Source organism: Patiria miniata, unplaced genomic scaffold (genome assembly GCF_015706575.1).
Source record: "Patiria miniata isolate m_02_andy unplaced genomic scaffold, ASM1570657v1 HiC_scaffold_22, whole genome shotgun sequence".
Taxonomy (NCBI): Eukaryota; Metazoa; Echinodermata; class Asteroidea; order Valvatida; family Asterinidae; genus Patiria; species Patiria miniata.
In genome coordinates, this window is record NW_024037061.1 from 2,038,038 (window position 1) to 2,096,637 (window position 58,600).

Consider the following 58,600-nt stretch of genomic DNA (forward strand, 5'->3'; position numbering starts at 1 on the left):
CTGAGACGATTCACAGTGAAATATTCTCATCTAAAATTAGAACGATTTTCATTCCAAATCTTTTGATCCTTTAAAAAAAATTCCCATAAGGAAATTAGAGAGTACATGTAAAATACAAAACTGTACCAGAACTTTAAGGCCCGTGCAAAGAAATGTGTGTTCAATGCAATCCTGGAAAATACACCTTTCTGTCCCATTTAACCTCATTTAAAATTTTTGTTTTAATACATTTGGTAATTTGATGCCTTTTGGGTTTTTACACTCATACGAATTTCCACATTCATGAGCAAAACTGTGGTGTCATTCCGGGCAGAAACCTCAATGTTGCAGCTATTTCAGTACAAAAAAATGCTGGAATTGTGATATTTTGCTGGCGTAATTTTTGTTTTCCTTGACAATTCGTGAAGTACATGGCAGCAAGCCAATGAACCCTTTCTCACAAATATTTTTCAATGAGCTAATTTGGGGCTCACAATTTGAACAGAAAACCCCTAAGCTCAAGTGTCTTCCTGGCGTGGCATCAGAGCAACAACGCCCTCAGTTGTCCGGAATTGGAAAGGCATGAACATTTTAAGAAATGTTTAAAAAAGTGCAGTTTTCAATAAACTTTAACAAAAAAAGTGATGTCAAGTAGTTTTCACACATTCTAAGAGGAGCAGAAAGTTGCACGAAATGGGTTCCTAAGAAAAAATGCATTGCTTGGACCACTTAAGAGTATAATGTACCTTGAAAAGCTTGTTAATTGTCAGAATTTATACAAAAATATCCATATTGTGGAATTTTCTAACAGGTATGAGTCAAGATGAGCATTTCTATTTTTCGAATGAAAAATTTACATCCTGTAAAAAATGGGGTCAACCGGAAACATTCAAGCCGCCTTTTTGGCGGTGCGTTCATTAGATAACTGTCTCCTGGTTCCGCTGCGTGTTGTACAGGTCTGGCCTTGAATACTAAAAACCACCAGCACCAACGTCACGGGCACAGAAACGATACTATACATTGAACAATGCTGCGACTACCACCATTGTTGCGTTTTCGTTCGGTTACGCATGATCTTCACTAATTCTGTATCGCCCCAGGGCAATTACTCTGCGTGCGAGGCGGAAAGGTCCACGGTCTTTTCATGTTGCTACGTCGATCATAGGGTTGAAAACCATGTTGGGGAAAATTTTTAGAATGGTAGTTCCCTGAAATTCGGGGGTGATGAATGCATGTGCATGTGTTTGGTGCATGACTTGGGAGAAGTAGAAGTGTCGACTTGGTTTTGGAATACATGTACACATGTATATACACGTGTATACACTGTATACATTACACGTGTTGTGCTGTAGGTCTATGTGGCTGAGACTGGATTTTTTTCAAAGACCCTCTCGAGTGATATAACTGGCTGTGCTTTGGGAACAGTTAACTATTGAGTGGCTGGGAAGGTTCTGAAGCTCGATCGGTTCCTGTTACTGCGAAAATACATTGTTATTTATACAGTGTGTATAGAACTCCATGAAACGCTTTGGTAAGTTTTGGTTCCTTGTCATTTTCTTTTTGCTGGACCCAGGTGAAGCTGAAAAGGCTTGCCGACTTTCCATGACTGACTGAGTCATTGACCGACAGACTGACTCAGTGAGTTACTGAGTATAAATGGAAGTTCTAAACTGAGTCTTTTGTCTTGCTGGCTGACTCACAGACTGACAGACTGACTGACTAACAGATGGCTAACTGTCGAGTCATCGACCGTAAATGTTCTAAACTGAGCCATCTAATATTAATTATTGACCACAATGTTGAATTTCTGGGCTATGTATCCCATCTCTTAAAGCTTTTAATACTCGATAATATGTTACTAGTTTACTGCCGTCTATCCCAGTTTCATGAAATTTAATGTAAAATGTGTATATGGCATTACGGGGGCAAAGTCTAAAGCTACTTGCGACCTAAAGCCTACTTTAATCTTTAAAGAGTTTGCATTCTTAGGGGAAGAGTGCAGCTGCAAAGTACTCATCATTATGTACACAAATTGTTTACGCTCCTTATTTATCAATATAAATGCTTTAATCCATCCTGAAATGAGTTCCAATAATGTGTACATATCGGCCCACACACCACCACAAATAAAATCAACCGAATGGCGTTTAATGGCGTTTCATGATTTTTTTTGCAATACTAAAAGGACATTAAAATATAACTTCCTGTAGGCCTGCGGTTGTTCAGTCTGGTGTCGATAATGTATATTCTGAGACGCCCGCTCTAGCGTTGCCTTGTACTGTGGGAACCAGACGCAGGCACGGGTCAAAGGTCATATCCCCTTGAAAACAGCGACGCTGATTGGAGGAAGATGACACTGAAGTCGAGAGATAGAATACGGCCGGTCTGGTTACAGTTTTTCCTAAAAACAGTTTCCCAGTCACGTAGTACGATTCTGTCAAATACATCGTGCACTAATGACCCTGTCACCAAGCTTTTTTTCATCTGCTGAAAAATTATTTTCGCGAAGAAATCAGATTATTGTTCTTTGCAAGGTAACTGCACTATATTCTTCTACTCTCCATCCACTGTAAGATCTCTGTTTTGTGTAGACAAAGGCTTCCACAGGAACGACATAATATTTGTTAGGTTATAAACCATATAAATCTCATACAAACAAACGAAAGCGACAGTCGTATTCAATAGTGTGATTCTAATAATGCGTGTCGTTTCCCCACAGTACATGTATGTTGCAAACCGAGTAAGTGGACACACATGATTAGGTTCACTGTGAAGGTTCTTTTTCCCTGCATTATATTACCAGGACAGTTAAACAGTACCATAAGCACATGGATAGGCTACATGTGATGTGCGGGGTTTAAATACAGTCGGCATATTAAGTTCATATCATATCACTTCCGTTTTCAGAAGTATGAAAAAGGACTTGTTGGGCTTGCAAATGCCCCCCCCCCCCCCCACACACACACACCCATACTTGTTTCACATGACTAGTGTGGACTTTCCATTGCTTTCGTGTAGTTAAGAAAAACCAGTGAAAAAACTCATTTTTCTCAAACTGTGAAAACTCTTTCAACCCAATTTTTTTTCTATGATTCCCTTTAGTGTTTCTCTTCATTCTGCTACAGATAAACCTAACCCAAAAATGCCTCTAAACCTGTTTTCCAGAAATGGGGAAACACTGTGTGGACGTGGGGCAAGTCCACACAACGTCGGTGCTACCTACATTATGTGGACGTCTTTTGTTCGGAAGTCCACACTGCGTATGTAAGACAAACTCACCCATACACACACCCAAGTGTGTATGAACCTGCAATCCCAGAACCCCTATTGTCCCTCTTTTTGTTTGTGCTCTAATAATTTTTTTTCCTGATAGGAAGACCTCTCATTTGTTTTGTACACGATCTTCAATTGTGGACCTTCGGGAATTGGGGACCCTATTGTCCTCTATTGTTCAACGTCCCCTATTGAATGCCAAAACGAGCTCAGGTTTGTTTATGGTGTAAATCGAGGATTTTCTATTGCTCCTCATCATCGATCTTTAGTTTATTTTTATTTTTTTGCAACAGCTCTCGTTGGTTTTGTACACGTTTTCGAATCAAGGTCGTCCTCGAGTTGGTTCCTGTCCTCAATTACTCAATGATGCTTCACTTAATCAGTGTCCTCGATTTGCACCATAAACACAGCCGACACACAGCTCGGAAAATGTTGCAAAACTATGTGAGTCAAAATGAGAGTGACCGAGTAATAAAAATAAATATAATAAAACTAATATGTGGGTCGCTCTATTTTCGCTTCATTAAATAAAAATGATATAGGAATAGCGTACATGTTATTGACTAGTAACTGTGAAAATTTCACGTATTTTTGGCATACTCCAATAACAAGTTATTCATATTTTTATAGAAACACAATTAACTTCAGCTGTCCACCACTGACCTAAATACCGATACACATCGATGAATACCTTTTATAAATACAATGAAACATGGAGATTTTCCTACCTCCATGAGTTAACGAAAATTTGCAAAGAAAAACCGACAAATAATACCATCATTTCAAAAAAAAACTTGATTGGTTCCTCGTACACAAAACACAACATCTTACATTAAACAAAGATGTTTCAGTCTTGACTCGAATTATTAAAATCTTATTTGTTTTGAATGCTTGTGCGTAATCTCTAGTTCTCACTCATCTGAGCAGCTTCAAAGCATTTGTCATTCCATGGACAGCTTTAAAAATGGGTTCTTTCAGTAAATCATGCATAACTTCTGATAGCATGGATCAATTTCATGAATTTGTTTGTTCACATCAGTGACAGAACATGCTCGTTAAGTACGTATTTCTTTGGTCTAACAAATGTAACTGCTTTTTATAAGGGGGGGGGGAATAACCCGGGTCACATTCTGTTTGACTCACCCTGTACAAAAAATAAAGTCCAGAAATTGCAAATACTTCTATAGGGGAACACTGACGATATGGTAAAAGTGGCACTGGAGGACTGGGAAATCCATTATCTGTAGGGAGAAAACCTTATCTTCTTGACCTGCCGGTCCCTTATGAAACTGAGATTCCGTACGCGTGCCAAGGTCAGGATTTGCCGCGAGTTCGACCCACAAAAAATCCGACTACAGCGAGTTCAATGTTTGAGCGAGAACTTTAGTTAACCATAGTTCGACCATCTTCGATCGAACCCACGCTACTAGTCTACTATATGACGCACGGAGCCCACAGCGTGCTGCGTTTAATTGCTGGTCTGAATGCTGGTTCAAATCCTGGAGGGAATTTTACATTTTTTCCCTAAAGGTGAATTTTCTTCCCTAAATTCTGTTTAATCAAGTTCTGATGATCGATATAATGAAATTCAGCCTTTTCTTCTCATTTATGACTCTGGAGGGTTTTGATTAGGGAAATTGAGTCCGAGAACCATTCCGTTTATACCAACTGACGTTTATACCAAGAACCATTCCGTTTATACCAACTGACGCATGCGCATTATTGATTGCAGAAAAAGTAATTGCAGCCAGGATCACGGGAAGCCCCGTGATGACGTGATGACCGCATTTTGTTATTAAAGGAGACGTTCGCACGTTGCTCCTAGTGCGCAGGCGTAAGGTACGTCACGAGTCAACCACATTTGTCGAACATAAAAAACATTGTCCTTGATTTAACCTGCTCTAAGGTTATGAGATCGGAAGATTATCATTTTGACCAACAAAGTGATCCTTTTGTCGATAGGTTCTATTGACCTCAGGCGTCGGGCCGCGTGCACACTGTGCGGTTAACAATGTCAAGGTTAAAGTTGCTAAAAAGCACTCGGATACGGAGGCCGATGCAAGGACCGCAATCGGGGGGACAACAAGTGTTCCCTAATTGTGTACACATCAATTGAATGCTGTCTGTGATGAAAAAAATACTGTTACCCTTTTACTTCAAAATCGTGAAATACCACTTTTCTTTCTCAAACAAAGACTGTTTTGATGATGGACCAAAGCGCGTATAGATAATACACACTGGCGCCAACACTTGGCGTGCACATTTATCCATCCTGTTCGTTTCAAGGGATATACACCAGGGATTCAACATTATAATTAATTAACGAGGGCTCTTGATGATAACTTTCAAGTCACGGTCGTAAACAAATAGGGAGCGTTTTTTTAAATGTATCAATAACTTCAAGTGAGTCAGTCACCATGACTAGGTTTTTATTTGTTAGTACACAGCTTCACATCAGTACACGATTTCAATAAATTTGTTGAAGAATGGAACCGTGGTCAGTAGCGTGTGTTTCTTTGTTAGCGTTTTTCTTCAAAATGGTAATATGGATATACATGAAACTGTAACTAAATATGTCCAAAATACCAGCATATAACATATTTCATTTGCACTTGTTTTTTATAATTGCTACATATTTTTAATATTTTCTTTAATTCTGACTCACCCTGTATATATATATTACATGCATGATTAAAGGGGCCCATACAATCCTTGAAAATGCAGTCAATTGTGTCCAACTTAACCTTATGTTCGATTTACGTTCTGCTATTTTCAAGGTCATTTTGGTGATTTTGGTTTTTTTTATATTATTGTGAATTTCCATATTCATGAGCAAAAGTGGGATGCCATTTCATGCAGATACCTCCATGCATGTTAAAGCTATTTCAGCACCAATACTTGCCAGAATTTTTAATATTTTGATGTCGTGAATTTTGTTTTCTTTGGTGATTCGATATGTTGCGTCGGTGCATGGTCGTAAGCGAATGAGCAACCTTTTCTCTCAACTGTTTCTGGTGGGTAAATTTTTGGTTTTGCAAACAGAAAACCCCTCAACTGAACAGTGTCTTCCTGAAATAACATCACAGCAACAGCGCCCTCAGTTTGTCCGAAAAAGCATGGGAATTTTTTTTAATATTTAAAGAAGTGCAGTTTGCAATAAAATTGATCAAAAAGGGATGTAAAATAGTTTTCATACATCTAAGAGGAGCAAAAGTTGCACAAAGTGTGTTTCTAAGAAATATTAATATCATGGACGCTTTTAAACAGCGCCCCCTTTAGTCAGATTTGGTCCAGCAAATTTCCGAAGCTGATGGTTCCCGCCCCCTCCCCACGTTAACATCAAATCCATGAGCAGCGTGATACCCATAGCTATTCTTAACCCTACATTCGGTTTATTGTGTTTTCGTTGCGACCAGACGAGAATAAATATTCCGAACAATAAAAATGCATTTCCCCAAAGTTTAATATATGACCCAGTCCACATCATTCGGGTAAACGATATGCATTCATGAGTATCACGACAGTCCAATTTGTAGACCAAACAATGCACCAGATATATCATTGAAAGAAAATTGAGTGGAAAAATTGTTCATCATTTTTTTAGCGTCGTGCCCGTAAATTGCGCAATGTGTTTTCACATAATTACATTGTTGGACGCAATGGACCGTACACAGCCATAACAGTGCCCAGCTTTCCATTAGGCGATTAACTTGAGTTTGAGTATGTAAACACCGCCAATCTTGGACCTACAATCCTGGCCAAATCTCGCTGGGCCCCCAACCCCCTGTCCCCGCTCAATGTTGTCTCTCATTGCGCGGTGTGTGCTCCATCAGCTGGAGAGAACAACATTGACCGGGGAGCGGGGGAGTGGTGGCCGTGGGAGGATAAGGTTATTTCCAAGTGTCCCAACCATTTTGGCCTGGATTGTCTGGTTGCAGGGAACAGTCTACGTGCCATTTGGTTCACTGACTTTCCCTTCTTCAACTTAAGAGGCACAGTATTTGTCTTGTATGCGAAAAAAGGCCCACGCTTTTATTTGTGCAGCTAAGGCAAAAAGGGCAAATCGTAAATGAACTTGAAATGGACATTCAACTATTGTTTTCAAATTGAATTCAGCTTGCGTGGAACTTAATGACATCAAGTCAAACGCAGACACGCAGCTGCTTAATGCGCCGCGTCCTCTCGGGTTGGAATTTAATTCGTTCCGCTAATAGCGTCAACGCAATTCGCTTCGTAAAACCACCAAAAGCCGACACGATTATCAGATCCAATTATACTCCGTTTTGTAATCGCACGCGAGAGAAATTCCCCGGAGACCAAGCTGGGAGGAGACGTTCTCCAATTCCGTTTTCATCGAGATCAATAATTGATGGGAATAACCACTCGGCTGGGCGTGTTTCCAATGTAACGCAGTGTTTTGTGTTGAAGATTAGTGGCGGATACTGTGCTTAATATATCTTTCCACCATACCGTTAATTTTTTTTTTTAGAGCGAACACCGGTGATGGAGAGGCGGTTGACCGCCGGTGAATTTACCCGGACGGAGCACGTGCAAACGCGGCCAAGCACCGGTTGAACTTTCAATTAGCGTTTAAAACTGTTTGTACAGTACATAAAGGTTATTTGATCTCTGTTGGCATAGGGCGTTGTTTTCTTTAAAAATGTGCAGAACAAAAAGTGAATACGATGCAGAAACTGACACAAGTAGGGCTTACATGTACATTATTGTATTACTTTATTTTCATACTTAGTTTTGCACTTCACGGATAGGACTTCACGAAACTAACTAGTCAACACTCCACTTTTTGGAGAGACACGCCCTATTGGCGACGGTGTTTTATTTCACTTTTGTTCTTCTCCTTGGCAGCCCTGCACTGTCCACGTTCTGTCTTTCGTGTGTAGTGTTTAATTGGTTTCTTATTGTTTGTATTCTTTTGTTTTAATATCCAATTTTATGTATTTATTGTGATTTTAGGTATATAACCGAATAAATTATTATTATTATTAACAGAATATCTTTATTCTTCAAGATAACGAAACTAAAGCGCACGTCACAATGGTCCAAAATAAAGTGTTTCACGTTAGAATTACTCCGGTCATCAGACCATGAGTTATAATGGTTTTATTTCTGGTAATAAAACCAAGGATTCCTCAAAAGTGCTCTAGCCGCTGCAGCTCGCAAGCCTGAAGAAACCTAGAGAGGAGACAATGCGAGTTTTAGAGGAGGGAAGGAAAACCCCAGAATATTTGTGGGGAAACCCACGGAATCAGGCAGGGACTGAATAAACCCATTCCACATGTTGGCCCAGGCGGGATTCGAACCTGGCATGTTGTGCGTTGATTGTACACTGCAGCAGCTCGCAATCTTCGCAAAAATCTAGTCTCGACCCCACAGGTATATATTATACTCTTTGGTAAATAAAAGCGATTGTAGTAAAGTGCCTTGCCTAAGAAAACAAGCACCATGTTTCCCGTCATGCTTCAAACCCACATACCATGTGGATAGAAAATGACATAAAATTGAAATCCTCCAGACAATTTCACCGAATCGGTCGGGAACCGAAAAATCAATGCACCACATGCCGGTGCGGCCCCGGGCGAGAATCGAGCCTGCGTCACAGAAGCTTAGGTGAAGCCGGCGCGAATCCAGGTGGGGTATTGAACCCCCCCCCCCCCCCCCCTGCTATGGCACTCCAAAGAAATAACAATCACTGCTCAGATAAAAAAAAAAAATTACAACATAGAAACTCTGACGGGCCTGACACCCCCTCCCCCTGCAAAAAAAATCCTGGATCCGCCCATGGAGGGGTAACTCCATCCACTGCACCCGGGCTGCATTGGCTGCCGATTAAATGCGTTCAGATGAAAATATTATTTTCCGACAAAATCGGGGGCAGGATCTGGATCTGGCGGGAGTTCTTCGAGCGAATATCGAGTGATTTCCCTGGGGTTCGAAGTAGCACGCGAGTGCAACCGGCGAACCTCGCGTATAATTATCGACGGTGCGTGTCGAGCGCAGGTTTGCGTGGGTTGTTTACGGACAACCCTCATCCAGTTTGGACCGAACCGGGAGATAACATTCTCTTAAAGCTGTAAACTCATTAGGTGAGGCATTGTTTGGTATCCCTGGGGAGAAAAGGGGAACAGTCATTGGATGTTTTGTTGATTTTCTCCGTGCGTAGCAGTCTAATAGTAATGGCGAAATCAATCAATTTTGCTGGAATATTTTTTGCATTTGTGACAACTGCCTTTATTTTTTTTTCTCTGGACTTAATAACTTGTGAAATGGAGCAGAACTCGCTAATGCTGATTAGTTGTATTTGTCAAAAGCGAGAAGCACAACGGGTATATCTACAGGGCTTGATATATGACAGCATTCGTTTCAATAATTGGTAAAATTAATTTGGGAGGTTTCCAATCAATTTGCGAAAGCACCTGTCCATATACTGTTAGTGTATTGTTATTTTGTACAGGTTGAGTCAAAAAAAAGCGGAACCCAAACCCAAAGAAATGTATTTCATATTCAATAAAATAGGTAGCACCGAAAATAATTGTGACTGGTACGCCAATTTAATAAAACTACTTTCAGATGAAAAAACAATTACTTCAATTGCTCAATCCGTAATTCAAATTATATCACCATTTAAACGAAATGACCCTTCAATCAGTTTGATCCAAAAAAAAAAGCAATTTATTGTGTGTCCTCACTGTTTGGAACAACAAAGAATATGACACAGAATATTTGCTTGAACAACTGTAGTAGGCTACACAGTATCTTTATTAACAACCCTGCTTTGGCTATATAACAATATGATTTATAAAATCCACTGCTTTTTTTAAGGATTTTGTTAAATATTTTCAAATTTTAAACTGAGGTTTTGTCGCTGGTGATGTTTAAAGACAATTGTAACGACAATTCTTGATATCGCATTTTTGGATAGAGTTTAGGGTCATTTCGTTTAAATGGTGATAAAATGTAAAGGGATTTAGCAATTGAAGTATTTTTTTTTCATCTAATAGTAGTTTTTTGATTGGCTTTACCAGTCATAATTTTTGGTGCTAAATTTTTTTAATATGAAATGGATTTCTTTGGGTCTGGGTTCCGCTTTTTGTTTTTTTACTCTCCCTGTATGGTGAAAATTGCCTTCTGGTCTTTATGGCTCATTTCTGTAGGTAGGTTCTAGATTAACGGGAAGAGCTATAAAAGCTCACATGCATTAGATATTAATAGCCTGTTCCCTATACGTAGCAACACCATTCCCCTATGATTGGAAAGAAAAACCCAGTTGCTATTTTTAATCAACGGGAGATCAAAACATTCTTTCTGGGGAAAAAAACCCGCCAAAAAATGTCCGGGTAGTTGATAACAGCATTTTTGGAAGCACTTAACGGACAAAGCTATTTGCACTCCACCGTGCAAATAGCCAGTAAATTACCCATGTCGGCAGTACGATTGGAAATTATTATTAAAATAAGCGTCGCGCCGCAGATTCGTATACTAAAGACTTTTGTTTCATGATATGAGCTGACATGATATTCGGGTCAAAATCCTCTTCAGTGAAAAGTGAAAGCGAGTCAGCGATCGCACTAATTCATTAACTAGTTAATCATTTAACAAAATTGTTACAGCTGGGCATCTTTTTCTTCTTCAATTATCTACAAATTTACCATAGGTCATCCTAATGGTGTTATTATTATTACTTTTTTTTACGCTCAGTTTTCATAGACTCTTCAATCGGACTATGATTGATTAATTTTTAATTCGGCACAAACCTTATACCTCGAGCGAAAACGTTCTTCCCTCGTTAAAGGCAACTGTTCAATGGGTAGATTGGTTTAAATTAGGGTTTAACAAAAGCAAAAACATTTGAATTTTGCTGGGTTGTGCGTTTTGATGATGTGTAACTGCACGCTGGTGTCCTATTTAAAATGAACCTGCGTGATTTTCTATCTCTTTACCTTTGTATGGATTGACGCATGTCTATTCTTTGGGTTCTTCGTTCTGAGACATGCGCAGTGTGGACACGAAGTCCATTTTCACATGAGGTCTAAATGCCATGATGTATGTGATATGCACCAATTTCTCAGTTGTAATTAAAAGGAAACAATCAACGTTTCCTGTATTTTACGAACACTGTGAACAACAGTTGGATAAAACACTATTTTAAGCAATTGTTTTACCCAACGTCGATGTGAAGTTATACTTCATTTTTATTATATATTTTTTTCGGGAAATGAAACCAAAGATTCCTTAAGAGTGTTCTGGGCACTGTATAGCTCGAAAGCCTGAAGAAACTTAAGGAGGAGACAATGAGAAGAAATAACAGTTTTAGAGGTGGGAGGAAAAAACCCAGAAGAACATTCTGGGGGAAAACCCACGGAATCAGGTAGGGACTGAAAACCCAGGTCACAGCGGTGGAAGGCGAGGAAAGTACCGCTACGCCAACCTGACTCCCGGACCTTAATGTTTCAGTTTTAGTTGAAAGAAAAACAGGGAACATTTCCTATATTTCACGAACACTGCGAAAGAAAGGTTGGGTAAAACACTGTTGGGCAAAGTTATCACACCATTGGTATGAAGTTACCTCATTGTTGGTTAATCCGGAATAAATATTGGCCGACTGTTGGGAAATGCCCAAGATTGTACGCAGTTGGTATATGTTGATTAACCTTGGGCAAAATACCAACCCATTTCCCTGACATTTGTACGTTGAAGTGTTTGCGTCTGGCCCGCGTTTATCTCCAATGACAATCCATTATGAAAAGATCCTACGCTGTTTGTCGGTCTGATGTCTGTCTGTCTGTCTGTCTGTCTGTCTGTCAGATGGCTGTGTGCCGTTTTTATTGTAAAATGCCTATATAAGGAGTGTGTCGAAGCACAACATATAAGGTTGAATGGAGAGACTTGGTGCTTAAATGGTATAAATATGCCCCGATTTCACTGTCCACTGAAGTCATGGTTGGCACGTGAAAATGATTTATTTGTTTTGTTTTGTTTTGTTTTGTTTTGTTTTGTTTGTTTGTTTTGGAAAATTTGTTTCTTTCCGACTGTAAATTGTTAAGTATTACAAATTATCTCTATGAAAACACTCCAAAACGTATCGATATAGCGCAAAACATAAAGTTGATGGCGAAAAATGTGACAAAATTGTCTAACCAAATATTTCCACGCCCAACTTGGGGTCAACATGCAAATTGAGGTCACTGTACACCCATCGGGTGCCGCGCGTGACAAAGATGTTTTTGCCTTTTATTTGCAGATTGATAATGTTTTCTTGGTGCTCTTTAAAAAAAAGTGCATTTCACCTCTGCTTAGGTAAAGTTCAATATCTAATCACTCTGTAATTAGTAATATAATCTCCCTTATGGCGGGACAGACGTATCCCCATGCGGGTTGGGCACTGGCGCGGTGACATGACTTTACATTAGTCCTTATATGTAATGTCTTTTATTTGTTATTTTTACTTTAAGCGTAGTCATTTTAACGTAGACACTCTAATGCGCTTTTGAGCATTAGTGTGCAAAAGGCGCATTATAATGTTTTTTTAATTATTATTATTATGATTTGTTCTTCTAAGCGCTGGCATTAGCTGGGGAGAAATCTGTGATGGACTAGCATCCCGTCCAGGAGGAATAAAAATAATCTCTGTCGTTTCATGCCACTGAAACCGGATACAAACGCCGGCCTGATGGGCCACACTGACTCATGACAGACTTTACTTTTTTACGAGCAAGCGCTAACAATCGTGCATTTATGTTTTTTTAACCACACAGACGGATCGATCGTGGATAAAAGGCCAGCTAGTCAGCCCTGACAATCAATATGCATTATTACCTAGCGTGTGACCTTTATTGATCACCACACACGATGGAGTGGCAACCGTGACACTGGTACTCGGCGAAGGGATTAAAAGCATCGATCATGACCGAGGGGCAAGAGTGGTAACCACTGCATCTATACAGCTGTATACCCGTCGGACGTCATGTGCTGTCATCAGAACTCGCTCAAAACGGACCTGGCATTTATACTTGTACCTGCGCGTGAGCTAATTCGATCATCGCTCCTCTTCTAGTGATGGGTCAGTTTTACGGACGCGCAGTGCGAGCACTTCGTGTGACACGAGTTGAACATCAGCCGCGGAGGGAAATTGATCTGTTTTGACGGGATTGAGGTGCATGTGACCCCGTTAACTTGTTGAGTTATTCGAGCGGCAGTATCTCAAACTAAAGGACAATAAAAAGGTTCATCTTCTGACTTTATTACAAGGTTAACGCGGACTTGTATTTGTGTGGTGAGGAAGTGTTAGACTTTCTGCGTGTGGCTTAAGTCTGTTTTAGAAAAAAGAACTTGGTTTTCAAGGGGAAACCGCCAATGCACCGAAGATGAATGCGGATTGTCTGTTTGACGAGTGGAAGTACCTCAGACTAAGCAGTGGATACTGAGAGACCATCTTCAGACTTGTAGTAAGGTTAACTTTTATTGGTGCTCTGTGGAGGTGCGGCACTTTACTGCGTCTGGGTTTGGAAAGAGAAATCGTCAAAATGCTCCAAAATGAATCTGAATTGTCCCACAAGATTCCCACATCCTCCACGGTTCATAACCTCGGTGATTTTTACGTACTTCCTTCTGATTACCGAGAATCTCCTTTTTGTTCACGGAGCGAGCGGAGACCTACCGATCTCAACGCCGGGGGACCCGGCGTGGCAGGACCCGGAGCTCGCTGGGCTCTGGCTCGGTAGCGACGCCGCTCCGTACGACCCCGCCCGGGCGAGCTTCAACAGAAAAGGGGACTTCTACCTCGGAGGTTTGTTCGACATGCACTCGGAGCGGTACGGGGAGTGCCAGAAGATCAACCCTAGGGGTGTGCAATGGATGTACGCCATGGTGTACGCTATCGAGCGTATCAACGCCAGACAGGACCTGCTGCCCAACATCACGTTAGGTAAGTGTTACACGAACGAATCCTTTCTGAAATATTGCTAAAGTTAGGGAGCCTGGGGGACACGCCCCCCAGCTTGAGGTCATTGAACCCCCACCGAATCCTTTCTGAAATATTGCTAAAGTTAGGGCGCATGGGGGACACGCCCCCTACCCCAGCTTGAGGTCATTGAACCCCCACCGCTTTTGCCCCCGCTGTAAAGAATTTGAACTCTTTATCGTAAAAAAAAAAAATTGAGTGCGTTCACCAGAACCCGAAGCCCCTTATACATGCAAATTGGACCACATTTTCGCCTCTGTCTATGAAGACGAACAGATTCCATTGCTCAAAACGTAGAATTTAGTGGATCAATGATCAGAAGCGTAAATCCCGGGGATGAGGATATCCCCCCCCCCCCATTTTTGTCCAGGGAGTGGGGAATTTGATCAAACCCCTCCCCCCCCCCCACACACACACACACACTTTTTAGTGTTATAAAGTAAAAGAAAATGTTGATTTTGAGGTATTTTTCCAACTCCCCAACAACCAAAATGTATTCAATAGCATTGAAAACGGAGAAAAAAAGATGTTTTAAAGTTGAAGGCTTATAAGCGCGCAAATATGCATGACTTGTACATCTGTATCGTGAACAGCGCCCCAAGTGTAGTGTGGTGTCCAGCCCCCCCCCCCCTTTCGAATTTCCGCGACCGGGCAATTTTTAGATTTAATCTTGGTCTTCCATCCCCCCTCGCCTGCACAGATTTACGCCACTTCTGCATGCCCCATGTGACAGCTCCCATGACTTGATGATTCCAATTTCCATCTCAAATTTCAATCATTGAACGCACTGTTTTTCTAAGCATGCAAAAAGCCACGTTTAGACCATTATCATGTTGCGGCCATTGTGATTTTTTCCCCATTCAAATCAACTTAACCAAAGCGAGGCTGGAAGGAAAATAGTCTGGTTCCTTTTTGCACAAAAAAATATCATTCAGTGCTGTTATTGGGTACAGGGAACATGACTGCAATGGTGGCAGCATGATAAAGGTCTATACAAGTTACAACTGCAGCAGTAGACCTAACAGTATTTGTATTCGTTTTGCTTTTTTAAATAATGTTTGAGTAATTAATCTTTATGTGTTCTTAATTATAACTTCTTAATTTTTAGGGACATACATTGTATGTTTGTTTTTATACTTTTCTAATTATTTTCAACATTTCTTTCGTACTGAAGTGTCTGTGTTTGTTTATACATGTACCTGAACCTTTCATTTCGGTGTTGTTTTCCTTTTAGCGCACTTTTTTTTTTTAGTGTAACCGTTATTTTACCGAGAGACTTGATTTGTTTTTGTTGCCGGCTTAATTTTATCTTTTCTTAGAGTTTGCTTTTGTGTTAAGTGCATATCATTTCATTGATTTTTTTCCCTTCTTTTTCTTTATTAAGCCTTCGATTTTGTAAAATTTATATTAGTTTATTTTAATGTAGGGCCCGAATGAAAACCACCTTTTTGATGTTTGGGTTTACCCTTGATAAATAAAGGTATAAATTTAAAAAAACCAGTAAATATAACTGGCAACCATAAGCAGTTACGAGTAGTTTATTATTGCAACAATAATCAATGAAATAAGAGATACGTAATTTTAATGCTTATTTTGCTGAAGAGTTAAATCATTCTATTGATTAGCTTCTTTGCTTTGCAATTCCATAATTGTGATGCATCCACCGCCGACTAGGGTAACCAACTAACCATTAACCGAGTGCCTGTCATTAAACGAACGGTTTCCTGCGCTTGATGCATCGCCATGCATCGCTGCTTCATTACTAACGAAACACAAGGGCACGGTTTTATTGAAATCCGAGGGGAAACTGATCCTCCTGGCTCGGCCGGTTCAAAATTGAAACAGTAAGAACAATAAATTCTGCAAATAAAAGCCATTTCAAAATCTTATCAAAATCCCTGACTTTGCGTAGGCCCCCTACAACCTAAATAATAGGAAATGTCAATAGGTAGTGACAGTTCTTAAAATTTCAATACAGTTTTTATGTGAAGGCTTGCTTTAAAAATATCTATACAGGCTTATTTTTCGAGGACGTTTTTAAATCAAGTTCTAAATTAATCTGTAGCGCGCATTCAAACTGTAAAGGTTTAGTCAAAAGAAAGCGACCTGGATTAATGCTTTTTGTTCTTAAAAAGCAATCCAATGTTATACACGAATGAAGAATATTTTAAAAGAGCATTTTCTACCAATCATCTGAAAAAAAAGAATAACTGAAATGTATACATGCCATCAGAAATTATGCATGTGTATATTAAGAACTAATTTTGTATAGATGTCCTTGGAATACCATTGGATGCTATTGAATAACAGATTACACACCCGCATTAAAATACAAATGGATTTCAATCATTTGAGTCAAGACTGAAACATCATTTTTACTGTCAGATTTTGTGTTTTGAAAATGAGGAACAAGTCCACTCCTTTTTCTTAAATATCGGTGGCGATTTTTTTGTGTGTTTTCCTTTGCAAGTTTTCGTTCACTTAAGGACGTGGGAGCACGTCCATGTTTCATTGTATTTAATGAATATTCATCAGTTCGTAGAACGGTAAATGATCAGTGGTGGACAGCTGAATTTGGTAATTTTTGTAATGAAAAAAAGTCATAACTTGGGAATAGAGTATGTAAATTGAGAGAAATTTGCGAATTTACTAGTCAATAACATGTACTTTATGGCTATGTTTTTTACGAAATAGGGCGAGCCACTTTTTTTTAATTTTGACTCACTATGTACTGTGCAAATCGTCTAAAAGAAATTTCCCTAAATTATTAAATCGGTAAAATAAAAATACACTTTGTTCTTTGAAAAGTGGAACCAATTTCTTTCTTGACATGGCCTGTTATTAAAAACCACTGTTTGTTAGTGTCAGTTTATTTTAATAAAGTGTATAGCCGATTTGAAAAACCGTGCACTTAATTAATCAAGTACACCAATGATGATCAAATCAGACAGAGGTTGATGTCAAAGAAGGAGCTATCGAACCGCGGCCACTCGTACATAGTTCCCTAGGGGCAGGGTCACAATCAACGTGAATAACAAATCTCGTTTATAAAGGAACCAGTCTAAATGTGACATCCGTCTTGTGCCGAGTTGAGAGGATTTTGTGTATTATGATAAGGATGGGCGCAGTTCGTGTCTCTTTTTAGTAATTGATAAATGCCTTTGATGTACTTTTCTAGACTTAATATCTGGCGTTCGACGAATTTCAAGGACAATTCGAAGGATGTGAAAGAGGTTTATTCATTTATTCCGTTTCGCAGCCTTTTTGCCTTAAGTGTTCATCACTATATTTTTTCATTTTCACTACGTCGCTATACTTCATCACATTCAACGAACATTTTAGTCGTCCTTGGTCAATTTAGTAGCAGCACTTTCTACTGAGAGCACGTTGCATCCTGACGCCACTTTTTTTTATCATACATTATCTCAAGAAGGTCAGTCATTGCAAAAATGTTGAAAAGACATGAATCAGGTGACTGAGAAACACTTCTAATTTTGTTAGAAAACGCAACCGACTCCCCGTAGACTTTGTACACAACCACAGAAGTGGCACCAGGACACAACATTCTTTCCCGTTCCATGACCAGCTTTATAGGCCTGCCTTGACCCGTGTTTCGTTCGCCAAGGATCAGTGAGTTTTACAGCACCTGATGCTCATAATAAATTCTGTTTATTATCTTTTACGGGGAAAAAATTGTTTCCGGTTTTACCAAGCAGCACTTAGGGTTATAAAGTATGTCTCGTCTTCCTCTTGAGACCACTACAGTCTCATCCCTCATCGCCTTCTAATGAACAAATCTTGTCGCCCTTGTCTCAACTTAATGATTAATGTTCCGTTAAGCATGTGGCGTCGCTTTCTGACTCGCCATGGCGCGTTTTGGCCACTAGCCGTGCCTAATGGGCTACGACGGCAAAAGCGCGTGACTTTTTTGAGTGCCCGTCCGCGCGGTATTCGAAGCTTCAAAAACGGTCCAAATTCCAATTCCTTTTCCCCTCCTACGTACTTCGGATGATTTCAGAAATCTCCTCTTACGGGTAATAAGGGAATGAATGTGTGCTTAGCCGGTTTTAAACACTATGTTTAAGAACGGTTTGGAGTCTGGATGCTGATAATGACCCGAGCCGAGGGCGAGGGTCATTATCAGCATTCAGACTCCAAACCGGTCTTAGACATAAGGTTGATTACCGGCCAACCAAAGATTTATTCCAATTTATAAATACTCAGTCAAAAAAACCAAAACGTTCGGTCCAAAAATTAAAACAAGTCGAAAAATGATATATTTCCAACGATTTTGTTCAATAATTTTACATCGTTTTTCGAAACACCGCCATGTAATTTGGTGTCCCTCTCGCGAGTAGTCGTAAACAACCCCTTATGGAGATTGGCGCGCGCGTCCAGCGTCGCGCGTATTGCGCGTATTGCGCGATGTGGCGCAGAACGCAGCTGTGCCGGTAGAGTGTGAATTTAGGACTATGCAATACTGCCTTACTTGTAGTTTTGCGCATGCTTAGGTGAGGACTGTGAACGTTCAACCAAAAAAACGGTAAAAGGCACAGAATTTCATAGAGTCCAAATTCCATGTGACACCGATAAAGTGTTTACGACCAGCCAGCCGCTGTTTTGTTAACAGTATAAGGCCGGCCACGTGACGGGCTCTCAACCTATAGGAAAGAGTAGACTGTCTTAGGTATTTATGAATTGGATTTAAAAGACGTAAGTATTTAAGTCGAGTTTGGTTGTCTGCCAGCTGTAATGGCTTGAAATTATTTACAACATTAGTAAAGAAATAATATGGGAAACAAATGGACGTGTTAAAAAAACTATGCAATAAAACTCACCGAATCCCATTGCAATATTGTCGTTGTGCTTGTGGATTTATCGTAATTTATTTGGGTTCCTCTTATTCTGTATTGGGGTTCAGTTGTCATCTTAGTTATATCGGTAGTGTTGGTGTAGAGTCCATCACAATAAATTGGAAAAAATAACCATAGACACCCACAGCCAAATTGCATGGGTTTCTTGACGGAATCATATTGACCTTTTTGAAAAATTCATGACTTCCATTCTTTTTTACCGTGTTCCGTCTTGCCCTTGTTACTACTTCCTAAGTGCATAATGACCAGTCAACCATTTAATCTCCCGCACTTTAAACCAATGCCACATCATAAGCCGGTATAAATATTTAATCCCATATTAATTTCTAAATTTATCGGTGTTTACTCTACGGTCTCATCTGTGTTGATATGACCGCCACGCGGCACGTGTCACTAGGAGAAAAATTAACCACCATCACATCTAAATGATAGCAATCAAAGCAATATCTCCTTTGTAAATATTTCATTTTGAGACAGGAAAAGCCTACCGGCCATCTGGTGCCCGTTTGAGCTTGTAAATTTGCTACGGGTCCTTGGGTGTTGATAGCTAAAGTATTTGGTTGATATTGAACTGCATGCTCCTCCCCCTATTAAAACAAACATCATTTACTTCATTTCCACTGCGCATGCGCACATCAAGTGTTGAAGACTTTTCACTGTTCTAAAGTAAAGTCCGTCACGAGCCAATGTGGCCCATCAGGCCAGCGTTTATCTTCGGTTTCAGTGGCATGAAACCACTGAAAATATTTCTATCCCCTGGATGGGATGCTAGTCCATCGCAGGTTACTCCCCAGCAATTGACGGTACCAATTTATATACTCCTGGGTGGAGAGAGGCAAGTGGGGTGAAGTGGCTTGCCCAAGGACACAACAATGTTTATTTTTACTTCATATTTGTTTACTTCTTATTATTTTAACTGGATAGCCCATTCAGTGGAATCCACTGGTCTCCCATGGGGCCCAGTACAGAGAAGACCATGTAATGAACTTACAGGATTTTTAGATGTGGGAGGAAAAACCCAGAATAATATTTCTGATGAAAACCCAAGGAATCAGGTAGGGACTGAAAACCCAATCCACATATTGGCCCAGGCAGGAATCGAACCCGGATCACAGCGGTGGAAGGCGAGGAAAGTACCACTACACCAACCCGACTCCCCTCAGTTTTTGATTAACACGGAAAATAAATGCTCTTTAGTCTATTGGATTTGAAAATGAACCTGCTATTTTGCAGTAAGAAGGATGATAGAGAATTGGGGATATTGGGTATAAAATAAAGACAAGGCAATCCCAGAGAAGATGGTCGCAGAGTGCACGAATTTGCGACGTGACAGAGTCCTTGTTTTAATAACAGGTGAAGTCTCGGCTTTGGTTTCCATATGGTGGTTCTGTATTGACGTTATGCGTAGCGGCCATCTATGTTTGTGCCTTCCACTTAGTTTGTCTATTGTGCCCGGGTATCCCACTCGACGCCATCAGCTTTTGTCTTTTAATAAGGCTTAATGCGGCATTGCATAATCAGTCTTTTCTTTCTCTATTTTTTGTTTCAATAGGTCTATTGATGCTCCGTATTCAAATGATGTAGTAGTCTTTTCGCAAGCAGTGATTTTTCGTTGATTAAGATGTGTATTTTGCTTTCCTTAAAAATCTGAGTTTTTAGGAATAAGGGAGACCTATGGAAATGAAGCCAGCAAAGTCAATGCTCCCTTCCATGTGATAAATAGGGAGATACTTTTTTATTCACGATTATTGATTTGCTCTTTATCAGTATGATTCACGTTCAATTTTCATGGCAAAAAGAAAGCAACGAATATTCCTTTTTTTAAATGTAGCCCAGTTGATTGATAATATGGTGAGTTTTATTGGAATCTTATTTTGAGTATATCTTTTCGGGGTATCACTTTGGGAAAACTTACATAATGGAAATTTTAGACATTGTATGCCACTATAGCGCCAGAATATGTTGATAAAATGTCGCCAACACGCGAAGACTAGTGGATGTCTCACACTGCGCATGTGCAGCAAGTAACCCCCAAGTGACTACACCGGCAATAGGCTGTCAACATGCTTAGAGGGCATCTTTTGTTATTTTAATTCAGTAACAATAAATGCCCAAGAGGTTCACTCCTGCATATCTGCGCAAAACAAAGGCATTGCCCTCTAAGATGGCTGTCAGGCATAAGGTCTACAAGGAGGGGATGATTTCACAGCGAACAGTTTATCCCAGTCACCGCTGGTTAATACGCATCCGCAGTTGTATGTATAAAACTTGCAATTACGATTTGGCCCATTGGAGCATGAAACTAACACTACTTCGATATTCTGCAGAGGCTCCTCAAAAATTGCTCAGAACCTCTCGTGGGATCGTGTATCCATCTTGAACAGATACGCACCGTGCATTGGCCACCTGCTTGTCGCAACTGATCGAACTGCTTTTTTATCAAAACAAAATACGGCCCGGTTTGATCTGGCAAGTGTAATAATAGTTGAGATGCAGAAGTCTTGAAACCATTATCTCTGCCGTCGATATCTAATTTCACGGGAGATAGCATGCGCAGTCGTGTGCAGCTTTAAGACCAGGCAAGATCTGACAAATATGAAGTGGTTTTCAAATTCTCGGACAAAATCTGATAAGTCAGTAACTGCGCACCAACATTTAACTGGCCTGGGTTCAATTTTGGTAAAAGAATCGTGCGTTATTGAGACGTCACACTTGACATTTGGGCCACGCTACTTCTCACTTCTTTGCCATACTCTAGTCTTTAAATGCTTCTCTCTGCAATTTCAAATGCCAATAAAAGTGGGCAGCAAAAAGTCAAGATCAATTTAAAGCAGAGCAAAGGACTATTAGGTTTGCACTTTGGAAGAGATGTGCAGTGGACGCACATTACTTGCCTGTCATTTAATATTTCTACTGAGATCGTTTGATCTGCGGTTAACCTCAATACGGTTTATGGTATTTTAAATTCTGCTGATAAACATCTTGTCGTTTTCGCGCTCCATATATGTCACTCGCATTCTGGAAACGGGAAATTACGAGATCAAATTGACGTTGTGACATTTGTGGTTTACCATAAAATACGGGCCTGGTGGACGTTTTACAGTACAGGGTGAGTCAGAACGATCTGGACCCAAATTAAAAAGAAACAATATATGTAGCAATGATCAAAACAAATGAAAATGAGATATGTCATAGGCTGGTATTTTTGGACATATTTGGTAAAAGTTTCATGTATATCCATTGTACCATTTTGAAGAAAAGCGCGAGCAAAGAACACACTCTAAAAACACTCTGACCACGGTTCCAGGGTTCAACAAATTTATTGAAATCGTGTACTGATGTGAAGCAGTGTGAAATGTAAAAACCTATAAGTCATGGTGACTGACTCACTTGAAGATATTGACACCTTTAAAAAAGGCAAAACCAATTCCGTGTGCAGACTGGAAAATGAGCCACTTCAATGAAAATGGCATAACTCCTCACCATAGCCGCTAATTTGAAAAATTCAAAATTCCTGTGGAAAACAAGGTAATACCCATTCATTATGAAGCACTCCTACTCTATTTGCCACCAAAAATACATTGGTCTAGATCATTCTGACTTGCAATTGTAAGCCTAGGGGTCTGCTTATACGCAGGCGCAGACATTTTGTGGAGATCAATTACCGTCGGTCACGATGCACGTTTCTCTTCCGGAATGCCATTTAGCAAATAAATTAAATTTTAACAACGTTATATACACCCTTGACGTTCTCGACCGTAAGCGTTTCAAGGAAATGGGTTTTTTTTTTGTTCGGCGGAGCGTTTTCCGCCAGGAAGGTTATGTTTTCATCCGGAATGCCATTTAGCAAATAAAGTAAATGTTAACAACAAACAATCTTGGCGTTCTCGACCATAAGCGTTTAAAGGACTTTTTTCGGCGGAGCGTTTGTTGCCAAGAAGGTTATGTTTTCACAGGATGTTATTTGGTTTTTTTTGGTTGGCTGGTTTGTCTGTGAACAAGACAGCTCAAAAAGTTATGGACGGATTTGCGTGAACAATTTTTAGGGGTGGTCCTTGGTACAAGTACAAATCGATTACATTTTGGAAGTGATCCGGATCTGGGTCTGGATCCAGGCTTTTTTTTAAAGATTCTTCACCATTTATGCGAGTATTTCGTTTGGGCGTACTGACATTATGGCGGGGAATTGTTTAGTCTTGAAGAAGGTTTGCGCTCTCTGAGTACTTACTAGTTTTTTATGGGTTCAATCTCTGCCGGAGATAAAAGTACAGATATTATCCTTGTGCCTTAATGCAAACAAAAATGGCAATTCACTTTAGTTATACCACGTAGATTGCCACCTGTTGATGACTATAGAAATATAACTTGTTTTGCCTTTGGCATGTGGACATGTGTTTTTTTGTATATGGAAAAAAAATCTTCGCATTTTGTTAGCTCGGAATTTCAAAGAACAGCATTCAAAGTTGAATGCTATAGAAATCAGAATGATGTACGGGCTACGATAGTGGGGCATATAGGGAATATATTCGGGGAATTGTGCCTTTAATGATACAGGCTTGCGATGTGGCACACAGTCAGAGTATGCCTTAAGAAAGATATTTGGCTATAGGGTCATCGCAGATTTGTCCTTTGAAAAAAATATAGGTAGAATAACAGGCACATTTTTCAAAATGGTTGCCATTGCTTGTTTTCTACTTTTTTTTTTTCAAAGGACAAATCTGCGATGGCCCTACAGCCAAATGTCTTTCTCATAACATACTCTAACTGTGCGGCATATGCCATCATCAAAGGCACAACCCCGTCACCTATATGCCGTACTATATACGAGGGTTCATTCAACCGTCATTCGGAATATCATTCCACACTCGTGGATTTTATTGAATTTCGACGGGCAAAGTGCGAACGCATTCTTAGAGTTAAATTACTGTGAACTGTTGAATTACTGTGAAACCTTAAACGAAACGTAATGTAATTCGATCGAGTGCGCTCTCCCTTTGCAAAGTTCACATGTTTACACCCAGCACATTCACCTGTATTCTTTTTTATTATTTTTCTTTTTTTTATCAAAAGTATGGCATTACCGAATCAATAATTTTGTGCATTGGCGTCCGTTCCTTTCTTTGTTCGGTTCGTCGTCACCCACGATATTTAAACCACTAAGGTTTTAAAGTAATTTAAGTTGCAATTTATTTTGTCATAAATCGTTAGTCCATATTTAACTATCGTATTTAAGGTGACATGTATGGCATTTACGTCGGAAGTGGACTAAATTGACTCCGTGCCGTAACACGCCCTCAGCGGTGGAAATGCAACAGATTACTGTCCTTGAAGGACACGTTGAGTGCCATTTCGAGTTAAACTATTACTCTCATCAAACTACTTGATATATTATTGCAATCAAATTCTGTTTAATCGTAAATCTGTGTTCATGCTCAAGTAGCAGGTTCAGTTCAATCTGTATTCAGAGCCTTTGCCTCTGTCCCTAAGCACGCTTCTTTACCATAATTGTTTCCCTCCGCTGCAATACTGCTAATACGCAACTACAAGAGGCTGCAGCAGTTTGTTAATCTCTGCACACACAAAAGCAACTTTATTTATTTAATTCCTATTTAACTGGGTAGCCTATTCATTGGAATTCACTGGTCTCCAATGGGGCCCAGAAAAGAGAAGACAATGTGAAGAAATTACACAGTTTTAGAGGTGGGAGGAAAAGCCCCGAAAAAAATGTTTTGAGGAAAACCCACGGAATCAGGTAGGAACTGAAAACCCAATCCCGTGTTGGCCCAGGCGGGAATCGAACCCAGGTCACAGTGGTGGAAGGCGAGGAAAGTACCGCTACGCCAACCTGACTCCCCAGTCATTTTACTCGGAGTCATTTCACTTCAGTGGCTCTAGAGCGCCACCTGCTGTTCATTCACCGAGTCCACGATGGAAGAAACTATTGACCCAGGAAGAAAACAGCAACCTGAGATCAGAAACACTTTCATATCTTTATCACATTTTTTGGCAGGATTCCAAATCAAGGACACGTGTGCCAACCCCAACGTGGCCGTGACGTCATCGCTAGACTTCATCACCAGCTCCTCCAATCTCGGCGCCTGTGACAATAAGTAAGTGTGACCGTGACAGAGAGGCGGGAAAAAATCGCCAACTCGAGTGAAATAATAGTTGGCATTTATTGATTCAAGGGGTCCCTTCGGGTGGTGACAAGCTAATGTAACGTGCCTCTCAAAAAGCTGGGAAAATAACGCATAGAGTGCAGAACTCTCAGGTGTGTTTGTGCGGTGTTTTCTTTATGTTTTTTAAACGATACAATTTCTTACTCTTTTAGTGTATATTTCGGTGTTTTCTTTTTTTTGAAAGGATACGTTTCTTACTCTTTGAGTGTTTATTTCAGTCCCTGCTGGATTTCGCCTGTTTTTCTGAGGAATTTCGACCAATCGTTTTCCTTTCAAAGCTGCACATTTCTCCGTCTTCCTGGCTATTGGGGATTTCAGGCTTCCGAATTACAGATAGTTGCAAACGTTTGACAATCCATGGTTTTATTACAAGAAAGATTTTTTTTGGAAAGGGGTGATGCATCGCACATAGGTGAACATGCACCTTCATACACAACGCAAACGATGTCAGTCTGGCAATTTGGTAGTTCGTTCGTGTTTGTACAACAGATTGGTGATAAGATTGTTCAGTTTGATGATGAAGGCATGACATTTGGCACACAGTCAGAGAATGTCATGGGAAAGATATTGAGCTGTAGGGCGATTGCAGATTTGTCCTTTGAAAAAATATCATAGAATAAAAAAAAATTCAAAAGTTTCAAAATGGCGGCCATTGCATGTTATTCTATAATATTTTTTTCAAAAGAAACATCTGCGATGGCCCTATAGCCAAATATCTTTCCCATGACATAATCTGACTGTGTGCCAAATTTCGTGCTTTTATCATCAAATGAACAATTCAATCATTTTGTGAACCAATCTGCCTGACGATGTGTTATGTGGTTATTTCTGAAACATCTGCTGGCAGTTGAAAACGAGCTGCTCAAAATACACGGAATCATTAGTCTGAAGTGTTATTTTTATGTTTGCTTTTTATATTTGTCTTTAAAAAATTTACCTTAGGGGCCTATTTCTGCAGCGGACTATAATAGCATGTTTTGAAAGATCGATATTTGAACATGACGCAGAAATCTGCGGGTAGATTATTTCCCTGTGTGAATTTAACAAATAAATGCACGAGAAACAGCCGTTAATTACAAGCCCAGATCAAACAGCCGTCGTTTGACGATAGACTCGCGCGAAGAAATTCCAAACGAAAGTCACTCAAATATCTATACTTTAAATTCTGGAGCTTAAGTAACAAGTCCAAACTGGTACTCCGATTCCCACGAAGACGCCACAGTTTACTGCACGGTGGCAAGACACAAAAGTTGACTTGTCACATGCTATAAAAAGCCACAAATGACCTCCATCCTTGCAGCTCTATGTCATTTAATGCCGTGGACAGCCTGGGACGCCTGGTGGCCGTCGTGGGTCCGGCGACAAGCAACGCTGCCGTGTCTGTGGCTAGTCTATTCCAGCTGTTCAAGCTACCGGAGATCAGCTACTCGGCCACCAGCGAACTCCTCAGCGAGACGCGTTACAGGTAGGCATGCAGGGTACCAGTGGTATAGGCTTAGCCATTACAACTTAAACTCCTTACAGTGGCCTTTACTGAAGTAATTATGTCATAGATTTGTCAGTGGTAGGAATTCCTTGAGTCTGTTTGTTGGTCGTAACTTTATATGTTCTACCCGGTACTGTGTCGATGTTGTGTATATGCAATGGAATTTTGATAATTTTGGAGACGCAAACTGGAACCCCAATTTTGACAGTCAAACGTGTTGCGTGTTCTAACTAACAAGGTACCTGAAACACCAGACATAGTGCAATTTCCTGACACTTACAGTACGGCATTGCAGAAATAGGTTACGTCTCATAAATGTCATGTGATATTAGGAATCACCACGCCCTGAAAGCTCTGTCGTATTTTGAAGTTAAACCTTCTTTTTAACCAACAACAGAATATTGATCATCTACGTTATTAAACTTTAATAACTTGGTACACGTTTGTGGATACACCATGCTCAAAAGATATGACAGTTAAGAAACATACGTTGTCTTGAAATTTTTCAAACGACGATCTGAGCAGCGCATACATAATATTGAATTTCAGTCAACTTTGGTTATTCATCAAAGAAGGATCCCTCTTTTTTAGATTTCGTCTCTTGCACAAAGTTCTCCCAAGTTGTAATCACCACCAAAGCCTCAAGTCACGTTTGAACCTTAATCGGTTAATTGCATTCCGTGCTCCACAGCTTCTTCACCCGGGTGGTACCCAGCGACAGCTACCAAGCCGCCGCCCTGGCCGATATAGTGTCTCACTTCGGCTGGTCCGTGGTAGCCACGCTCTACACGGACGACCTGGCCTACGGGTTGGCTGGGCAGGAGCGGTTCCTGCAACACGCTGCGGAGAAGGGCATCTGCGTGGCGTACGAGAACAAGATCAGCAGCAGCAGCACCTTGGAAGATCTGCTTGAAATTCTGGAAGATTTGAGGTAAATGTGTTTTCTGACATGATGTTGATACACGTGGCTGTGGCCCAACCCAACAAAAAATGTGTCACAAGTCTCCAGAGTTACCTTTGAGTAACATGCCTTTTCTCTTACCAGATCCTGCAACGTGGATATCAAAATGAAACAGTCAACTCACATTAAAGACTTAGCACCAGTGATATATCGATAATGAACAAGCTCGAAATAATGTCGGAAGCTGCGGGCCAATGAGTTTGTGTGCATGCATATGCCCTGTGACTGTGCCATGTAATTTCAAAATACAAACTTTAGTGACCTCGATAATGCAACTCTGTCCTCCCTCCCTGGATACCCATTAAAGTGACCCATGGCCGGAGTTGGCCATGGTGATGTAAAGTGCACAGGTGTGCATTCCAACGTATGTTTATACAAATGAACGACTAAACGGAGAGACAGGACGATTGCAGAGCTGCCGTCAGCAATGAAAAACACCTTGCTTTCTACTGAGGATGGAAAGTTACAAGTGATGTCTCAAAGACTCATTTTGTAAGATCCGCCCGCAAAAGTCAATGCTTGAATGATGAAGGTGCTTGACACATGAGACGAAACAGCAGCGATGGAGATTAAAGTGTGGCAGAGCGGGTAGGTTTTGTGACGCGTGATTAGTTGGTGAGAGGTTCTAATCCAGCTGTTGGCCATAGTGTTGTGGCCTTAGACAAGCCAGCTTAACTGTATCTCATCTTTTCATCTCCTCACTAGAGTTTATAAATATCGGCAGTAGTTAAAGAGCAAGCTCTGATGGACTGGCATCCCATCCATGGGAATAGAAATAGTCTCAGTCATTCCATGCAAAGGGAACTTTTGTCCTTGTTCGTATAAACTTAACTTAATACATTTATGATATTAAAATGATTTTTGGTTTGTTTTCAGAGGTTACCCAAACGTCAAAGTGATAGTGGCCTTCGCCAACGAGTCTCCAATGCTGAAGCTGCTCGAGGTCTTCGCTGAGCAAAACGTCACCGGGTACACGTGGATTGGCACGGACGCCTGGACCGCCTCGCCCGCCCTCACCGCTGACCCAGGGATAGCCAAGGTCACGCAAGGCATGCTGGGACTGCGGTACAGCACCAGGGAAGTCGTGGGCTTCCTCGACTATCTACAGAGTCTATCTCCGTGGGAGGGAACCAGTTACCAAGACCCGTTCCTACTCGAGTACTGGGAACAAGCTTTAGCGTGTCACGTGTTCGAAATCCCGCGTGAGTATCGAGCGTACAGCGAGACTTGCGTCGCGAATGAGACATTAACCGAGAGCGACACCTTATTCGCGGGCAAATTCGTCTCCACCATTTTGGACGCGGTGGAAGTGGTCGCCATGGCCCTGCACGCGGCCCTTAAATGCGATGAGTCGCAGTGCGAGGGAAAATCTGATGAGGTCGACCGCGAGGAGATCTTGGCTCTCATGAAAAACGTCAATTTTACCGGTGCGTCCGGTTACAACATCGAATTGACGGATGGAGGAAATTTAGGATCTGGTGCCACTTACGATGTGTTCAATCTCAAGCCTTCGAACTCGTGTGCGAGTGAAATGATGGTAGAAAAGATTGGATTTTGGAACCAAAAGGAGGGGTTCAGGATTCGTGACAACATAAGTTGGCACAGCAAAAACTCCTGTTACGTAGGAACGATACCTTCGTCTTTCTGCAGCGCCTCCTGTCGGCCAGGACAGCGCCGAATTCCCAAAGGATTATCCGAGTGCTGCTGGGAGTGCGTGGACTGCCTGGAAGGTCACTACAGCGACCAGGAGGACGCCCTCACATGTTCCAACTGCTCCGGTGAGGAGATAGTCAACACGGACCGGACCGGTTGCGTCCAGCTGCCCGATCTTTATTTCACGCCGAGTAGTCCATTTGGCATAGCCGTCATAATACTATCCGTCCCGGGGATACTCTTGAGCGTAGCCATTGCCGCCATCTTTAGGCATAGACGTCACACGCAGGTCGTGGTGCGCGCATGTGCAGGACACAGCTACGCCATCTTGTCTTGCGCCATCTTTTGCTTCATCTTCTCCTGGCTGCCCTTTCTCCCTTCCAACAACATCGTCTGTGCAATTAAAGCCTGCCTGCAGCTTTTACCAGTCACACTCCTCCAAGGAATACTCCTCATAACCGCCTACATTACCAAAAAGGGACGAAGGTACGTCCAACTCCGGAACAAAGTTTTCATCGGGGCGGGAATCCTTGCCCTATTTTGTGTATTCACTGCCATCTGGTTTGCAGTCGACCTACCAAAGTTGTCCAGGATACCTGACCCGGAGGCAAAAATTGTCTACGTGGACTGCCAAGATGGCGAGGTCTTGGCTCTTGCCTTGTCTTTCCTTTACAGCGTGTTTTTAGACGCTGTTGGCCTTTGCATGGCATATAGGACGCGGGCAAAAGAGGAGAATTTCAGGGAGGGGAAATTCGTCTTCTTCACCTTCATCGTCCACATCATGCTCTGGGTGGCGACTCTTGGAGTTTACTTGGCCATCGGTGGAGGGAAACACTTCCAGTCGTTCATTCTTGCCGAAGGGGTGACGTTCACTGGCTACGTACCCCTGTTCATGCTCTTCGTGCCCAAACTTTACCTGATGAAGACCAAACCCTACGCGAATGAAAAGATGGACGCAAAAGCCAAGAGGAAGGTTAGGGGAAAACGCATCGCTAAAGTCAAAAGCAGAAAAGCTAGACTATCACCAGAGGTATATTTATCCATTTTTTATTACGACCTTCTCAACAAATTATATGTGTGAACATTATATGTGTGAGCTACAGTGCCCATGGCACTTTTGAGGAATCCTTGGTTTCTTTACCGGAAAGAGGTTTTGGGAATTCGATGAATATTAAAGAAGGGTTAACACTGTTTCTTACAGTTTTAAATCCGTATAAACAAATAAAATCAGAACAGAGTTAAGCTCAAAACAAACCAACAAATCGACAATTAATAACAAACTACGAGGGTCTACTGGAAAGCACGTTGGTTGTAAACAGCGAAACACGCCTGTGTTCATAATACAGCACATGGTTTAATGTCTTGTAAAAAAAAATCTCCCTACTTGCCATGAAACGAAAAAGAGGGCGCACTTACCGAACACGTTTTCCCTGGACAGGTTCTCTCGTCGCGAAGGGCGTTGCTAGACAACTGTAACCGTGCTCTGGAGTCCATCAGAGGCGAAAGGACACAGAGCGTCCGATTTGTCAAGATCTGCTCGGAGAGATTAGAAGAAATGAAAGCAAGGTACGCGTGAGTGGGATTGAAAGTTGATTGAAATGTTTCAATTACACTGACTGGATAGCACACGCGCCTATTGCCTGGCACTGAGCATTGAAGCAGCCGTGAACCACTTTAGGGCCCCCAATATGGCCGTCGCTAGGTGTGAATACGCCGACTAAGATTATACACAAGCTTTGTATACGTTTTGGCTTTCCAAAATGGCGCACTATGACTACGGTTTAATCTGTCGACGCGCTATGCAGTCATTTGAATTGGACAACAATGGGTAGTACTGCCCGACATGTTTCATAAGATCGACAGTGGAGAGTAACAGCGCCCTCATTAGGTGGTGTTTCGCAACTGTTCATTTGAACTAGACGCTTGATGGAGTGTGCACTCACTCGCCATAAAGGATTAGCAACTCTACAATTTATTTAAACAAGTTTCCATTATTCAATTTAATAATAATAGTGTTCGTGGTGTCTATACATGTAGACATAGTGTGGAAGTTATTTTTTTCAGATAAAAGGTAAACAAATCACTTAAGAACCGTTATTCTTCGTTGAAAAGCAGACACCAATTTTGGCTGAATATATAAGATGAAAAATGAGAAAAAAACGTAAGACAAAAAGCGAGTACCAGTAAATCCAAAATATTCGACACCCACTTTTTTCTGTTTTTCCCCTTTTGCAGACATCGTAGGAGAGTGGACGCGAAGAAATCTCAACTTGGCGATTGTCTCAAGAGGAAGGTCCATCTGATCATTTCGTCCCCTACACTGCCCTCAACGTCTCTCTGAACACGTCTTATCGAAGCAGTGGAGTGCGCTTTCAAGCGTTTGCTTGGAAGAGACCACTTTTCAGGATGATTCAGGATGATTTGTGCAAGAAGTCTTCTTGCACAAATCATCATGAACTTAATCATATCCGTCCTTTATTGTACACATGCGGTACACCACTTAGAAAAAAAAAACAGTAGATGAAAGCATTGGTGCATGGTGCACGGAGCGCAGGAAAAAGAGTTATGAGCGAAGTGAAACAGGAGTTGCGCCTCCAACGACGGCATTTCTCTATTGAAAATCACTCACGTTTTTTTTAAATTCTTTTTAACTTATAACTGTCGATGTGCAGCCAAGCATACTTTTACGAACACTGTTTTGTTAATCTGTGTTCCCGCAGAATCAAAATCAAAAGGTTCTTATGTTTGAGAATTTTAAAGAAAATGTATTTTTAAATAACTTACTTTTAGTTTTCCAAAACGTTTGTTATTTGCACATAGTAAAGCATTCCATTCTTAATTTAATGATTGTTCGAAAGTTTTAGTCAGCACGTTATCCGTCCATATTGTCATACACGGTTTATGCGGTTTTGCACTGGCCGTTTACGTTGCGCTTTCGTGAACATTGCAACGATATTTGGCGTCAAACTGCGATTGCGAACAAAATTGTGTTCCAACCTGCAGGACATGTACTTAAGATTTGAGTTAATCCGCCCAATTCGTGTATGAATCAGTCACACAAAAGTCAATACAGTTTGATTAAAAGAAAGTGATTAAGAGGATGAAATCGCAACTGCCTAACCGTTTCCATTTTTGGTTGTTATACTGTTGTGTTTACCATTGTCCTTGTTATGTCTCTTTCACAAAAGTCTCCTGATTCCTTTGTCTCCTTTATCCTTTTTAAGCTCTGACAGGAGCTTCTATATGTCCTTTGGTGGTCTGTCTATCTGTCTGTCCCCGAAAATTGACCAAAAATATTTGACCAAAAAATGAGCAAATGCCATGCTGTTGTCAGTTAGGCCTAATGTTTATGAAAATTTTATGAAAATTTTGTAAACTGAGGCAAGATATGAGCAGTAATGTTATTGTCACGTAGAATTGTTTGTAGTGGTTGGACGGTATCCAGAAGGAGGAAATGAAATTGACTAAATGTATGGTGTTCTATATGTGCCATCGGCGTCGCATTTTTCGCCAGAGCTTATTGTGCATTGGCGGTTTGGGATTTTGGGGGCAATTTAGGGGGGAAATGCAAATGACGTTATCTAAAATAAATATCTGGTATTTTTTTACCATCACGACCATTTTCAGTCTTAGTTGTCGGTTCGACATATCGCTACGTGAAGGATACAGCCCTGTGCGGTATTAATAGACTAAAATACTGTGTAAAGACTTCAACTTTAACCCTACAGCAAAACCAAACAAGGCTTGTGTATTTGTTCTGTCCAACGCTTCGTGACTTCGACATTGTCCCGGTGACGTCTTCGAAAGAACTTTTCCTGGAGAAGTTGGAATTTCACCGGTTTAGTCATACGAAGGGGTAGTATTGATGATAAATGCCTTTACTCGAAACGGACACACAATATTTGACTTTGTCCTTGCATCTAACATTGTTTGTGGTGCTTTTAACAATCCTAGAGGGGCTTGAATAGAGTTTTCTTTGAACTCGACAGACTGACTCACTGACTGAATGTCACTTGTGAATAGACCTATGGCATAATGACGTCACGCTTTGTTTACATGGGCGCTTTCCTATGGGAGACAGGTAGGATGAGATCCACCAAGCCCCCATAGGAAAGTGTACATATAAACAAAGAGTGACGTCATAATGTTTTTGGTCTATTAGACTTGCTTAAGTCTTATTTTGCAGAAAAGTTTGAAACAGGATTACTGCGTTGCGACAACAAGGGGGCTAAACCGGTCCCTTTGTGTAGACCGCATGCATGAAAAGATTTCCGTCCCTGCAGTGAACAGCCATTATGAATCAGTTCACATTATGAATCAGTTCGGGCGATTTACAATGCAGAGCGCCACCAAAAGTTTGCCATTGAGAGTCCATTTGTCAAGTTTACGGTCAACAAAACATGGCCCATTTGAATGAGTGTCAGTAGACAACTAGGACTAATTTGCTATAGATTGGGGCATAGCGTTCTGCCGCCTTACAAAAAAAAACACCATATTGATAAAAAGAAAAGAAAGGGCAAACAGATACTCGAATCATACGGTTACAAAACTACTGAACGGAAAAAAACGAAGAATTTCAATGGGTCCCGCGCTGCACATTTTTCGACCATCTCCCACAATGCACTGGGAAGAATGAACTCTCGTGGCAGACTCTTGATGGCGCACTGCATTGTGAATCGCCCAATTTGAATAGAATTGTGTGCACTCTGGGACCAGCTTTACTAGGCTTGCCTTGTCTTCTTAGCGGATGGTTTGTTGAAATACAGTTGAAATATATTTGAAATTTTGGCACGAAATACATCGTAGCGCTGAATTTGGTGGAATGGTTTGTGGTCCACTCGTCAATTCAATCCATTTTCTTTGGGAAAAATCTCAAATTTTCAGACGCCTAAAATAATTATATAAAGCATTAAAAAAGTCACCACAGGGAACGAGTCATTCGATATGAATATCTTGTGATGGCTTGCAGAGCGCTATTTTTTTAAATTGGGGGGGGGGTTCAACTTTACACCCATATCAAAACTAGACTTTGGCCCACAGAGGGCACAGTGATTGAGATTGATCGATGTGTTCGTTAATTGGTCCACCTGTCTTGGCAAAAATTAATGCATATAGCTGCGTGTTTGAAAACAAGAATGAATTTCCGAGAAATCATGCACCCTGTCTAAGCCCTCATCAATTATTTTTTTTTAGCATGTTTACCTAATTTACTTGACAAAGGCCTACTGTGCAATCCTCATTAAGAGATCGAAAGTTAAAAGTTTAATCAACGGTTTTATTTTGTTTTTCGCGGGGCGAGGGCTCAAATTTCTGGCAACTGCACGGAGATAAATCACATTGCAAAGTTTAATAAGTCTTCCTTCAAGCAGAGCGCGTGTATTCGAATCGGGGGCGAAATTAATAATTTTTGGAGTTCTCCGAGTCCGAGATGGCAAACAGATTCCCTAAACCGGTGGGCAAAGTGCACTGACGTCAATCACTAATTGACCAATAACAATTTAGCGCTGGTTGCCGGGAACCGTTGCCGGGCAACTCTCCATCGGACAATTTCGGCCTGCAATTTTGTGCCGCGGAAATGTTCCCAGCCGCGAAAATGAAATTGAGTCCGATAAATTAAGTGGAGCGAGCGGTACATTAAAACTCGGCCAGCGATCGAATGTGCTGCCCGGGACGGAACCAGAACTGCAGGAATTTGGAGTAATTGTCAATAAATTAAATCGGCGCCAAAATTGTACAACCGTATAATTCCGACAGACGACACGCGGGAGAATACCACTGTGGACTTTGAGATTATTTAGTTCAAACGGCTTCGCGAAAGATGCTGCTTGGCGAAATTTCTTCAATTTGTGCTCGATTTTTGTAAGATCACCTAACGGGCATGCAACCTACACCCTTACTGACGGGGCCTATTCGCAGTTCTCGTGTTGAATGTACACGAGAACGGGGTTTCACATAACCAGAACTAACACACACTCCCATCTTACTGGAGAGCAGATGAAAAACGTGCAGAACAAAGATAACGGACTTAGGCCGCTATCACAACCTGCGTTATTTGTTGTGGATAAAACCAAAAGCACTCATTCAGTGCAGAAGTACACGTATGAATAATGCACGTGATCACAGAGTGGGCTTGTCTTTACCGGGCAACCCTCCGTCGGACAATTTCGGCTTGCAATTTTAATTGTCCCTTTTTTTCGGCGTTTTTAATGTGGCGGGTCACTTGAGAACGGGGTTTCCAATACACCCACTGAGTCTCTGACTAACTGACTTATTATTTATCACTGAGTATATAAAGTCCTAACCTATCATTTTTTTTTTTAATCCAGCTCATGAAGCAAGCCTATAGTCTTTATTTTTAATTCGTAAAATATATTTGTTCAAAAAGTTCAATTGAACCACAGCGCGACAGAATTTTTTTGAAGAAAATACATTATTAACACGCTGGATACTTCACTATTCTACACTCCCAAAGGTCCCTGGTCAGATTTGACCCGAAATCCGGGTTCTATTTGGTCGGACACTTTTTCGGGTCAAAATGACACTTTTCCGGGTAAAAAAAAATGTGACACTTTTCAGGATCGAAAGGACATTTTTCCTGGTCAAAGTGTCATTTTTTCGGGTCAGAGTGACACTTCTCTTCCAGGTTAAAATGACACTTTTCCGGGTCACAATGAAACTTTTCCGGGTCGAAATGACACTTCTCCGGGGGCAAAATGAAACTTTTCCGGCTCAAAATGAAACCTTTATGAGTCAGATGACACTTTTTCGGGTTAAAAAACTTTTCCTGGGTCAAAATGAAACTTTTCTGGGTTAAAATGAAATTATTCCAGGTCAAAGTGACACTTTTCTTCCTCAAAATTACACTTCTCCAACTCAAAAAACACTTTCCAGTTTCCGGATCAAAGTGACACTTCTTAAACTCAATTTGGGTCGTGTTGGGTAAAAAGTGTCATTTTGACCCGGAAAAACGTCCGGGTCAAATTTGACTTTTCAGAGCGTAAGCCAACGGATGACGTCTTTTCATTGATTGAATACCATAATAAAAAATAACTCAATTGAATCAAGTTCTATTTAGTCTGTCTCAGACAGGTGTACACACACTAACCCTAATAAGGATCGAAAGATCTCAGCGATAGGATTGGCCTTTGAAAACCCCAGTACTAGCGTGGTAAAAACAAATGAACCCCGTTTTCGTTTGCAGTCCCCGATTGGTAAACAACAGACAATCCTAAATTCATGTAAATGTTGAAAATCCCTTCAGTACATTTCGGGCCGGGTTCAGGTTGTCAGTTGCTCACCGACATGAGAACTGGTTGCTATTCAGCCAAAGAATTTTTACAACTCGATACACTATGTTTTACGACATTTAATTACAGGCGCCTGCAGACAAGATGTATGCGGGTTCGTGCATGTTAGTAGACAAATTCAAACGATTAAGCGAACTATGGGTAAACAAACTAGACAATTAGGAACGGTTTGTGCTCCAAGTTTAGATCCAAAAGCTCAGTCAATTTAACCTTTGCTGTCTCGTCTATCACAAGATTTAAGAGGTGTTATCAATCAGTGTTTTGCTTGGTTGCAATTTTCAGTATTTCTCTCTGGTAAACTTTGTTCAATTTTCAAGATTCTACTTCCATATACATTCTCAACCGTCTGAATGTGCTGAGTTTGTTTTCATGCCTGTTAATTATTTCTTACTGAACAAACCCAGAGCTTTAATTAAGATGGCAAGCATCCGTGAACACAAAGACTCTGTGAACACGAATTAAGTGGGAAATTCAATGGCAATTCTGTGGAGCAGGAACGGTAAATGTATTCAGCTGTACGATACAAATAAACATCGGCATGATACTAGACAAAACCTTCATTAAATGGTCGAGAACAAACTTCAGACAAAAGGCAAATAACCCTCAGCTCAAGACTTTATTTTTGATTTAAGTCTATACTCCTTGGCCTGAGAGATCTATCCATGCCCCATTAGGATGGAAAGAAGCAAAATCACGATAAAGTAACTTTCTTAGGGAAACAAGCACTGCCCTTGCCTGAATTTCGCAAGCATTACGTTGACGTCTAGGGTAATGCACATGCTACTCCTACATCTTAGCCAAGAGCATTTCATAACTTCATGTTTCAGGTGTTCAAATGCTAGGACCCTATGCTCAGTTGGTTGAAAAAGAGGCTGCGCATGCTTTGGTCAATTAAATATATTCCGACGTTTAGCTATCTACATTAGTGACGACGCGAAAGAGCCTTCTTTGAAAGCCTGGCCTCGTTTTGAAACCAATATGGCAATTGTCTTCAAAGGAAGAACAATCTAATCACAACGATTTGTTTTTAGGATGAATTGAGACATTCAGAGGTAGGTTTCCCCCTTTTCAGTCTTGACCGACACATATCCGTTTGTGTCTGAAAACGACTGGTGCCTGGACAGTGGCGTCTCATTAACTACAGTCCCCAGCACCTTAAAGTCAGGAGACCGATCAAAGATGGTGGAATTGAGTGAAATTGCAGCGTATCCACCTGTTTTAAGGCGTGCACGAGGGAGGGACAAAATTATTTACTGTATCAAGATATGAACCGTCTTAAAACCGTCTTAAAAATACTAGGTTTTTGGTGTGTGTTTTCTACGACACCATGAAGTGACACAGGGGGGCAAGTTGACACCCTGCTACCGCTGGATGCACCATTGTGTGAAAATGACCCCTTAATGCGACACAACGATTGTACCAAAAGAAAATCAGTTTTCCCACTCAACTCTTCCCGTCAATATTATCACTCACCGGACAAATACTGCTTCGTGCCGATTTGTTTCTGAGTTGATAAGAAAGAATTCGCCCTGCTGGTACTACGGCGCAAATCACGAACGCGAGTGAGCGCAGGCCCGTCAACCGGGCCATCTATCATTCTTGAGGATAATTGCAAAACATCACTCGGTCATTTATAAAACGGTGCCATTTTAAAGGGACACCCCAAGCCGAGAGATCGCTGGCACCAAGCCTATACCGTCGCTATTTAAGCCAGTTTCATGTACACAATTTCCATCGCAAATAGCGTGGTGTCCCGGTATAGACCGTATGCGTTAGAGTGCAGCTTTTGTTGTTTTAATTCAGTAACAATGAATGCACAAAAGGTTCACTCGGGCATATACACTGAAAAAACTGTAGTGTTAATTTAACACCATTCGGTATCTATATAGGACAACACCAGTAAAATTTAACACCAGACGGTCCTATATAGATACCAACAGTGTAAATTTAACACTGCAGTTTTTGCAGTGTACCAGCAAAATACAGTCACTGCCTTCTAAGATGGCTGATACGCATAAGGTGTATAGTTACCGCCGTATATCACATATGTGTCACTTATTTGAGTAAATGATGGTCCTGTTATGACGCCATTTGGGGTTATAAACTGGCAGAGATTAAGTTTAATGACGTAAACTTACATATTGTAGTGATTCGAAAATTACAATATTAAAGTTTTAAATTGAAGTTAAGTTGTTAAATACCTCAAATGAAAGTGAAGATTCAATTTCTATACCCAGAAAACGGCGTAGTTACAAGGATAATACGGAAAAATAGTCCGAAGAAACCTATAGGCCTACTGAAGAAGATGACAAAAATGTTCATTATAAAAGGGAGGAAGACAATTCCGGAACTATTTGGGAAGAGAATCCTAAAGAGTCAGATAGGGACTGAAACCCCAATCGACTTGTCGGCATGGTGAGATCCGAACCTGGGCATCAGAGCTGGAAAGTGAGGTAAGGACCACTTTGTGAATCTGACTCAAATCAGAATGTCCCGAAAAAACAAGGCCACCGGTTTGGCATGGGTGGGGAAGGATTCGAACCGTGTTACCAAGCTGGACGGCTAGGAGAGTAGTATCGTTCCAACATGACTGCAAGGAATCAGGAAGGAGCTGCTAAAAGGAGCTGCAAACCTGTTCCACATTTTGAGCTGGGTTGGATTCGAACCTGGGCTACAGAGGTTGAACGTATATAATTAAAGTACCGGCGCCCTAGCATGACTCCCATACTGAAGACACTTTTCCGTGTACGGAGAGGCCAAGCACATCATCCAGCGTGACTGCCCCTTGAAGCTCTCCGCGAGCTGACGGCCTGTCACGGTGGTATTACAAAAACCCGACTCGGTACAATCAAAGCGGTATCATGTTGACCGTGCTCTCTGGCTGCGAGGAGCATCTGCCTGGATCATCCAACGGGGACTTGACGACGAACCTCCGCGACCATGGCAACTGCATCATCCTCCATCGTCATCGTATATCTCGGGGAGGATGCTCCAAAGAAGATAAAGTATTAACAGATTAGATTCGGAGGCCGCTTGTGTATAGGACTTCTGAGGCAGGTGGCTTAATGTGAACCAGTTGTTTATAGCTGCCGAAATAAAGTAACCTGGGTGCACTCAAGTGTCCATAAGGCGCGGAGGTCAGTTTACACGGGTTTCTAACGAGAAAGAGTGCACAGTTTTGCACTGCTTTTTTCTTGTAACGCCCCCCCCCCTGTCCCTTTCCCACCATCACACTCTATTGCTCAGATTTCCACTCCTCTTTCATCTTCAGCTACATTTGTCTGTCCCCTCATTACTCCCTCGGGGTCTGTCCCTCATTTTACACGCCCTTTGTTAATCCTCCCACTCCATTACCTGTGATCTCACCTACACTGGCCTGTCCCCTGTTAATCAATTCCTGGTGGTCTGTCCTCCCCTATTTAATCAGTCCTTTGTTAGTCTTTCAACTCCATCCTCTGTGATCTTCACCTACACCCTTCATCTTCACCTACACCATACATGTTTGTTTCTTGTAACTCCGTCAATTTGCCTCTGAAGAACAACTTTCGCAACTTCAGGCCGCATTAATTCGAAAGAATACACCTCAGATATATTTTTGTGTGTGAAATGTTAGGTTTACGTAGTATGATTATATATTTTAATTATTGCTGTTTATAATTCAATGAGGCAGAAAACACCACAAGTGCAATTTCGGCAGTTTAGTGGACACAACCTCTTTTCTTTCCAGTTTGTGAAAATGTTTTCAATGCGTAAGCAGCCCTTTGAGTTGACATGTATTATGGGCGTCCCTTTATATTTCAATGGTTTTTATATTTTATTGGCCTCTGAAGTAGGGTCGGTCGGTCAAAAAAATCTGAAGATGAAAAAAAATGCAGTCGCACTTACATAGATGGCTAAATTAAATGATGCCAAGTGCGTATTTGTCTATTCTTTTGTTTATTGCTCTGACTTTATCATGAGTTGGCATCAATGAATAAAATATTCAAACCATATTTGGCAAGATGTAGTTGACTTACATTATATCTACACCAAGCAGCTCACTAACGTGTTGGCGGTAGTGGCAGCCATGACATAGCAAAGTTCTATAGACACCTAAAATTATTGTGAGAAGCAACATACTTTCATCTTCTGAGATTCCACTGGTTACTATACGCCTTACTTCGCGTAAATGTCTATAATATTCATTTTTAGTAGCTTGTCAAATAGCACAGTGTCTGAATTCCGTATTCATTTAGTTTTTCAATTGTTTTTTTTTTATCTGTTTATGGGGTTCCAGACGGGGTCGGCGGTAATTGAAAAAAAAATGGTTGTTTTTTTCTGGTAAATCGAGTACCCAAAATAGGATCGGTCAGAAACAGGTGTTTTTTTGTTTCTTAAGTCGAGAGCTCAAAATAGGATCAGTCTGAAATGAGAACCAAAGGAAAGTGCATCTAAACACTTTGTGGGCAACTAAGGCAATTTACTAAAGGTCATTCCACTTCATGCAAGTCATAAGGTCAAAAGTTTGTGATATTCTCGAGTGAATTTTACCGACTCAACATGAATCAGAACCAGAACCAGAAAAAATAAAAAGGGACGCCCTAAAGAACAGCACCCCACGCGTGTGCCTATTTTATAAGGAATATCCCCTTTTTCTGTCTGCTGATACTTTTTAACAAAGTTCTGCGAAACCCAAATTCTTCGAATTGCAATTGAATAGCGCGATGAGAACTCAGTGTAAACTGTGTTCGACCGCAGAGTCACCAGTGCCTTAAAAGTGTAAATATAGGCCCATACAAGCGATTGCCCCATCAGTACACGCACTCTGTCTACAACAGATCACTACAGGCGCACCACGGAGTTCAATAGTGTTGTGTTCTCGTCGCCTACTGCTTAAGCTGTCAGCCAGTGTGCAAGACAGACAGTTCGTAGCGAGCCACCGACGGTGATCACACGTTGCGGAAACTCATTAATACCTCTTATTATTTCGAGAGCTCGTGCTGCCATCAGACGCGCAGATTGACCACACGAGTCGCTCGCAAATTGCGGATGCGTAATCGCACGGGCCGCATGATTAGCCCGCATCGCTCCTTGTTGCCACAAAAATGTTAGAACGCTTAAGTGCTAGGATTCGCGGCCCATAACGTGAAGGATTTGGCGAACACTGACGCATCGTGAAAATGCTCTCTTGAGTAGTGATACGTCCATGGTCTATAATTACGAAGTGACAATATATGTACATCAATAATGTGTTACACCTGCAGTTCCACGTAGACGGGACAAGATATAAGGACACCGACTATCCCCGGACGTCGAGTCTCTACCCGGGGCAACTGGAACGTATTAAAATACGATACAAGAGCCGTATATTGTACAACCTATAACTACTTCGTGACAACCTGCGTACATGTTCTGCTCGATGTAGACTGAAGAAGAAAATACACCATCACATTCTAAGCTATCAAGTCTGCATATAGCTTATCAGCCAAAACCGACTTGTTTGTTGTTTATTGTGTTGATCATCCATCAATGTTTTGCGGCTCTAATGAGCCGAAACCAACTAAGAATGATAGCAGTTTATATATTTTGTTGATCGTCCATTAACGGTTTGCGGCACATCACTAACACGAGTGCTACATGACTTGCCGCATCTGATGTGGGAGTGATTTCATTATATCTTTGATTTGTACTTGTTAGGTTTCGTGATTTCATTCGGTATATTTGAAGGTGCCAGTAAACATCATGTTCGCTTGTTTCTTTACGGTGATCGTATCGACTTTCCTCACCGTCGCTCGAACGCAGGCAGCTGTTGACGTTTACGAAGAGACAGGGGACTACATCATCGGTGGACTGTTACCAGTCTTCGAGGAAGGAGCTAGATGCAACTTTTCTCTCCGGGAGCTGGAGACCCTGCACCGGCTGGAGGCCATGGCCTGGGCCGTGAGGGGGATCAACAACCGGTCCGACATCCTGCCGGGGATCCGGCTGGGGTTCCGGATTTACGACACCTGCTCGTACGAGCCCACCACGGTTGCCAGAGCCACCCTGTTTGTGCCTGATGCCAGCATCAACCTGGGCGCACCGGCCTCGTGCAATGACCCACCGGAGGACTGGAAGCCAGTTATCGGTAAGAAGTTGACCCTGATTATACATTGGGCCTTTTTTTGTTCTTGTTCTTACAAATTTATATTCTTCTTTTGTAATTGATATTGCCCAAACGCAAGGTCGAGGCCACTGAAAATGGTGTGCTGAAACCTAAAAAACGAACTGAAGACGTTTCAGTGACAGAGGGTAACTGCTCACATTTCGTTTGAACTGTGAAAGATTATAGGCAGAAGGGAAACAGAATTCGGGTAGGGAGTTCCAAATAGCGCTTGAGGCAGTATGAGAGGAAAACCCTTGATTAATATCTTGCAGTAGTAGCTTTGAAACCTCGCATAGTTATCAGATAGAACCAAATCGTCACAAAAGGGCACCACCAAGTGTTCTAAAATAAATAATCATAAAATAAGTCTTTTAGTTTCATTGAGCGAAAGAGGAGAAACAATGAAACTGAAATGCCTCTGTCAGTAATCATATTGTGCCCCATTTTACACATATTGATCATACTCCGTATTTCACACGCTTAAACTACTCTGTAGACTTTAATATCCGCCGATCACAATTGAAGCCATTACTGGTACCACGATAGTGCCGAGGTTGTACGTCCCTCCCAATGCTTTTGCGACATTCAGATGGGTGCACCCTCCTTTTCTGTTCTCTCATTGTTGTCTTTGTATTTTGTAGGTGTCGTCGGAGCAGAGATGAGTTCAACCACCAAAGCCGCAGCGCAGCTGTTTGGTGTCTACAAAATCCCCTTGATCAGCTTCTTCGCCACTACGGAGGAGCTGAGCGATTCCAACCGCTACCCTTACTTTCTGAGAATGATCCCCACGGATGACCAGCAGGTGAAAGCCATAATAGCCCTCATGGAGTATTTTGAATTTCACTACGTCTCCATCATTTACTCCGGCGACAGCTATGGCCGGAACGCCCTCAACAACTTCCGAAATAATCTCGCCTACTCGAGTAATCTGTGCATCGGGGTGGAGTTTGAGATCAGCACATTCACGCTCGAATTTGTCTTGGACATTGTGGTCCAGTCCATCATAGACCAGGCAGACACAGCCAAAGTGTTGATCATGTTCACCCAGACCAACCACGCTAACAGGATCTTGGCGATCATGACCAAGTTGGGGGCACAGGGTAAGCTCCAGATAATCGGCAGCGATGGCTGGGGGATGAGCATCGGGGAGATCAAGCTGGGGAACCGAGAGATGGCCCGGGGAGCCATCAAGACCCAACTACCCGACGAGGAGGTTCCGGAGTTCGAAGACTACTTCCAGACGTTGCTTAGAGCGAGCAACAACAGCCTTCCTGGGCACAAAAACCCTTGGTTGTGGAGGTACGTCCTCAGGTACCAACTGCACTGTTTCTTCGAAGAAGGCTGCGACACGGCGTACGGAAAAGGGTTCAGTGAATCCAGTGGTGTATCTCGAGTCATTGATGCTGTGAAGACATACGCCTATGCTTTGGATGAGATGGTTATAGAATATTGCCTGAAGACCACCAATTCAAGCCCGCCGTGTAACGTCAGCGAAATGATCGTCGAAGGGGATACGCTCTTTACGCATATGAAATCGGTGATTGAGCCGGAATCTCCCTACAGGTCGATGTTCACTCACGCCTCCGGACAGGTTATGCAGGAGCAGTACGAGCTGGAAGTTATTAAGCTTAAGGACAGTCCCAAGAAGGAATTCGAACTGAAGCGAATCGGGGTGTACAAGTATAAAGAGAGAAACCTGACAATCACTGAACCGAATATCCCCTGGGGCGTGCCGGGGGACGCGGGTGAGTACAGCCCCCCGCCTTCATATTGCAGCCGGCCCTGTGAACCTGGCTTTATCAGGACGGGGATAGGGAGCCGCGAGTGCTGCTGGGAGTGCACGCCCTGCGCCGTTCGCGATGTTGTGGTGAACGAGACTGTGTGTATCACGTGCGAAAACCGAGAAAACCCAGATGATGCTCGGTTGAATTGCGAGGCGGCGAAGCCTCTCTACATCCACTGGGAGGACCCTGTCGCCATCGTCCTGATGGTCGTCACCTCGCTGGGCATTCTCTCCACCGGTCTGGCCTTCTTTGGATACTTCCGGAACAACAAGCACCCACTCATCAAGGCCTCAAGCCGGGAGCTCAGCTACATCATGCTCCTCGGGGTGCTCCTGTGTTACGGTCTGGTCTTCTCGTTCTTCGGCCAACCCTCCGTGGCAACCTGCTACGTCATCAGGATCGGCTTCATGCTGGGTTTCACCTTCACCTATGCCCCTCTCTTGACCCGGGCCAACCGCATTTACCGTATCTTCAGGGCAGGGAAGAGATCCACAAAGCGGCCGAGTTTCATCAGCCCCTGGTCGCAGGTCATCATTGCGTCAGGCTTCATTGTCATCCAAGTGAGTTGCAAATTTGATTTTCAAAATCTCATATATTTTTTTTATAACATGAACAAAAACTTGACTGGAATGGGGTTGAACCTGCGACCTCCAGATTACCGTTCCGGTCCTCTACCATCTGAGCTTTCCAGCCATATAATGGCGGTTTCCCTTTTTGTCAATATCTTTGCTCAGGGGATGCTACTAAGAAGCCATAAACCCGTATAATTGTACCATGTAGTTAGGGATCACGCCCAAAGTCACGATGCTACCAGTCACCAGTCACAATTTACAATAAAGAAAAACCTACCATAAAGTAATTTGATATGATCTACACAATATAAAAGAAAACATGGCGATTTGTTAGAGAAGCAGTATCTCTTTTTTCGTGGTGTTGTGTTACAAGAATTAATTAACCAGACGGTTTGAACACTGTGACTCAGGAGGTGTTCCAGGGAACAGAGCTCACCTTTCGAAACAAGTTAACTGGTTCTTCTCTCCAACCATATACACACCTCAAACAAATAAATGATGCTACAGAATGACTTTTTAAAGTTAATTCCCATCACGCAAACTAGTATTATCTTACAAATAATGACAAAGGGCGTAAGAGGAAAATTATGCGTACAACCGTCTCTAAGCAAACATAAAAACGCAATGACTAAGTTATTTCCAATGTTTTGTGGGGAACTGTTGTTACAAATTTAGTCCGGGCACATCATAACGTTCCTTCTGTCAGGGTATTACAAGTGCTGTCTATTAAAGACGGCTCTGTTAACATCATTATTTCTATGATATTTATTAATGTTAAATCGTATATCATTGCATTTTCTGTACTCCCACAGGTGTTTATGTTTAGAGGTTGATACTTTTAACTTGTTGGGGTGCAGACGTAAAACAAACAGAACTATCAAGTTGGACATGCTCGTTGCAATATTCCAAATGCCCTTAACAGAGTGCACGTCTCTCTACGAATCGTGGATTGGTACAAGATTGGGCAATTACGCTCTGACATTTCCTGAAAATGTGGCGCGAAACGAGGCGTACTTTGGCGCGAAAACCGAGGAAAGAAATATGTTCAACATTCATCCTTGTCTCCGGGGATTTAAAAAAATCCGGTCTGTGCACGAACAACGACTCAATCATTAACAGTTGTTGGCCGCATGCAACCTTCGTGCGTGCCTGTGTTGTTTGCACTTGTTTGGTTTGGAAATCCGTAGGCGCACGCTCCATTCGATTACGAAATTGCGCCTTTAAATGAGTCTAACAAAATTAATTAATTTCCAGGTTGCATCCAACACTGTCCGTAGGTAGTTTTTGCGCGCGTGTGGTTGGTGTTAAACTAGTTCAAATGACGCTGGCGACGGTCGTTTATTGAGTTTCTAGTGTGTTTTTTAGGGTATCAAAGCAGAAGCAAAATTAATCTGGAATCTAAAACCTATGACTTAAGGTCTTTATATATTCAATTCTCTATATGACTTGCTTCGGTGTGAACGAATTACTTGGGTCACGAATGAACAGGTGAAACATTAACAGAGTTAAACAATGAACTTGTTAACACCGACTCCAGAAGTACACTCGCTATTGTCGGGCAATCGATATGACAACACGAACCAGCTGAATGACAAAAAAATGTAGACTTCAGGAAAACACGGGCTCGGTATTTTTCAAGCCTTCCTTATAATAAGTGGGTTGGGCGCGTCAGCTTTTGAAAACATCTACTCATTACCACGCAAGTTTTTGAGGTAAGAATTTGTTACCGTACCCCAAACTCGTGACCAATCAAGGTAGAACAAGAGATGGCAAATATAAAGAGTTTCTAAAATTCTGTCCGATAAAGAAATAACTTCGATCTTGGCGTCTTCATAAAATCAAATTAATTTCAGAGCGACCTATTTGGAGTAAATTATTTTATAAATCAATGTTTGCCGTTGTTGACGTTTTAATGCGCTGATTGATTGAAAGGTTATCTTATCCTTAAGGACATTGTTTTGGCGTTCAGATTTTCATTACGATGGGGACCGTATACAGCAAACATCATTGAAGTACAGTGCTAACACAGTGAGTCCGATACCCAAGCATGATGCATATATCCGGAAGAAAAATCTAAGCGGAGACCACTCCAAACTTTATTGTAAATGACACAAATGGTGCGGCGTATTAAAGATTGATATTGGCGCGTGACTGGTAAATTAGTGCGAGATCGCGCACTTGGTGCGTGCGTGCGTACGTTGCCACGACAAGCGCGTGCATTTGGGTGCACTTTCAATCGGACATCACTGTATCACTGCGTTCTTTTCGTATATACGAACGTGACACAGATTTTAAGTTGAGGCCAATATCGCCGATCGTTCCGAACATTTCCTGCAGGCCAATTTATTAGGCAAAATGATATCACCGTGTCCAGATAATTACCAACCCGTTCTCGACTCGACTGGCTGGCTCGCTAAGAGTCGGTTCCCGATCAGCAAAATTAAAAGCAAACAGATCTCTCAGTTTTCTGCGTCATTTTGTTTTGTCTTCAGAAGGGACAACCGAAATATGATCGGCGTTCGTACGTGGGTACAGACTATGGCGGGTAAACCGCGCGGCCGCAGCTTGGTAAGAGGGCAATGTCTCGCAGTTTCTCTTTTACAAGCCGCTAATGTTGTGTAAAGAAAACAACCTGAGGTTCCTCCGATTAAATTTGCTGCATTAATTTTCCAATTTGCGCTGCCATGAAATCGTCGGGGCTGGTATATGTTTGTTGAAAGACGGGTCAAAGAACACATAAAGCATATATAGCCCAAGTGAACTTTATATTCTATTCTCGGATATATAAATCGCAAGTTTATCCGGGGTAACACCAAAGCTTTCGCCTGTGTTTCCCGGAATCAACCATTTCTTTTTTTAGAATTACATCAGTCACAAACAACGGAAAGACAAACACTGTGGCAAAAAAAACTGACCGTTCTGATCTTGGTAAAAAGAAAATAATCCTATTCCACAAATTCCGGTGGACGCCATTTTGGTTCCAGGGCATGCTCAGTCTTGCCTGAATCTGGAATTATGGTAAGTTGACCTATGTAAGGCTCCATCTGTTTAGGCCTTAAACATCAGGAATCACATAATGACGTCTTATATCACGACGTCACATAATGACATCTTATGGGAGCCAGATAGGGGCCAGACGAGAGCCACCGAGCTCTCGTAGAAATGAGCACATTTAAACGAAACGTGACGTCATCATGACCCAGGTCTAATACACATGCACTAAGAGAGCAGCCACAACCACTTCATATAGACACACGTGTCACTGCCGGCCGCGCCGTAGCATGGTAATTCACGAAGTGGCTCAAAAAGGTCCGAATGCGAATCATGTGCTTTTCACATTCGTACAAGACAAGCACAACCCTTTTCTAACGTTGTACGGCATACGCTTCCTGTTAAGTTCACACCGCCTTGGGATTCTCTAATTGGAAATTCAATACGAGATGCACTTTTCTCTGCTCCTTGGAGACATAAAAGTAATCATATTTGATCTGTCTTGATGGACTTTTATCTCCGGGGGAAGAAACATATATGTAGCTTTGATGAGTTCACACGCAAGCCAGCCTGCATGGAAATATTTTAACGTCAGAATCGTTGACAAATATTCCTTTTAGTGTCAATGACCCCCGAGTTGAACGTCACTTTCACATAAACATTGTCAACTGTTGTTTTCTGAAATCGTCAAGGCACATTTTCCCACAGCTGATTAGCACATTGATTGGAAAATTTTGGACAAACAAGACAAACTTAGTTGAGAACCAATTTCGAGCAATATAATGAGTTTTGGGCTGGTTATACATGTATATGCTTTTGTTAATCAACCGTTTTGTGAGCTAAACTTTCTGTGCTTTTCAACTCCGCCAACAGTCCTCGGAAAATACCTGATCGTTGACTGCATGGTATCTGATATTTAAGATTTCTCAAGCTTAAAGTCAATTTGTCTGCCAAAATATCGTATACGATAATGTGATTAGTATTCTCAACAATCCATCAAAACTGATATTAAGATTTTGTTGGCCGCAGTTTCGATTTTTTTTCTCGAAGTTGACGAAGTTTCATTTTTCAACCTACGCCATACAGAAATGAAGTGGATTGTTCAGCTTTATATACTGTTTTCGATTAATCGAAGCAACATCGATTCATCAAATTGAGTCCGGAGTCTTCTGATACGATCTTTGATTGATAGCGATGAAGACAATTTTATACAACCAGTGTTCGTTTGATTTGCGTCGGTATAAGTGTACCAACACGGTTCGTACCGTTGCCCACCGTTCTAATTTATTTGAAGTTCCCCAGTTGCCCTGTTACTAGTTTTCTTGCCTTTATTTGTTGTAGTGTCTTTTCTGTAGTTCTCGGGATGTTTGTTTTGCCACAAATCTGAATATGAGATTGAAGAAGGCTTTCACTTTGATCTTCTTCAATGCCATGTTTTGCAAGTCTCCAATTTCTCACGTTACGTGTTTGTTCTGTAAGGGTATACATATTCAAAGTCTCTTGCGAATGATGCTATCGGTCTATGCAAATTGTATTAGTGGATTCTTAAAGCAGAACATTGCAGTTTGAAATGCGGAAGCGGTAGTGTAACGGATGCAAGCACACGATCGAAACACCTTTAAACATTCTTTAGAGCTGTGGAACATGTATCAGTCAAAAGAGTGCGAATACACGGGTGTGCTTTACTATCGCTTTCTGGATCTACGAATGGGAAACGTGATCTAACATTAACTTGCAACACACAGTACATTTGGTCGGTTTATGAAATTACATTGGGCTGGGTTAATATTTAGTAGCAGACTTCCGCGCATGAATCGCAAGCTGGTTTAATTAGTGTAGGACTCGAGTAGACCACTTTCTAGTTGCTCGCATTTGATAGGTAACTATTTGTGTGTTGTTATTAAATTTGGCTTTATTAGCGGGAGTGTTTTTGCCATTATACTGTCCGATTGTCTACTAGCATAAAGACTGTTTTGACGGTATAGGCTTAGGTGGCTTTTTAAAGTGGTTCGCTGTTTAGGCCTGTTGTGATACAGGGAGACCGAATGCATGGCTGGTATGCAGACTACAGTACATACTGTTTGTATCTTGGCACTAGTCCTTTCACTGTTTAATATCACATTCAGAAAACGACCAGCGCCTTGTTGATATTATGACCTCTGACGCGGGTCAACGTAATTTAAACATCGACACGCACCACAACCCCAGACTGAACCCGAACCCACAACCTTTTGAAGCCGCATGCAGTCTTTTTGGTGAAGATTACTTCTGGATTGTTTATAACTTTGATCAGTACTTTCAAAGAAAATGTTACTAGATACAAATATGTGCAAGTGACAGCACGCCCGTCTTTTCTTTCTCTGATATGGATCGGGGTCCTAAACTGCACTTTTGCCTATTTGATAACAAAAAGCGCCCTGAGCGTCTTTTCCAGCAGATTATGGCGCTATATAAATACACATTATTATTACATTATTATTTATTATTATTATTATTATTATGACAAAAGTATAGGCCTAGGAGTGTCACTTTAAGTAATATGTGCTGTTTGAGTCCCAAGGAACAGTATGGGATGAAAGGCTCAATTTGCCGTCAATGCACAGTACAGACCCTATACTGCTTGAGGAGGTTACTGTTATAAATACATTATGCTATCTCCGTGTGGACCCACATCATGTTGTAAACGATGTTTGGGCAGAATTGTGAGGCAATTATAATATTCTCGTCATGCGACACCATGCAAACAGGACATTCTACGACATGTTACACTCATAAAATTACATTGATTAATTTATATAGGAGTAGGTAGTGCCGAATGAAGTTAATATTAATTTATTCGAACTTTTGTCGATATCGGAGGGAAATGACGCCGAGAGCCACATGACACGTAGTGCACTAGCTGTTTTAGGTATTGACACCCCACTATGGGACGCTGCGTGGTCATGATATGCATTTTATCGACGGATACTCGAATGTATCATAAATAATGTACATAATATTCTTCCATGCTGTTTATATTTTACCAAAGCTGTTTATTCCATACCTATGTAAACTACTTATTCGAACAGTTCAATTAGACTAACAATTGCATGATCGATTGTCTGCACTCCAGTCTATGTACGAACCGTCTGTGCTCATATTCCGACCTAGTTAACAGTACATGTACTATAGTCTGCAAACAAATTACACAAGCGCACTCTCCAAAGACAAGCACTGTTCGTATATGAATCGGAAAAGTCTGCTCTTGTGCATTCGAGAGCTAAGCTAGGCCGAGCAGCAAAAAGTCATTTAGCCTCCGTTTGGGAATAGGCCTATTTATTTCATGGCGTTGCTCGTTGGACTACCAGACCCTCAGACGCCTTGTGTACAACGATTTACATCCCACGAAGCCAACATGCACCATTTATTTTCGATATCTGTTTCGCCCTACTCTTTATCTTGTCATGGTGTTGTAGTACAGCGCAAACACTGTGCTTTAAGATCGTCGAATGCCAAGAAGGCATTTATTTTCTCCTCGCCACGTTACCATACTCATCGGGCATGAAAAGACCGCGTTCGAATCCAGAACACGAACCGGAGATGGTTGACCAAGGGGTTGGGCAATTAAACACGCTACCTACGGGCAAAATTAGTTTTTGAAGTCAAGCGGTTGCAAATATCCTTTTGTCGTTAAGTGTTTGGCAGATGCTCAATATTATCACTAGAGGTCTTGAGGTGACAGGTTTGAGGGAGAAGTTTTAACCATTTAAGTCTTGAAAAAGTGAATCAAGATGGTTTACGCAGTGAATTGGTACACAATATTCACAATGTCAGCCCTTATGATAGCATTATGGTAAACCTTAGTGGCCCGCTTCTAATAACACGCTATAAAATCCTTTGCACAACCTGCCATTTCATTTCAGTGACATTAGCGGCAAAGTTAAAGAAAACCAGAAATACCTTTTGTCCACAGGTTCATTTATTCATACTGTGAAGCGTGACGTCATGTCTTGAGCATACACTGCGCAGGAAAAACGGCAACCGACGTGAATGTCAGAACTTTCGTCGCGAAGTGCAGACTATACTTGTGAAAGACGCCCTCTGTTTGCATCGCCTTCGAAGTAGTGTAAGGTTTTTTACATACAAACAGCACACGTCCACGTGCTTCCAATATCTTATTGGTTTCTATGCGTCTTGGCTGTGCCGGCGCCACCCTTAAAGTTTGATTGGTCTACTTCCCATGCACATGCATGCGTCACGCTTAACGCAGCAGACTATTGGAGCGCGCGTAGATATTTAAATTAGATTGACACCTTCGTCATACGTTCATCTGACAATCCACGCGCTATGCGTTTAATATCAAACTATGGCCCGCCACGGACCGCCATTTTGAGTCTGTTTTCTTGCTAGTTTTGCACTGGCTCTCGAGAGGCCAAACAACGATATCTTCGATTCATTCGCGGAGTCCATACGCGTGTACTCAAACAAAAATAAGCTACGAACCGATTTTGTTTTCTTCCAATTTTGGCACGTCAGGTGCTCTGCAAAGGCCATTTTTTTTCCCGATTTATTTCTGTTTATGTAAGATCCATTTTAAGACTTTACGACATAAATAAATGCTCTGTAGTCGGCTTATTAGTATTGGATTTATTATTACCGGAATTGCACTTACGACGCCGTCCCTGAATGGCCCACTCTAAAATCCACTTAGGCGTAGGTAAACCTGGATCATCGAAACATGACATTAAAAATCGAAGGAAAAAAACACCCCGACTTTACTCCGAGGATGGATGTGTTTTTCCTGTATGTCGAGTCTAATTCGCCCTGAAGGGGTCGGCGAAGCTTTTGCGGTTTGTCTTGATGCATTACTATTAATCAAATCTGATGAACGCTAACCGCGTATCACGAATCAAATATGACGAAAAGCGGCTCCTTATAAAAGCGAATGCAAATATTAAAACCGATTGTACAAAATTATGCAATATAGCGGAATCGCAAGGATTTATTGCTGTTCGAGATTTCATGTTATCATTATCAAACTTTTGTAATTACACATTTCTACTTTCAGACGGAACTTCTTTCCTGAAGATGGCAAAAGGTGTCGCACATTTTATAATCATATTTCACTTTTGTTTCTTCCCTCATAGGTCAGATTAAAAAAAAAAAAAGAATTATAAACATGAGGTAGAATTTACACTACCATTCTTATGTGGTGTTCACAGCGCACTTTCTTTCTCTTTGAGGAAAGTATATGACAGTCAATCATTTTGTGTTAAATGTTTGTTCAACTGTTCGTCTGTAATTTGTCTTGAGCTTGTCTTATTCACAAAACACAAGTAAAGCTCACAGCACTTGTTAGGTTTGGAAGAACATCTAAGGCTATGAAAGAAAAAAATACCACCCATCGCAAAAACATTTGGATGGCAGGTATTTAATTGAAACTAATGTCATATTGCCCCGTGGCATAAAGTACTTTTGGGGAGCACATGTGTCATTTGCACTGAAGAACCCAGAACGTGCATTCCAATTGGTTCACGCGTATGTAGAAAGGAGCAGTTAAGATAAATTGTCTTGCTTAAGGGTAAAGGCCGTTGCTCTAGCTATTCTTTCTAACTTGGAGCACTCAACCAACGTATGTCGTGGTCACTGGGGGGCATTGAAGGTCTCGTAGCTAGCTTCACTCGGTTGATCAAGGCACAACTTCCATCAAGAATTCAGTTTTAACCATGTTTGGACTTTACTCTTATCGAAAGTACAGAGTGTCTTCTCGTGTGAAGTGCAATGGCCTGGTAGGTTGGAGCGTTGTGGTCTCCGGGTAATTCAGCAGGTCGTGGGTTCGACTCCAGCCTGGGGGAAAGGCACTTTGTCACTAACTGCTTCTCCCCACCCAGGAGTAAATTTGGTACCTGTTAGGGCAGAGATGGTTATTGTGATTGATTTAGCTGCTTTGCGCCGAAATGGCTGCATCGAGCTGTATACTCCCCAGGGAGCTGAGATAGTATTTGGAATGTTTCACTGGCACAATGAGCAGGGTAATAATGATGATGTAGCACCTTGAGCACCGATACTGATGGATACGTGCGCTTTATAAACTTCCATTATCACACACACATTATTATCATGCGTACTTCAGAAGAAACACTTTCCTCAATGCGCAAGACGGCACAGGCTATCATTATCATTAAGAGATAAATGTATAATTCAATCTCTGTGCTATCTTTTTGCCCACAGCTCGTCATCAGTATAACGTGGCAGATCAATGATCCTCCAGCCCCAGTGGAGAAGGTCCCTACGGCGGGCAGCGTAGAGCTCATGTGCAACATCAACACAAACGAGATGATCATGTCACTCAGCTACAACGTCATCCTGGTCCTGCTGTGCAGCGTCCATGCCTTCATGACGCGCAAGGTGCCAAACAACTACAACGAGTCTCGCTTCATCAGCATGAGCGTGTACACAACCATGGTCATCTGGCTGGCGTTCATCCCTTGCTTCTTTCTGCTCCCAGGAGCTGTGGTGCAGCTTGTGGTGATGGCAGTGGCACTTATCATAAGTGGAAGTATCACCCTGGCCTTCATGTTCTTCCCAAAACTCTACGCCGTGCACTTTGTCTCTGAGGACAACGTTCATGCTGCTGGGACCTACCGTGATCCCGGCTCCATCACCGACGCGGGCAACATCGGCGTTGGTGGTGGTGGAAGTGGTGGCAGCAGTGGCAGTAGCAAGAAGAAGCTTGCTGCGCTTCGTTTCGATCTCAACAGCACGGCCCGCTCCTTGATGCGCAGCTCGAGTGTTGCGCCCACTACGGTGAACCTGAACTCCCAGATCGACCTGAGGGACGACCTGGCGGTCCCGGAAGGGAAAACTCGGCAGAGATGCTTTCAGTCACTGACTCCGATCCAAACTGGGGACCAAAATGACATTAGTTGCACTGGTACCTGATGGAATCCAGTAACTTAAGAAATCAGTGTACAATAACTTCCGTCCTTTCAGACTTTAGATCGCTCGTACCACCGGTGACCTCTGGCGACCTCTGGTGCTGTCATTTTTTAATAGGTGATGTAGGGCAGTGGCGTAATTGCGTGTTGACAACTGGGGGATGAGGCATGCAAAATCCTGAAACCACACTGGAAATTGCAAAATAATTCAAAAGCTCGGGGGGGGGGGCTGGACCCCAATTGATGCTAGATGGCACTCTTCATAAATACAATCGTGTGTGAATATTATTGTACATAATACACCAAGACGAAATACTTCCGCCTCCGATTATGTGACGTTTCAAAACTAATAACTAATTTTAAACTCGATATTTCATTGGGTTGGATGTTCTCTGGTCTATATCCACAGCTTGTTTTTCCACAACCACAACATTTTTTTTAGTTCAGCACAAAAATCTGGGGGGGGGGGGAACCAATCACCCATCCCTCTGGTCACAAAGTCGACATCTGGCATTGGTGGCGTGCCGAAAACTCGATCTAGTATCGACCTGTTCAGCAAGCGATCACCTGAAGGTCAAACACCGCCTTCAACTGATTGGACGCGCAACTAGGCGTGACGTTCCACTCTCGTTGCTCTTGGACAAAAACAACCAACCTGCAGAACCGTACCGTAGAGGTGGCGCACTTATGCGAACCGACCAACAGCAACTTTCTGATGACCTGAGGATGATTGGTATTTGCTTGAACAAGCTACACCAAACCACTCAAAATGATGAACAATGGAAACGAACAATTAAACACGTTATGATGTAGTCACCGAGCAACGCCCGAGCGCTGCACGCACACAGACGTCACCATGATGGTGATGATCATGCTGTGAATTAACCACAAACCTTTACGGTACTCTCACAAAATTTTGAAAAATGGATTAGCGGTCATGAGCGGCCCAGTGACGTGGACGGGGTACAGTTTGTAGGGGGAAAGTAGCACTTAAGGGCATCATTCAATACAGAGCGGTAAGGGTTCTCTTTTTTGCCTTCCAAGGATTTGGAAGGGTTGGGTGGTTAGGGGCACATGACTTGAGCGTAGTTGTTATCCCTTCCCTTACGCCACCGCAGCGGCTGTCGGCACGCCCCGAGCAAGTAAACACGGCCCAAAAAAAGAAAGTCCACACTCACTGGAGGGGTCATAATTTTGAATCTGATTGCCTTGTGATGACGTCATTTATAAAAACCTTTGGGGAATTTTGTTAACTTCATCATTTTTCAAAACTCTTTATAAATGACGTACGTAAACACGGCCAAAAAAAGAAAGTCCACACTCACTGGAGGGGTCATAATTTTGAATCTGATTGCCTTGTGATGACGTCATTTATAAAAACCTTTGGGGAATTTTGTTAACTTCATCATTTTTCAAAACTCTTTATAAATGACGTACGTAAACACACCCAAAAAAAGAAAGTCCACACTCACTGGAGGGGTCATAATTTTGAATCTGATTGCCTTGTGATGACGTCATTTATAAAAACCTTTGGGGAATTTTGTTAACTTCATCATTTTTCAAAACTCTTTATAAATGACGTACGTAAACACGGCCAAAAAAAGAAAGTCCACACTCACTGGAGGGGTCATAATTTTGAATCTGATTGCCTTGTGATGACGTCATTTATAAAAACCTTTGGGGAATTTTGTTAACTGCATCATTTTTCAAAACTCTTTATAAATGACATACGTTATCAAGAGACGATCAGATTCAAAATTTTGACCCCTCCAATCTGCTGTACAGTATTTCGAATTTCATTTCACCAAAATGTTAAAGCCACAAATGAATTGGCATATTTTTATCTGTATATCTACAGCGAGGTTGCATGAATAAATATGTGTATAGTTTCATTATCTTATATTTAGAAGACGAGTGTTAATAGGAGGTAAACGGCAAGCTAGAATTAATGGTTTCTGGTTTTAAAAAAATGTATATTATTTAGCACAAGCTCACACTGCATTGACATCCAAAATACCACGTGACTAATAGCGTCACGTGAAAGTATTTTTTTACGAAAATGAATTATTTATTTATCGATTTAATAAAATTACAGATACATTTTATAACTTATCTTGTTTCGATTTTTGTGCCATCCAAACGTTGAATGTAAAATTAATTTTTGCTTGCCATAAGAACAAAACCTGTATCATATTTCTCATTTTTAAAACTGTAAATATATAAACCTGTAGAGTATAATCTGGAGTCATTCGTTGCCTCGATAGTGCATTGTGTAACGTTATGTATCATGATATTCATTTTGAAAAATGTATGATAAAATAATGTTCCATAACTTTATACTGGATGATACAACAATTGAAACGAATATGTTGCTATGAATAGCAGGTGTCAGATTTTACTGAAAGATTGATTTTTAAATTGTCACTTGTTTGGAAAGCATTATTAATTCTTGATTTATTTTTTAATATGACTGCGATAATTTAAAATTAAGGTGAATCAAAACGTTTATGATACGTGAATAAAAACGTTCGTCATATATTTGTATTTTAATTGCAAAAGGTTATCATTAAGGATGGAGCATGGAAGGCGATCTTTTAGATTTTTTATCCGACAACTTGTTGTATAAAAAATAATATTAGGATGAACGATCTAAAGACCGCCCCTGTTTTGGTTTTTGGAAAGACCTCCGCTCACAAGCAACACCCACAGAGCGAGGGCGCTCTTTTTGATCACACCAGACCGAACACACGAGATAATTAATGTAAATGCCTTTGGAAAACTACGGCATGACCGGAACTTTGACTTTCATCACCGAGATATAATTCAGTATTCTTTTCTTTTTTCGATCTCAAAATTTTACTGGATCTTGCCCCTAGTTCTTTGCGTTTCGGGACAACATTCTTTACATACACAAATATTTGTTTGACCTCAGCAAGCGGTCTTGGTTAGGAACAGCAGGGTGTGCATTGGGGGAGGCAGACCGCGTTGGAAAATTGTTCACCCCATGATAAAGGCACAAGTTCTATGTTAGAGGTAGAGGGCGCTGTTGCAAACTATGAATAGTCTGGTCGCATGGACGCACTTTAAACGAGTGATTGTTTATGTATGCGGTGTCTGGGGTAAAACATAATCAATTCGTCGCTGCTTGACTTTCAAAAGCACGATTTTCTCTCTAAGTTAAAATGTTACAATTTTATCAAGCCATTAAGTATCACTCGACATATTAATATGAGTAAGATGGAAAGGGTGCGGTTGTGACGTGAAGAGGACGTTATAATTTACAGCGGCCGTGAAAAAAAAAATACGCAATACACGTTGGAAAAGGGCCAAGTAAACGAAATGCATTACTTGCTGTTGTTTAATCGATCTTGATCGGAATACAGGGATATATTTTTCCATCAAGGGGTTACCATTGGAAACGAGGTTGAAAATAACGTAACCCCTGGGGACGAGGTTGCTGTTTACTTATAAAAACAAAATATGGAAAGCATATTGGTTGTTAGAAGTGAATTTGCCATCTAA

The 58,600-nt window shown here is 41.5% G+C and overlaps 2 protein-coding genes across 2 annotated transcripts; both read left to right on the forward strand.

Moving 5' to 3' along the window:
* Positions 1-1,390: 1,390 nt before the first annotated feature.
* On the forward strand, positions 1,391-32,010 carry LOC119730617 (metabotropic glutamate receptor 8-like). The gene is made up of 8 exons (XM_038203603.1): positions 1,391-1,510; positions 13,026-14,194; positions 25,115-25,214; positions 26,584-26,748; positions 27,461-27,700; positions 28,607-30,413; positions 30,822-30,949; positions 31,619-32,010. Exons 2-8 carry the CDS (start codon positions 13,804-13,806, stop codon positions 31,722-31,724), a joined length of 2,937 nt encoding a protein of 978 aa, XP_038059531.1. The 5' UTR covers positions 1,391-1,510; positions 13,026-13,803; the 3' UTR covers positions 31,725-32,010.
* A 9,497-nt stretch (positions 32,011-41,507) lies between these two features.
* On the forward strand, positions 41,508-55,959 carry LOC119730977 (metabotropic glutamate receptor 2-like). The gene is made up of 3 exons (XM_038204058.1): positions 41,508-42,796; positions 43,456-45,158; positions 54,372-55,959. The coding sequence occupies exons 1-3, from the start codon at positions 42,412-42,414 to the stop codon at positions 55,080-55,082; spliced, it is 2,799 nt and encodes a 932-aa protein (XP_038059986.1). The 5' UTR covers positions 41,508-42,411; the 3' UTR covers positions 55,083-55,959.
* Positions 55,960-58,600: the final 2,641 nt, after the last annotated feature.

Excerpts from the sequence above, each read along its gene's own strand:
- LOC119730977 (XM_038204058.1), top strand. The coding sequence starts at position 42,412 with ATGTTCGCTTGTTTCTTTACGGTGATCGTATCGACTTTCCTCACCGTC. Across the intron at positions 42,797-43,455 it reads GGACTGGAAGCCAGTTATCG|GTGTCGTCGGAGCAGAGATG; the intron begins GTAAGAAGTTGA and ends TGTATTTTGTAG. Across the intron at positions 45,159-54,371 it reads CAGGCTTCATTGTCATCCAA|CTCGTCATCAGTATAACGTG; the intron begins GTGAGTTGCAAA and ends TTTTGCCCACAG.
- LOC119730617 (XM_038203603.1), top strand. The coding sequence starts at position 13,804 with ATGAATCTGAATTGTCCCACAAGATTCCCACATCCTCCACGGTTCATA. Across the intron at positions 14,195-25,114 it reads GCTGCCCAACATCACGTTAG|GATTCCAAATCAAGGACACG; the intron begins GTAAGTGTTACA and ends ATTTTTTGGCAG. Across the intron at positions 27,701-28,606 it reads GAAATTCTGGAAGATTTGAG|AGGTTACCCAAACGTCAAAG; the intron begins GTAAATGTGTTT and ends GTTTGTTTTCAG.